We start from the raw sequence: 72,089 nt of genomic DNA on the forward strand, positions 1-72,089 counted from the left end.
AAGTCATGAGTTCAGCAACCAAGGGCAGACAGTTTTGTCTATGCAAGTCAGTGAGGTTTTGTGACTCCTTGTTTTGTGGTTAAGCTCTTGTTCCTCTTAGATGTTTCTGTTTCACAATACCTGTGGGCAGGTCTAGTACAGAAGAAATTTTACAAATGGATTTGCTGAAAAAGTGAGTTCTATGTCAGTGCCACACTAAAACTCGCTGAGACCCATTCTACTGTAAATATTTTGTCTGATAAGACAAAGTGGCTGTATCCTTCATTGTAAGGCCTCAATTCAGGCACATACAGTATTTTATGCAGGCATCATGTTCATAATTTATCATTTCATTTTTCAAGTTTTTTTTAGGTATGAAAACATTTCAAGGTGTTTATTTTATCTTCAGCTGAAGTCCAGACGCCCAAACTCTTGGAATTCATGCCCCTGGTAGTGATAAGAAGTCACCTGGTCACCATAGTGATGTAATCAATGAAGCTGGGAGGATGGTGCGCTCCTCACTGAAACCACACCTGTCTAATACAGCTCGGTAATAATAATTTATTACTGTACTTCAATGCTTTGCTTGGAATAACGATGGGGTTATTGAAAAACGATGACTAAAATGCATTAAAACAATAAATTATTAAAGGACTCCCGAGGTGAAAATAAACTAATAAAATAAACTATTGTATCTATCCTCCTTCTCCTAAAAATGACTTTTTAAGATATTCCACAGTTTTCTTTTATATTGAAATCTACTTTTTCAAGTTTTTACTGTTTTATTGTTTTTGCTCAAGGACACATTTATTGAAGTATGCCAGAGCTAAAATCTATGAACTATTGACCCTTTTTATCTCTTTCCTGCGCTGAGAAGACATTTTCTGCTATGAAAGTGTTTTATAGTTGTGATTTATTGTCAGTGAGGGTCACACTGTAGTCTGATCCAGAACAGCCACTTACATACCTGATGGTTAACTCTTTCAGGCAGAGAAATAAAAAAAAGGAACACAGCATAGGTATTTGTGTGCTAGGCACTGTACATACCCATGTATGTCTCATCATGTCACCTGGGGTATCCTTTAAGAATGCATGACAAAAATGGGTACCACCACCAGGGCTACAAACATCAGTAATAAAGTGAATAAAATTGTCATACAAGGTATTTCCACGTACGTTTTACATGTTACTTGTTCAAACTGAATAATAAACTTTTTCGATCACAGAAAGAATATGTGCAGATACATTACAAAGGGAGCCCACAAGACATAAATTGCAGAGCTCCTTGTAAAAGATAAAACAACACAGTCCATAATTAAAGATAATCCATTTTATTATTAGTGTACTTTTTGGAGTTAGGCTCTTGCAGTTGCTACAGACAGCACAATTAAGAGTCATTATTACAGCAAACATTGACTATCATCCTGGAAGAGTCAGACTGTCGATTACTCTAGGCCATCTTCTTCCCGGTCACTAGATTTTGTTCTCTCAGAATACAAAATTACCTTCAACACTACCATCTGCTGAAGGATAATTGCCTGCAAGGAAAAGGAAATATATGCATTTATATCATCTTACATTCCCAAAAAAACAAAGCTTTATTTTTGGCAACCTGTATAATAAAATAGAGCTTTATCAGAATAATAATTGGAACCAACAAAAGAAGATGAGTGATTTATAATCAGAAGAAATAAGGAAACAAAATCCACACCGTCAGCTTTGCGGTAAGTCTGGCTGATTCAGTAAAGGCGTAATCTCTGGAAAGGCGGGGCAAAAATTTCCCATGAGGCAATTTTCATAATGAGGTCTGTGGTACAGAGTATCGCAGTTAATTGCAAATCTCGAATGCATGCTCTCATCCCCACATTATGTACATACCGTTTGTCAGGGCCAGTAGTCGGAACATGTAAAAAAAATTACCAAGTTTAAAATTTCTATTCATGGGACCTCTTGAGTATAAAGTTATGTTTAATCGCACACAACTATTATCGGAGAAAGCAATGGAATGAAAAAACCCTGTGGTGGATTGTATAACTGAAATCTTATGGCAAGGCTACGTTCACAGTGGGATGTTGCGGTGCAACGTAGCAAATGCACTGTAGCCTGGAGCATCGCACTGTAATGTAAATCTATACCTTAAAGGTGGCCCCACACCATACAATTAAAAGATCCAACTCAATAATTTCGAGCGTTTTTTCCCGAAAAATCAAGAGCTTTTCTTTGTTTTCGACTGATAAATCTGATCAAATTTCCCGCTTTTTTTTTTTCGATTTTTGGAGATTGGACATGTTGGAAATTTCAGACCAATTTTATCAATAATTGTATGGTGTGTCATTTCAATTACTTGATGTACAGTTCCAAAACATTTTTTCTGAGCTTTCAATTGTTTTATTCATGGTGGGGAAAAATTGAACATAGGTGTGTGGTACTTTGGTCAGATTTTTAAATTATTACAATCAGTCAGAAAATTTGATTGTTAATCTTGAACTGAATAGATATTAAAAAATTGTATGGTGTGTAGCCACCTTTACTGTTACTATTACTTACTTCCCATATACCTGGACTGCTACTGTTATGTTTCACAGGTGCTGCTCTACTAAACTCAGAAGTCACCTCTCCTACGCACTTATAAAGGTTCAAACCCACAGCAAGATTCGTTGAAAGATTTTGCCCATAATCATTCATTTTGTGCAACATCGAGTAACTATGGTTTAACAAAAAAAATGTTAAACAATGGTTGAAGACTGCTGACGTACTGGGACGAGACGATCATTCGTTTTGAAAGACCGTGATTATGGATCACATCGTGAAAAATCGATCAAACCTTTGCTAAAGTGAATGGACTTTAGTGGAAAACTTCTCATAATTTAAACCATTGTTTGGGTTCTGTCATTTGCAACATGCCACTGAAAGATAGATCATGGAACGATCATTCGTTGGTGGATTGAGCATCACAATTAAGCATCATTAAAACTTATATCTACCCATGTGATTTGTCCTTTATGGAGGTAAAACTAATCTACTCCTATACGTTATGATTTAGAGATTAGAATACTCTTGGGCACCTCCTATAGTTTTTTCCTAGCATTCGTTGGTGGAGTTCCACAATCTATCTTTCTGTGGGTACTTGGCAATACACAATGAATGAAGGAGGTGCACCCATTCAAGGAAGCCAGGAATTCACTGGGGCTCAATCGAGCCCTTTTTTGAAAAACTAACTGTGAAAACATGGTGGTAAAGTTACTTGGTATACAGTTTTACCACCTATTGTGTACAATTCTCTTCCTTCAGGATTGTTTTAATCACTTCAACTCCAACTAAACCAAAAATAAACAAGGCAAATTATAACAGCAATCAGGATGATAAGTGAATATAAACAGTGCATGGCAGCAAAGTGCTGTGCAGAATTCCTGCTTCGTAGGCCAAATATACTTGGAACTGCAATACAGTCTACTCTCTGATCCCTGTGGATGCAGCTGCTGGCAGGTCAATTACTCAATTACGTGTGACCGCAAGACACACAAAGTAGGAGGAACAATAGATGCTTCACTATTATTCCTAGAAGCTAAGCATTACAGTAGTAATTGTAAGTAGTACTGATTCACCAAACTGTTGTAAGGTTGTGGTGCGCAGACAGCGTACAGCGATTTTACTGATACTAAATTTACCAGTACTAATGCAAGAGGATCACCAACTGTTACCCTAGTAGCGCCTTGCGTGTTACTGGGTTAAAGCACGCGGTGATATGGCAACTCATGATTTGCATTGGGCCCCTCAACCACTCTATACATAATAATTAATATGGTGCAGCAAAACCTGTCACACAGTATCAAAGGACATCCATACAGTATGAAAGCTGTAAGCAGGGGATGGAGAACAGTTTCTTAATGATTATCACTATTCAAAGCATCTATAGATGTGATGTGATCATTACCAGCACAGGAAAAATGAAGCGCAAATACTGCCTTTAAAGGGCGGGCCCCTGGTGGGCCCCTCTGGCCCAAGGGACCCAGTGCAGTTGTAACCTCTGCAACCCCTATTGCTACACCACTGGCTAGTCTTTACCAGATAAGCTGGTGTCAGAGTATTGATTATCTAATATAGTCTGGAAACTTGTCAAATGGTACCAAGGGCGCTTCTAGCCTTTTTGTCACTCCAGGCAAGAAATCCTGTGCCCCCCCCCCCCCCCCCCCCACATACATTATAGAACACTTTGCACATGATACAATCAGAAAAGGATTACTATGAAATGGGGCCCTGGGTAAGATAACACTTTTTGCCCTCCACTGATGGTCACCTGGCTTATTTAGTTAGATTTGGTGGGGGATTGCATCCACCAGGCCCCTAGGCTATCTGCAGACCCTAGGCAGCTGCGTAGGTTTGCCTTGTGGATGATCCAGCATTGTACGCCATACAGCACATGCTGCCACTATGCACCTCAAATAAAAACAGCAACCTGTAACGATGGGTGTCAGCACACAGAGAGAATCTGATTATTGGTGATCTGCAGTATCACCAAGAATACAGATATATACCCGATTATTGATGATCTGCAGAATCACCACTAATACAAGTATAACTAACCTCTGGACACCTATATAGTGTGAGTGTTTGGTGCAACAGTAATGACTTTGAGTGGGACCACCCGAGGAGCAGGTGGTCCTTGGCAGGATGGGAAATACCTCCCACGGGAAAGTACAAAGACCTTTCAGCAGCCTGAGACATCCAAAGGGGCGGAGCCCCAGGCTGAATAGCAGAAAGGCCCAGTGGCTGAGTGACACCTAAAGGTGAGCGTCACAAACAGGTCTGGAGACTAATCTCTCAATGGAGAGGGATAGCTCTCAAGGTCGGGCAAGCCAGGTCGGCAACACACGGGCAGATAAAGTACAAAGACAGAAGGCTGATTCGGTAACCAGGGGCAGGCAGGGTTGGCAACAGGAAATCAGATATGCGTAGATACCGAATCAGAAAGCGGAGGGATAGTCAGAAATGCAGTAGGTCATAACAGATATCAAACAATGCCTAGTCTGGGGTGTGAGGTCCGTGGTCTTAACACCCTGGAACTAGTCTGGAGTATAATATGATGGTACACAGTATCCCTAGTCTTGGGTGTGAGGTCCGTGGTCTCAACACCCTGGAACTAGTCTGAAGTATAACACAATGATAACACAGAATCCCTAGTCTTGGGTGTGAGGTCCGTGGTCTCGACACCCTGGAACTAGTCTGAAGTATAACACAATGATAACACAGAATCCCTGGTCTTGGGTGTGAGGTCCGTGGTCTCAACACCCTGGAACTAGTCTGAAGTATAACACAAAGATAACACAGATTCCCTAGTCTTGGGTGTGAGGTCCGTGGTCTCAACACCCTGGAACTAGTCTGAAGTATAACACAATGATAATGCGTAAGTAATCTGGCTCAGTGTGAATTCCCAGGTCCTCCTGGTTCTAACACACTGTGGGATCTGACTATGGTCTGAGTGCTTTCACGTAAGTGTTCGCAACGGCAGACAACTTGAGACTGACCAGCCAACCTGGTCAGCTGATCCCTCCTTGTTTGCCATAAAGGTTCTGCCTCTCAGCGCGCGCGCGTATTCCTCAATCTGTGTGCACTAACAGACCCAGCCACATCAGACGCACGCTGCTGCGTGCAAACCGCCGAGCTAGGCCCGGAATCAGCCGCCTTGCTGTCAGTCCGCGCGGCGGTTTTTCCGCGATCTATTACAGTACCCCCCCTTCCTGAGGAGTGGACTCCGGACACTTTCCACCAGGCTTTCCAGGATGCGAGTCATGGAATTCCTTCTTTAATTCCTCTGCGTGCATGCGACAATCTGGCACCCAAGTCCTCTCCTCTATGCCATATCCCTTCCAGTGAACCAGATACTGCATGGAGTTCTGCACAAGCCGGGAGTCCAGAATCTTTTCTATCTCATACGCAGGTTGATCGTAAATCAACACAGGGGGGGGGGGGGGGGAGTGGAATCCACGTGCACCGCCGGCTTGAGCAAGGACACATGGAATGATCTCACACCACGCATGCTGGTAGGGAGATCTATAGCATAAGTGACATTATTAATTTTTCTGGTCACTGGAAAGGGACCTATGAATCTAGGGCCCAGTTTGGGTGACAGTTGCTTTAGAGCCAAATGTCGCGTGGACACCCAGACCAAATCCCCTGGGGAGGATTCCCATTCTATGGAATGTCTCTTGTCAGCCTGTTTCTTCTGGTTCTGAAAAGCTTTCCCCAAATTTCTTTTAACCATTCCCCAAGTTTGCTTCAAGGCCCTCTGCCAATCCTCCAGGGCTGGAAACGGAGTAGAAGCCACTGGCAATGGGGCAAACTTAGGTGACCTTCCCATCACCACCTGAAATGGGGAAAATCCTGAAGAGGAACTTTTCAGATTGTTGTGTGCAAATTCTGCAAACGGCAAAAACTTTACCCAGTCGGTTTGTGCATCTGCAACATAACATCTCAGAAACTGTTCCAGGGACTGGTTGACTCTTTCGGTCTGGCCATTGGTCTGTGGGTGGTAGCCTGATGAAAAAGAAAGATCCATGTCCAACTGATGGCAGAATGCCCTCCAAAACTTAGATTCGAATTGGACTCCCCGATCTGACACTACATTTTCCGGAATGCCATGTAGCCGGAAAATGTGCTGGATGAAGAGATCAGCCAATTCCTGGGCTGAGGGGAGTCCTTTCAGGGGGACAAAATGAACCATCTTACTAAATCGATCAACTACCACCCAAATGACCGTCATGCCCTCAGACCTGGGGAGTTCACCCACAAAATCCATGGACAAATGGGACCAAGGTTCACTCGGAACTGGTAACGACTGTAATGTTCCAACAGGTGCCTGACGGGAGGGTTTGCTCCTAGCACACACTGCACATTCTCTTACAAACTCCTTACAGTCTGTTGCCAATGACGGCCACCAGGCACATCTAGCAAGCAGATCCTGAGTTCTGGTGGCCCCAGGATGCCCAGCATTCTTGTGGGAATAAAACAGCTGCAACAATTGTAGGAGAAAAGGCAAGGGTACAAACAGGACCCCCTCAGGCTTCCCCTCTGGAACATCCTGTTGGAATGGACTCAGAGTGACAGTCCAGTCTTTCCAGGTCTCAGTGGCTGCCAGGACCAACTTCTGAGGTAGAATGGTCTCAGGGGCTGAGGGCTGTGCTGTCTCGGCCTCAAAACACCTGGATAAGGCATCAGCCTTGATGTTCTTACTACCAGGGGTATACGAAATTACAAATCTGAATCTCGAAAAGAATAACGACCACCGGGCCTGTCGGGGGCTAAGTCTCTTAGCACCCTTAATGTACTCTAAATTTTTGTGGTCCGTGTAAACTGTAATGGTGTGTTCTGCTCCCTCTAGCCAACGTCGCCATTTCTCAAAGGTCAACTTGATGGCTAGAAGTTCCCGGTTGCCGATATCGTAGTTTTTCTCTGCGGGTGAAAGCCTATGGGAAAAATAGGCACATGGGTGGAGTTTTCCCTGCAAACCAGAATGCTGAGACAACACAGCCCCCACCCCTACCTCTGAGGCATCAACCTCCATGATAAAGGGAAAGGTGGCATCTACATGTCTCAGTATGGGTGCAGAACAGAACAGTTTCTTTAGAGTGGAAAAAGCAGCATGGGCTTCTGTGGACCAGTGGTGAGTATCCACCCCTTTCTTGGTGAGACTGGTGAGGGGCGAGATCACCATAGAGTACCCCTTTATGAACCTCCTGTAGTAGTTAGTAAACCCCAGGAACCTCTGGAGGGCCTTCAGTCCTACATGCTGAGGCCACTCCAAGACAGCAGAAACCTTTCCAGGGTCCATAGAGAGGCCGGAGGTCGAGATTATGTACCCCAGAAAGGCGGTCACTTCGAAAATGCATTTTTCCAATTTAGCATACAGCAGATTCTGTCATAACTTCCGTAACACAAACCGAACATGTTTCCTATGTTCTGAGAGGTTGGAGGAAAAGATCAGCACCCCTCAAATCCAGCTTCGAGAAAATCTTTGCATTGGTGACCTGGGTAAACAAATCGTCAATTAAAGGTAAAGGATAACGATTTTTTACTGTAATCTTATTTAAGCCCCGGTAATCAATGCAGGGACGGAGGCCTCCATCCTTCTTTTTCAAGAAAAAGAATCCTGCCCCTGCTGGTGACCGAGAGGGACGAATAAAACCTTTTGCCAAATTTTCTCGGATGTATTCTTGCATAGCCAATTTCTCTGGCCCAGATAAATTATAGAGGTGACCTCTAGGGGGCATACAACCAGACCTGAGATCGATGGGACAATCGAAAGGACGGTGGGGAGGAAGTTTATCCGCTGATTTGGGACAAAACACGTCAGCAAATTCTGAATACTGGCTTGGCAAACCTTCTACCTGAATCTTGGTGTTACCCAAGGTTACATTCGCTAAACAATGATGATGGCAATGGGTAGACCAGCTCGTTAGCTGACCTGAAGCCCAATTGATCTGAGGGGAGTGAAGCTGTAACCATGGCATGCCAAGAATGATCGTGGAAGTTGCCATCCGCAAAACCAGAAATTGTAGACTCTCTTCATGTAACACCCCCACCGTGACCCTTAACTCTGGGGTCTGAGACAGAGGGTATTTACTTTGCAGAGGAGAGTCGTCCACTGCAGTGACCAGAATCTGTTAATTTAAAGGAAAAATAGGAATTCCCAATTTCTTTGCAAATTCGTAATCCATGAAGTTGGCTGCTGAGCCTGAGTCTAGGAAGGCCTCAGTAGCAACTGTTTGATTTTTCCAAGATATAGAACAAGGGAGGAGCAAACGTTTATCGTTTAGAGGTAAAGACTGCGCGCCTAGGGTATTACCTCCGACTACACCTAGCGTTTCCCGACTTCTTGGGACAATTCTGCACTCTGTGACCCTCCTCTGCACAGTATAAACAGAGCTGTTCTGTCTTTCTGTGATTCTGCTCCACCCGGGACAATTTTGACCGACCAATCTGCATTGGCTCTGGTGGAGGTGAAACGGGTGGAGGAGAGGCGTAGGAAACATATCTCACATTGTTCCTACTCCGAGTCTGTCTCTGGTAGCGTAGGCGACGATCAACCCTGACTGCTAATGAAATGGCCTCATCAATCGACTTCGGCTCAGGATGTCCTAACATTAGATCAGAGACCGCATCAGACAACCCTGACAAAAAACAGTCCAGAAGTGTGAATGACCCCCATCTAGCTGATACTGCCCATTTCCTGAACTCAGCTGCGTAAATTTCGACCGGATCCTTGCCTTGCCGCAAAGTCTTGAGCTTCCGCTCAGCGGTAGAGGCAATGTCTGGATCATCATAAATTATAGCCATTGCTTTAAAAAATTCCTCGACTGAGGTTAGGGCCTCATGCCCTGTCTAGAGACTATATGCCCAGGTCTGGGAATCCCCTGACAACAGAGTCTTAATAAACCTAATTCTCTGTGCCACGGTTCCTGATGAATTAGGCCTCAACTTAAAGTATGACAACACTCGATTTCTAAAATTCTGAAAGTCAGATCTGTGACCAGAAAACCTTTCGGGTACAGGCATACGTAAGTCTGTACTTGGAGGAGATCGCACTATATTCACAGCCGTCTGAAGGACTTGTGCAGACCCAGACAAAGCGTTGATCTGGGTCTGATGGCTGTTCAGCACTTGGATGAAATTCTCCACCGAGGTGGTGAGTGCATCAAGACGGCTGTTAAGTGCGTCCTTTTGGTTTTGGTCTGCCGTTCTGTAACGATGGGTGTCAGTACACAGAGAGAATCTGATTCTTGGTGATCTGCAGTATCACCAAGAATACAGATATATACCCGATTATTGATGATCTGCAGAATCACCAATAATACAAGTATAACTAACCTCTGGACACCTATATAGTGTGAGTGTTTGGTGCAACAGTAATGACTTTGAGTGGGACCACCCGAGGAGCAGGTGGTCCTTGGCAGGATGGGAAATACCTCCCACGGGAAAGTACAAAGACCTTTCAGCAGCCTTTGATATTCAAAGGGGCGGAGCCCCAGGCTGAATAGCAGAAAGGCCCAGTGGCTGAGTGACATCTGAAGGTGGGTGTCACAAACAGGTCTGGAGACTAATCTCTCAATGGAGAGGGATAGCTCTCAAGGTCGGGCAAACCAGGTCGGCAGCACACGGGCAGATAAAGTACAAAGACAGAAGGCTGATTCGGTAACCAGGGGCAGGCAGGGTTGGCAACAGGAAATCAGATATGCGTAGGTACCGAATCAGAAAGCGGAGGGATAGTCAGAAATGCAGTAGGTCATAACAGATATCAAACAATGCCAATCTGGGGTGTGAGGTCCGTGGTCTCAACACCCTGGAACTAGTCTGGAGTATAATATGATGGTACACAGTATCCCTAGTCTTGGGTGTAAGGTCCGTCTTCTCAACACCCTGGAATTAGTCTGAAGTATAACACAATGATAACACAGAATCCCTAGTCTTGGGTGTGAGGTTCGTGGTCTCGACACCCTGGAACTAGTCTGAAGTATAACACAATGATAACACAGAATCCCTAGTCTTGGGTGTGAGGTCCGTGGTCTCAACACCCTGGAACTAGTCTGAAGTATAACACAATGATAATGCGGAAGTCATCTGGCTCAGTGTGAATTCCCAGGTCCTCCTGGTTCTAACACACGGTGGGATCTGACTATGGTCTGAGTGATTTCACGTAAGTGTTCGCAACGGCAGACAACTTGAGACTGACCAGCAATAACTATATATAGAGCGGCGCTCCCCGGCGCCACCCACCGCTGATCAGCCAATGGCTAGTTGCTCTGCGATCAGCTGACCAATCTGGTCAGCTGATCCCTCCGCGTTTGCCATAAAGGTTCTGCCTCTCAGCGCGCGCGCGCGTATTCCTCAATCTGTGTGCACTAACAGACCCAGCCAAATCAGACGCACGCTTCTGCGTGCAAACCGCCGAGCTGGACACGGAATCAGCCGCCTTGCTGTCAGTCTGCGCGGCGGCTTTTCCGCGATCTATTACACAACCACACTACAAGTTCCAATGTCAGTCACATTGCAGGATCAGATTATTAAGCAAGGCATTCTTCCTTTCAGAATAATTTTCACAAACATTATGAGATATGCAAATATGTTACCACCTGTTAGGGTAGGACTGGAGTGGGTATATCATGACATTGAAGGGCTGATATAGTGAGATGGTTTCATAGTTTGATTGATAATTCATTCTGGAGATAAGCACAGTGTGTTTGTAGTGTGAGTGAGACAAGAGAAGATAAGTAAAATGGAGGGAGGAAGGGTAGTAGAGGGTCAGGATTGATGACATGGATGAGCAGATATCTATGAGTAGAGTAGAGGCATAGTGGATAGCACTATTGTATTTTAGTGCTGAATCCTAGGTTTGAACATTGGCCAGGGCAAAATCAGCATGAAGTTTCTGTCTTCAGACACTTTATAATCTCCTACATCCTAAAAACGTACTAATAAGTCAACTGATTTATCCTAAAACAATCCTATATTGAGAATATTAGACTATAACTGTGGTATGGATTAGATTATGAGCTCCACTGAGGATAGTCAGTGACATAACAATGTGCTGCAGAAGAAGTAAGTGCTATATAAATACATCATAATAATATTGCAGGACATTAGACTATGACTATGGTAGGATTAGACTATGAGTTTCTCTTGAGGACAGTTATTGACATGACTATGTACTCTGTAAAGTGCTGCAGAAGGTGTTAGTGCTATATAAATACACAATAATAATATGGTAGGACATTAGATGATGACTATGGTAAGATTAGATTGTGAGCTCCTCTGAGGACAGTCAGTGGCATAACAATGTACTCTGTAATGCACTGCAGAAGAAGTCAATGCTATATAAATACATAATAATAATAATAATAATAATAATAATAATAATATGATGGGACATTAAACTATGACTATGGTAGGGATTAAATTGTGATCTCCAGTGAGCGCAGTCAGTGACATGACTATGTACTCATTAAAGTGCTGAAGATGTCAGTGTTTCATAAATACATAATAATAGTTCCAAAAGCTACTGACTCCCCTGAAGAGTGCTCAGAGTAGTGTACATAGTTGTGCACATTGTTCCCCAAGTAGCAGGGTTGGTCAAAGAGACAGTGGAGAGAGGGAGCATGACCAGAAAGAGCATGAGCAGAGGGTAGGGCAAGCAGAGAAAGATAAGCGACATACTCACCACAGTGACTGTAACAACCTAGGAAGATAGATCCAGCGAGGTGTCCTTCATGACAAGCGTACAGCGATTCATCTTCCTACCAGCGGGTATACGTGATATCACGTGACATTACCGCATGGGCGTGAACGAGAAGTCAAGTGACCGCGGTACTTTATGGGGTGTAGTCAGGGATCTTACAGATCTGATCCACAGTGACGGTCATTTATCACCGCACAACACTAAGCAATGTTTACATGATCATGCACCTGTACCCCTGTCATGTAAGTGACCACTCATCACTCAAAAAAAATCGATGGATGTCAGGAAAATGGTTGGAAAAATCGTGAGGTGGGTACATAGCATCAGACAGAGGGCAAACAGACAGCATTAATGGAAATACATTATTATCTTCAAACAAGAGCAAGGAGTGTTGTGTGGCACTTCCCACATGAAAATGTCAGTGAGCCGAGAATTAACACAGGGAATATAAATTCCGCTCCCCTGCAAACCCACAGTCTGTCGTAATGATGGCCACTGAGGCGTGTGCTCCGCTCAAACACATACGAAAAGTATAGAATGCATTTTCTGTGCAAGAAAGAGCAGGAGGCGTGCACCTTCCATCTCATACATTTACTTGCAAAAGTGGCAATCCAAAAGCATGTACAGACATCCAAAACATTGCACTGTTCAAATCAACATGGCGCGGTACGCAGCATGATCAAGCGTCACATAGACGCGAAACGGCCGTCGCTCCTCCACCTAGTGCCTGACACCCACCTCCATACCGCGCACCCTGCTTGCTGCTGACACGGAAGCGATGCTTGGCATCACACCCCCGCCATGTTGATTTGAACAGTGCAGTGTTTTGGATGTCTGTACATGCTTTTGGATTGCTACTTTTGCAAGTAAATGTATGAGACTGAAGGTGCATGCCTACTGCATTTTCTTGCACAGAAAATACATTATTATGCCAGTCTCAATTATAAGTAGTGATGGATGTAATTGCACACATTGCTTACATGTCCTCTAGCAATATTATCCCCTTTACTGTTCACTATATACATGCTGCCACTTGGAGAAATCATACAAAAACATGGCCTGACATATCATTGCTATGCTGATGACACCCAGCTATATTTGTCATTCAAACCTGATTATACAGACCCTACTCCACAAATAAACGCATGCTTAGCTGAGCTTCAGGAGTGGATGAATAATAATTGGCTAAAACTTAATGCTGACAAAACTGAGGTTCTTGTTATCGAGGGCCAGGGCTCAACAGCAAAGCAGCTCTCAACCAACACCGCTAAGGATAGGGAGCTCAGATCTGAACAACTCAGACTGTGTGCGCAGCCTGGGAGTACTGATTGATGGGAAATTAAGCTTCAGGAATCAAATCTCAGCTGTTGTGAAACATTCCTTCTTTCACCTAAGGAATATTGCAAGGATTAAACACCTAATTCCTTCAGAGGATCTTCCAACCCTAGTTCATGCCTTCGTCACATCAAGGTTAGACTACTGCAACGTCCTCTACACAGGCCTGCATAAGAAAGACTTACGCCGCCTGCAATTAGTACAGAATGCCGCCGCAAGGCTGTTAACGAGCCAACCCCGCCATTGCCACATAACACCAACCCTGAGCTCACTCCACTGGCTACCGATAAAATGGAGAATTCTGTTTAAGATTGGCTTACTGACATTCAAATCCTTGCACAATCTGGGCCCTGGATACCTGAAGGACTTGTTGCAACTACATCACACCCCCCACAATCTTAGATCAAAAGGACGTAACACCTTGGTCACCCCCAGAGTCCACCTCAAAACCTTTGGAGACAGAGCCTTTTGTCATGCTGCCCCTACACTTTGGAACTCCCTGCCACACCCAATCAGGACAGCCCCATCCCTGGAAGCATTTAAGTCTAAACTGAAAACCTACCTTTTCAGTCTGGCATTCATGAACATCTGACTATCTCCTCTGTAACACAACCCAGCCTGAAACCCTGTATTAATCTGAGACACAGCTATGCACTTTGAGTCCTATGGGAGAAAAGCGCTTTACAAATGTTATTGTATTGTATTGTATTGTATTGTATTGTTTGAGCTTCAGATGCTTGCCCTCCTATTTACTCACTCATAATGAAAAACCTGCATCCCCACGGTGCCCATTTCACATTTCAAACACTGTCCTTCTGAATTCAGGGAGACATGCAGCCTGTGTGTCCCAGAGAGGGGAGAGGATCAGAGGATGAGGATCATACTGCTGGTCATGGCAATGTTCCTGACACCTAGACATGCCTGACATTTTCGCAGAGCACAGGGCTGTCTGAAAAGTTTACTGTTTGTCTCACTCTGCAGACTCCACGGCATTTGGGCACTGTACACTGTCTCACATCTTTCTATGAATCCTTATCAGATGCATTCATTAGAACACTTTTGAGAGCTGAAAACTTTTCTACATACCCTTAGTTGTCAGTAACTCAGGCTTGGGGTGGAGGGGCAGAAAACAACTATAAACCAGACACCTTCTTGTTAGGGGGTGTCTATAAATCTGAACTCTGAATGATTCTTTCTCAGAGACTTAGCGGAAGGCTATTGGTGAAGAGAGCAGAAGGCTATTTCTCTCCAGTCCCTTACAACGGTCTTTCAGGACAGGAATTTTCCCCCCCTTAGACTAAAAGTAATTTATTGTGCCTTTCCCCATCAAAGCCGCTCCAAACAACTGCCTGGGTGATCTGTAGGTTAAGGCGCCTCTGAATGGTACAAAGGAACTTACAGCATTCACAGCTCTCCTCAAACACTAGTCCACTAGAGCAGTATTCTTTGTATGTGCTGCCATTTGCACAGTTCCAGAAAGCATTCTTGTCATTGGCTACAGGGTACAGGCCATTAGCTTTTCCAGAGCAGAATTCTTTCTTGGTTTTAGCTGGTGGAGTTGGAGGGTAGTTACCTGAATGATCAAAAACAGATAATGGTGCAATTATTACCAAGAAATATTAATATCCCAATGCTCCCATTTTGGGGTCAACAAGGATTTTTCCCACTATGAGCTTGAGCTTTCAGAGGAATTACTCTTGCCAAAGCCTTAAACTTTTAGTTCTTCTGTTAAACTTTACTTAAAAGACTTATACAAATAAGAAGTATATTTCTTCCAGAGTAAAATGAGCCATACATTACTTTTCTCCTATGTTGCTGTCACTTACAGTAAGTAGTAGAAATCTGTCCGGGAAGAAACAATTTAGATACTCACCTAGGTAGAGATAGGCCTCTTCAATGTCACTGCCGCTGCCCGGGACCCTCTGGCAGCTCATAGCCAAGCTCTCTTTCATGTACTAGCACAGTCAAGTTATGCCTGTAAGTACTGCCACGCCTGCGCAGTAGCACAGCTTCAGCTTGCTGTGCAGGAGCAATACAGCCAAGCTCATATGCGGTGGTGAGCTCACCTTCGAGAACATATCAGAAAAGTCCTTGTTGGATATGTTCAAAGGGTCCTAGCACGGCAACGGCAGGGTTAAGGATGGCATGAGAAGCCTCTAGACTTTCCTGAGGCTTCCCTCAACTCAGGTAAGTGTCTAACTTTTTGTTCCCTGGCCAGTGCAGGTTCACATTAAGGACAACACACACTTGCAATAATGGCTCTGAAGGCCTTTCCCCATACAAACATGCTGTTTGGCTCTCTGCTGATCACCGTGCTCTTGTCTAGGGACAGGCGAGATGAGCGAGAACAAGTTCCTGCCTCATGCAGCAGTACATAATATTAACAAAGATCATTAATGATCTGTCAGCAGACATCTGAGGGCAAAGCCATAAAAATGGGCGCAGGAGCCGCATTGGAAAGAATGGGGCTGTCACAGGCACCATTATAAAAGCTGCAATTTGCAGCAATGAAGGGAAATTTGGGCACATAAAGGTGCCCAATAAATTTGTGGATGCTGAGGCTTCCCGCTATGCAAAGTGCAGCATTACATAGCGGTCACACCCATTAAATATACTTTACTACTGGAATTAAGTAGTAGAATATTGGTAATTTTACCAATATTCCACTAGCGGCAATCCCTTGTGCCCTTTTTCCAGGTGCCTTTATTACATGGATGCGTCTTAGGATACCTGTACACATTTTGAAAAAACATTGGACTGATCATTCTAAATCAGCTAAGATGCAAGTGTGTTCAGGTCTTTACTACGTAACTGTCTAACATCACTGGTACTTACAGCAGTCACAGCTCATATCAAACACAAGCCCAGTAGAGCAGTATTGTTTGTAGGTTATTCCATTTGCGCAGTTCCAGAAAGCATTCTTATCTCCAGCTACAGGGTACAGGCCACTGGCTTTCCCAGTACAGAATTCTTTTGTTTTTGCAGGTGGAGTCGGAGGATTGTTGCCTAAAGGGGCAAAATGAAGTTATTGGTTAGATACAAGCTACACAACCTACACCTTCTCAGATATTTACTAGTTTAAACTTAACCCCAAATTGTTTCTTGTAAAGGAAACATCAGAGCGATATTGAAAAAAATCAGATCTACTTACCTTCAGTACCTGGACCCCTATGTGTCCCTTGCCGTAGCTCCATTTCAAGATGGTCTCTTGGGGTCCCCTCCGTAGCAGCCGCCGACCTGGCTAGGATGACAGCCACTGCGCGTGCATGAGAACATGGCCACACCGCTTGCATTGCACTCCCGTGGCCAGGAAGTTTCTGCCCAGATCCAGAAGTACTGCGCCTGTGCAGAACTCTCCATGGCGCCACCCTTGCACAGTGGCCACCAACCTGTTTGGGTCGGCAACTGCTAGCAAGGGGACCCCAGGAGGCTGGCTGGGGCTTCCAGGGGCTGGAGGAAGCCCCAGGTAAGTAGATATGATTTTTTCACCTGAAGTTTTCTTTAAAGTGGTATAATATTCAATAAAAACATGTTTTCCTACTTTTTATACGGCTATCATACTGTATTTGCTTGTGTGCATAAGTATTATTATTCATTTAGAAATTACAAGTTTCCAAAGTACACTTTTTTGCTTTGAGAGCTGACTTTGCACTTTATTCATAGCTGGTTTTTTTTCATGTTGAAATATAAGCAGAAATACTTTCTGACTGTCTGTCTTTGTTCAGGAGACTCTGCAGTGTCAGAGAAGTGTTTGTTTACATTTCTCACTTGATACAATTAAACACAACATAATATTATATCTAGTTTGGATTCGTCCAGCTTTCCCGGTATTGAGCTTTTCTGTCCTGTGTTTAACTCTTTGAATGCTGTTCTAGTAAAGAAAAATGCTGGTAGTATATAATATGCTGTAAATAATATTTTAGAGCAAAGAGGAATTGCTGGGTTTCATTCCACTTTAAGTATATTTTATAAGTGTTTAAGTGGTTTAACCACTTAAAAAACGTGAGCAATTTTCAACTGTCAGCGCTCCTTCCATTCATTTCTCTATAACTTTATTACTACTTATCACAATGAAACAATTGTTGGGGGTACGTTTTGCTAAGAATTATTTTATTCTAAATGTGTTTTAACAGGAACAATAAGAACAAAATTGAAAAAAAAATTATTTCTCAGTTTTAGGCCATTATAGCTTTAAAATAATACATGCTACCATAATAAAAACCCACACATTTTATTTGCCCATTTGTTCCGGTTACTGCAATGGTTAACATTTTTTCCTAGTACAATGTATGGCACCAATATTTTATTTGTAAAAAAAAAGGTGCATTTTTTTAGTTTTGCATCCCTAATTGCAAGTCCATAATTTATAAAGTAACATTGATTTACCCTCTTGACATACATATTAAAAAAGTTCAGTCCCTAAGGTAACTATATGTGTTTTTTTTATTGTTATTTTTTTTTTACCCCCAAATTTTTGGGGCAACTATTAGGGAGTGTGGGAGGTAAGGGGTCAATTTAAAAAGTAAAAATAGGTCTTTTTATTTAAAAAATGTTTTTGGATGTAATTTTACTGTTTGACCACTTTAGTAGTATTACTACGCATAGAGGAAGTAATGCATGGATGTGTAAGTATCGGCTTTTATGAATGGCGGCACCGTTTCTTAGATGGCGGTGGTCATTCATACGAGAAATTAGATCAATGAGAACTGTGTTCCCATTCATTGATCTCCAAGCTAACGAATAGCGGCAATAACGATCGTGGGAGTGCGCAGGGAGGCGAGTGGGAAGGGACATAGTAGCTAGTCTCTGCACAGAGGTATGGCATTTTGCAGGGATGTAGTTACTCCTCCCGACGGAGGGGAAGTGGTTAAAAGTGTATTAGTATAAATAATGTTCAGGAATAGTGTTGATCCTAATGGATAATTTTGCATCCGTGAAATTTCATATAATATTTGCAAGTACAAAACACTTGATTGTAATGACGATTTCCCATGTAATCTTGATCATCGGTACTCCCCTCCCACCACTCAACCTTCTCTACTTGTCCAGACTGCTCTCAGGGGCCGCTAGGATAGCAGGCGATCCCACCCACCCTGGCAACCGCTACTTCAGTCTTCTCCCTTTAGGCCGCCGCTACAGGTCCTTACCCACCAGGACCACTAGACACAGGAACACCTTCTTTCCCCAAGCCATTGATCTCCTCAACGTACCCTCCCAATCGCACTCCCTTGCTCCAGCGCTTACACCCGGGTAGTTAGCCCACCCATGTTACATCACCCCAACTAGTCTAGAGTCACTTAAACTACTCTACTGCCCTCCTTACTTAAATTACTCTACTTACTGTATATCTGTTTGTCTTCAATACTGTATATCTGTATAACTTGTACCAGGGGCGTAACAATAGGCCCTGCAGCGCCTGCGCCCACGGGGGGGCCCGGCCCCCCCGCTGGGGCCCGCTCAGGGCCGTTTTTTGGGGGCTGGAGGGGTGGCAGCATGAGGGGAAAGCCTTGCCCACAGTCGGCGGGGAGAGGGGTAGTTCCCCCCTCTCCCTCACCTCGGGGCTCTCCCCTCTGCGCTTCCCTCCAGCTAGTTAACGTGTGTGGGCAGCGGGCAGCAGCGGCGTCAGGATACATACCTTCTTCCTTGCGTTCCATCGCCGCCTTCTCGCTCTAGCGGCTGACGTCACTTCCGCTTCCGGAAGTGACGTCAGCTGCTAGAGCGAGAAGTCGGCGATGGAACGCAAGGAAGAGGGTATGTATCCTGACGCCGCTGCTGCCCGCTGCCCACACACGTTAACTAGCTGGAGGGAAGCGCAGAGGGGAGAGCGAGCCCCGAGGTGAGGGAGAGGGGGGAACTACCCCTCTACCCGCCGACTGTGGGCAAGGCTTTCCCCTCATGCTGCCACCCCTCCAGCCCCCAAAAACCGGCCACGAGCGGGCCCCAGGGGGGGGGGGCCCGCTCTGAAATTTTGCAGGGGGGCCCGGTGGGGCTTAGTTATGCCCCTGACTTGTACAATACTGCATATCTGCATAACTTGTGTTTTGTACTACTCGAGCCTGTCTGTGCCAAAAATAATTCCAGGTACAACCCCTGTACTTGGCTATTAAACTTGATTCTGATTCTGATTTTGCCTGATTTTCACAAATTACATGAAATTACTTTCATAGAATTCACTAAAGTGTTTTTAAATATGTTACTATTAGAATTAAATAGTAGAATATTGGCAATTTTACTGATATTCTGCTAGCAGTAATCCACTGCTCCCTTTTTTTAAATGGATGTGTCTGAGGACACCAGTACACATTTGGAAAAGGCACCGGACTGGTCATTTTGAGTGAGCTAAGATGCAAGTGTGTACAAGTCTGTTTAACATCACAGGTACTTACAGCATTCACAGCTCATATCAAACACAAGTCCAGTAGAGCAGTATTGTTTGTAGGTTATTCCATTTGCGCAGTTCCAGAAAGCATTCTTATCACCAGCTACAGGGTACAGGCCACTGGCTTTCCCAGTACAGAATTCTTTTGTCTTTTCAGGTTGAGTTGAAGGATTGTTGCCTAAAGCGGTAAGATTAAGTTATTAGTTAGAAACAAGCTACACCTACATCTTCTCAGATATTTACTAGGTTAAACTCAACCCCAAATTGTTTCCTTTTAAGTATATTTTACAGGGGTTTAAGTGGTTTAAAAGCATATTAGTGTAAATATTGTTTAGGAGTAGTGTTGATCCTAGTGGATAACTTTACATCCGTGAAATTTTATATAATATGTGCAATTACGAAGTTGATCGTAATGGCAAATTCCAATGTAGTCTTTATTTTGCGTAATTTTTGCAAGTTACGTGAATTACATTCACAGAATTCACTAAAGTGCTTTGTACATATTTTCACATAAAATAGTATATGTGTGAAAATTGACAGGTATGCATAGGGAAATTTTCACCAAAGCATTGAAGTTAAGGAGCATTTTCACGCATAGATTAAAATTTTGCAAAATTATGAACAATTACATGCAAAATTCTATGCAGATTTCCCTGCAAAATTACTATTATGCAAAATTTGAGGTCATCACTATTCAGGAGATTGTTATGCTCATGCTTTTGAAAAATAAATGTAAATTAGCATACTGGTAGAAATAAAAGAAAATAGACTAATGGCAGTTACTGTAACCATGACCATAATTAAGACAAAAAACAACATAAGTAGAGGTGTGGTTGCTACAAGTGGAACTGCTAGAGTGCTCCTAAGGCTCAGTACTTTTAGTATGTTCTGTAGGTTCACTACCTTTAGAATGTTCCACATGTTCAGAACTCTTCGGCTGTTCATTTGGTTTACTGCTCTTAGGATGCTCCTTAGGCTCAGTTGTCTTGGGATGTTCCTTCGGTTCACTTGTCTTGGGATGTTCCTTTGGTTCACTTGTCTTGGGATGTTCCTTTGGTTTACTTGTCTCGGGATGTTCCTTTGGTTCACTTGTCTTGGGATGTTCCTTTGGTTCACTTGTCTTGGGATGTTCCTTTGGTTTATTTGTCTCGGGATGTTCCTTTGGTTCACTTGTCTTGGGATGTTCCTTTGGTTTACTTGTCTCGGGATGTTCCTTTGGTTCACTTGTCTTGGGATGTTCCTTATCACTGCTTTCAGGGTGTTTATCACTGCTCTTGGAATGAGCATCTGTGTGACTTTGGCTGTGGATTTTAGAAGGAGGTGGTGTGACAGGAGATTCTGCAGATGTGGAACCTATAAAGAACATAAAGTATCAGGTAAATGATATTAGAAAATGTAAGTCTTTAGGCATTTCACTAGGTGACTAGTTCTATAGTTTTGACCCCCAATAATATGTTTACAGGATAACGTCTTATCAAAAGACACAGGTCAGTTTTAGCATTTGACACAAGGTTTGCCAAACCATCCTTTTAATTACTGACAAGTAAGGGTGGTTGAAATTGCCAAATTCTGAATCAAACAGAATTCCGAATTCTGCCTAGTAATTCCAAATTCAACGCGTAAATTCCACAGAATCCCACCATTTATATTAAAGTCGATACCGCCAACTTTAGTGGTTAATTGCAAAGCCCCCATACATGCTATTATCAGCAAATTTGCAAGTTATGTTTGGGAGAAAGGTGGGAACATGTGAAAAACATTTTTTTATGAAAAGACCTTGGAGTTTTTGAGAAAATATTTTAAATTTCAAATAAAAAAATGTTAATTAAACTCAGTAAAATCACATTTAGCTGCAGTACACTCTAATATACATGGAGTTTTGAGTACTATACTGTATACATTTTAAGAAAACTTTGTTATCAATGCAGGCTGGTACAGCCAAAATTTGGAGCCTGGACTATGTGGGGTTCTCTGCCCCGAGCTATACCAAGTTGTTCTCACTAAGATATGCATGTTCTGCAGTTATTTACATATAACCCACTGTCTTAAAGTGTATCTGAGATGGGGCAGGAAAGAAAATTTATATATACCTGGGGCTTCCTCCAGCCCCGCCCAGGCTGATTGCTCCCTTGCCGTTTTCTGCCATCTCCTGTATCTTCCGCAATCACCCCCCCTAAGTCATCCAGTCGGGGCAAGTCATAGCAGTCCCAGCCTGGCCGTGCATGTTTCCCATTTTTTAATCACTGCTCTTGGGGTGTTTTTAGGTTCAATGCTCTTAGGATGTTCTTTAGGCTCACTTTCTTTAGGATGTTGATCACGTGATCAGTACTCTTTGGCTACTCATTTGGCTTACTGCTCTTGCTCTTGGGATGATCCTTAGTTTCACTTCTCCTAGATTTCTTCTTTGGCTCACTGCTCTTAGGATGTTCATTAGACCTAGTGCTCAGGAAGTTCTTTAGGTTTACCACTCTTAGTATGTTCTGTGTGATCAGCAATTTTTGGGTGTTCCTTTTGCTCGCTGCTCTGGGTTGGCTGCTTTAAAAGGGATACTTAAGCTAGGGATAAAAAAAATCAGTTTTAATCACCCGGGGCTTCTACCAGCTCCCTGTAGCCGTATTATGCCCTTGCAGTCACTCACGGATCCACCGGTCCCCCGCCACCAGCTAGTTTCATTTCACCAACAGGCCCAACAGGCCTGGTCACACGTAGCCTTCTTCGTGTTCCCGTCAGCAGGATGCTATTGCGAAGAAGGAGACATGTGGCCAGGCCTGCGCAGGCACAGTGAGCCTGTCGGCAAAAACGACACTAACTGACAGCGGAGGACAGGAGAATCCGTTAGTGACTGCGAGGTCACACGACGGCTGCAGAGGGCTGGTAGAATCCTCAGGTGAGTAAAACTGATTTTTTTTTTATCCCTGGCTTAAGTTCCTCTTTAAGGATGTTCATTAAACTCAGTGCTCTTAGCATGTTATTTTTTTCACCACTGTTAGGATTTTCTGTGTGATCAGCACTGTTTGGGTGCACCTTTTACTTACTGCTCTTGGGATGTTCCTTAGGTTTACTGCTCTTGGGGCGTTTCTTAGGTTTAGTGCTCTCAGGATGCTCTTTAGGCTCACTACTCTTAGGATACCCCATATGATCAGTATTCTTAGACTGTTTCTTTGGTTCACTGTTAGTAGGGTGCTCCCTAGGCTCACTGGTCTTGGAGTGTTCTTTGGGTTAATTTTTCTTAGATTGCGTCTTAGGTATAGTGCTCTTTTCATGCTGCTTTTGCTCCCTGCTTCTGGGGTAAGCTTTTGGTTCTGTGTTTTTTTGCTGTTCCCTAGGCTCTCTACTCTTTGAGTGCTCCTTTGTTTCACTGCTCTGAAGATGGACCTTATTATTAGTACTTAGAAAAACGTAACAATAGGGGCTGCAGCCCATGCACCCGCGGGGCCCACTCGGGGATGTTTGGGGGGGGGGCTGGAGGGGTCACAGCATGAGGGGAAAGCTATGGTCACACTCGGAGGGGAGGGGGGACGGTCCCCCCCCCCTCATCTCAGGCTCTCCCCTCTGCGCTCCCCTCCAGCTTCAATAACCATATGTGTGCAGCGGCGGGCAGCGGCAGCTACATACCTTCTGTGTGCTCCAGCGTAGATGCTTCTCTCTCTAGCCTCTGACGCGACTTCCTGTATAAACAGGAAGTCGCATAAGACACTAGAGAGAGAAGCGTCTGTGCTGGAGCGCACGGAAGGTATGTAGCTGCTGCTGCACACATATGGTTATTGAAGCTGGAAGGGAATGTGGAGGGGAGAGCCCGAGGTGAGGGAGGGGGGGACCGTCCCCCCTCCCCACCGAGTGTGGCCATAGCTTTCCCCTCATGCTGTGACCCCTCCAGCCCCCCCAAAACGACCCTGAGCAGGTCCAGGGGGAGGGGGCCCGCTCAAAATTTATGCAGGGGGGCCCGGTGGGTCTTAGTTACGCCCCTGGTTCATAAACATCTGCTTTACCAAAAAATGGGTAGAATGTCTAGTGAAAGCAATATTTCTGAACTTCAAAAAGTAACAACACTTACAACACTGGCAGCTTTCATCAAAGATAAGGTCAGCTGGACAATCTTGCTGATAGGTGAGTCCTTTCCAGCAGTTCCAGAAGGCATTTTTGTTCCCAGCTACAGGGTAAAGGCCTGTAACTTTACCAACACAGAATGCTTTGCCACCAGCACTGCCACTGCTCTTCTCTGGGGGTGCTGAATAAATACCTAAAAAGGAACAGAATTATAACCTTTATGTGATGGATGCATGGAACAGCAATACAAGCACAATCCTTTTAGTGCATTTATTCGTCACTATTTGAAAGGATAAATCCGCACTCCCAGTGAAATGTGGTGTGCAAGCCCCAGGATCAAAGAGATCCAAACAACATGAGAAATAGAAATCCTGTACAAGAATAGGCTGCACCACCAAAATGTACAATTAAATCATCTTTAATCAAAACACTAAGACAAAAATCATTAAAACCATTTAAAAGTGTGCATCGCACAACACAAACAACCACAAACAAAGTAATGTGGGAGGAATGCAATTCAATAACAGTGCCTCACCTCTCATCAATAAATAGTGACCCTTTAACTGCACAATCTCCGTCTGGGTTCAAAAAAGATCCCAGCATGGAGTGTATAGGTCCCGGATCCAAGGGACAGAATTAAAGTGCTGATGCATACATGCAAACAATTTCTAAACCCAGTGCGTGAAAAGTCATGAATAATAAAGAGGTGTGAAGAGTTTGTATATGCTCACAAACATATACTGTAAATAATATTGATGATGAATATCGCATATAGGGAAGGAGGATGCAGGGAGTGATTTGCATACATATTCCCAGGACAGGATCCCATGTAGAAACAGGAGCAGTAACAAGTGTGTCAAATATCTTATCGATATCTGCCTTAAATGATTATTAACTACTTAACTACTTTGGCCTCCTGGACGTACTAGCTACGCCCAGGAGGCCATGTGCGCGTCCGCGCGCTCCCAGGCCGTGAATTGTTAGCCCACGAATCAGTGAATCGGGCTATGGTGCCTGATCACTCATTCCTCTCCCCCGCTTTTTCTGGCTGCTGCGTCCCCCATACGTATGTTACGCTTAGAGTGACGTCACGTAAACAAACTCATGGCCGCTATCTTGTGGCAAAAAGTAAAACTACAACTAAAAGTAAAAAAAAAAACCTTAACACACATTTACATTATAAAAGTTCTGTTTACATCCCACCCTCCCAAAAAATACCCAAATAAAATGTTTAATATAAAAAAAAACATTACAATAATAAAAAAAAAACATGTAAATATTTACCTAAGGGTCTAAACTTTTTAAATATCAATGTAAAGATGAAATATTTCTATACTTTTTTTTATTTTAAACTTGTAAATAGTGATCGATGCAAAACGGAAAAAATGCACCTTTATTTCCAAATAAAATATTGTCGCCATACATTGTAAGGCCCGGTTCACATTAGCGGTCGCCGTCCGGAATCGCCGTGCCGGAGCCGGACCGCATGCAGAACGGACGGAACGGACGCACGGCATAGCAATGAAAGCCTATGCGTCCGTTCACATGCGTCCGTTTCGTCCGGACCGGATCCGGACCGGATCCGGACTCCGGCATAAGACCCAACATGCGCTATTTTTTTGGTCCGGCAGCCGTATCCGGAGCGGAGCCGGACTGCACCATCCGGCCAATACAAACCAATGAGAACCGGAGAGCGCACAACACACTGGCTAAAAATCCGGATGTTCTACCCCACTTCCTATGCGTATTGTAGCGGCGATTTTGGATGGGGACACATGGGCAAGCATTTTGGAGTGGAGCAGCAGTGACTTTAAACGTGCTGGAGATGTTGGCAGTATGTCGGAGGTGGAGGTGAGTGCTAAACAGCGGAGGGCCTGATTCCACAGGTCCACCTTCTGCTGACCTCCCAGACCCCAACATTTTTATTCTATTTCTACTATCTTTTGCCAAACGGATCCGGATCGCATCCTGATGAACACCTGATGCAACCTGACCGGATCCGGAGAACCGTACGGTTCCGATCCGGATCCGGTCCGGATCCGGTCAGGTCATCCGGTCCGTTTGGCAGAGAACCGCAAGTGTGAACCGGCCCTTATAGGGACATAATTTTAACGGTGTAATAACCGGGACATATGGGCAAATACAATACGTGAGTTTTAATTATGGAGGCATGTAATATTTTAAAACTATAATGGCTGAAAACTGAGAAATAATGAATTTTTTCCGTTTTTCTCTTATTCTTCCTGTTAAAATGTATTTACAGTAAAGTGGCTCTTAGCAAAATGTACCACCCAAAGAAATCCTAATTGGTGGCGGAAAAAACAAGATATAGATCAGTTCATTCTGATAAGTAGTGATAAAGTTATAGGCTAATGAATGGGAGGTGAACATTGCTCAGATGCATAAAGTGAAAACGACTGAAGGCTGAAGTGGTTAAAGGGCAAGCCTAAAAGTCGTCATAATCAAGATTTGCCAGCAGTGGGCGCGTAGCTCACTATAAACAGAATATATATAGGTTAACAGGTTTACCTCTGGAAAAAATACACAACACTCATCTGTTGAATTTTATAAAATTATATTGATATAAAAAATAGATAAAGCATATATACAGGAATATACATCTTTCCAGTTGTTGTCCATCATCCAATATACATTTTCAAAGATCCTTTAGTGAAACAAGTCCATATCAATATAGCAACTCTTCTGCTGTAGTTTTTTATCCTCCATCGATAATTGTTATCTCGAGATTATACAGTGTATGGTACACACAAATATAGCTTTATCCTTCAAAATGGTGTATAAAGTTCTATTCTTGTATAAAGAACTTTAAGTAGATATATCTTCATCAAGCAAAGCTGGGTAGTTGTCACTAAGCTTGCAATTGCATTTAAATAGTAATGCTTACTGATTGTATATGAAGTATAGCATAAAAAATTATCTAAAAAACGTAAAACTGCTGAAGTTTGAAATGACAATTCTTTAGCATCTATATAAGCTATTGTCAATAAATTAACCAAAAATAATGCATATTACCTCTCTTTGGTTCTAGAATCACAGTAGAAGGTAGAGTCTCTAGGCCTCAGTTGATCTCAGTAGAGTTTCAGGCTCAATGATAAAATATACCAGCCTGCCAGGGCTTTTTATTGTAAAGTTTCTAAGATGGCGTCTGCTAGGGGATTTTATGGTGACGCACAAAATTCAAATTTATTTTTAACTGGTACATTGTGACATTTTGAGACATTTTAAACTATTGGGTCTATCGGGTTATCTGAGCAGGTGCGTACATATATGACGCTACTTGGCTTATTAACGTAAGCACTCTATGTCTTTTCTAATCAAAATTACATCAATAACATTTTAGTTAGCTCTTATGACCCAAGTGATGTCCTTATGACATCTTTCTGGAGATATATGCGTATGTTCAAGCTTATCTTATGTTCTAAAAATATGGGATGTTCTCTGGTACATCATTAATAAACAGGGATTTCTGAATGCCTCCTGTGGTCACAGGTTGTACTGTCTTGATCACATGGATTATTGTTTTGGTAGTGTATTCATAACAAATAGCCATCTGTTTTAATACTAAATTATATAGAAAGCAAACTTATTTACCTAATATATAGGTCTATTATTGATCAACTCATTAATTGATACCTCTATGATCAGTATACATGATCACTATATCAGCATATAGCAGGCTTAGCTTCTGTGGTGCATGTCTCTGATGGGCAAGCCTTGCTAAGCAGGCATTACAGCCAGAACTGAGTAATCAGAACATTTCTCCAGCACTATCTTAATATAAACATAACCTTGTACAGGGAACAAACAGCTTACTGCAGAAAATGACACTTAAAGAGTAACTGTTAGCCCCCAAAGTGAAATTTAAATCTCTATAGCAATGTTTTATTTAGTATTTCAGTGAGCCAAAAAGCCAATGCAGAACTTAAAAATCAATGTAATTTTTATACTATGTAGCCTTTTGGACAAGCTCCGGACGCAAAGCCGCATATCAGATACTGCTTCAGCATGCAGAGCATGCCTATGTCTGCCCGACCCCTCTCTCCCCCAGGTGCCGATCTATTCTCACATCAAACAGCTGACCGCTCTGACACGGAGAGAGCGGGAGCACTTACAGCGCCGCCACCGCAGAGCAGCCGCCGAGTCACATGTGAGAGTGACTCGGCGGCGGCTGCTCTGCGGTGGCGGCGCTGTAAGTGCTCCCGCTCTCTCCGTGTCAGAGCGGTCAGCTGTTTGATGTGAGAATAGATCGGCACCTGGGGGAGAGAGGGGTCGGGCAGACATAGGCATGCTCTGCATGCTGAAGCAGTATCTGATATGCGGCTTTGCGTCCGGAGCTTGTCCAAAAGGCTACATAGTATAAAAATTACATTGATTTTTAAGTTCTGCATTGGCTTTTTGGCTCACTGAAATACTAAATAAAACATTGCTATAGAGATTTAAATTTCACTTTGGGGGCTAACAGTTACTCTTTAAGGGTTACTCTAACCAGCAATCTAACTCTGATTAAAGAAGAACTCTGCTTATAATCATAAAATCTTGAAATTCACTAAAAACATTTGCAAAACATTTTAAAACACATATAATCAACCCAAAGCAAGATGGAGATAATTTCTCTGCATTAATATGAGATTTTTTGACAAGTGAATGGCGGAGGGAGGCATGCTGAGCCCTCCACGCGTGGCGTGGTCCACGTGACCACTTCGTCAGGAGCCTCCTGACGAAGTGGTCACATGGACCACACCACGCGTGGTGCATTCAGCGTGCCTCCCTCCGCCCTCCACTTGTTGCTGCTAATGATTCTACATGGGATCCTGTCCTGGGAATATGTATGTACTGTATATCACTCCCTGCATCCTCCTTCCCTATATGCGATATTCATCATCAATATTATTTACAGTATATGTTTGTGAGCATATACAAACTCTTCCCACCTCTTTATTATTCATGACTTTTCACGCACTGGGTTTAGAAATTGTTTGCATGTATGCATCAGCACTTTAATTCTTTCCCTTGGATCCGGGACCTATACACTCCATGCTGGGATCTTTTTTGAACCCAGACAGAGATTGTGCAGTTAAAGGGTCACTATTTATTGATGAGAGCTGAGGCACTGTTATTGAATTGCATTCTTCCCACATTACATTGTGCTATGGAGGGTTATTTGTGTTGTGCGATGCACACTTTTAAATGGTTTTAATGATTTTTGTCTTAGTGTTTTGAATAAAGATGATTTAATTGTATATTTTGGTGGTGCAGCCTATTCTTGTCCAGGATTTCTATTTCTCATGTTGTTTGCATTTATTCGTCACTAAGATTAAAGGACATACGAGGTGAAAATAAACGGATCAGAAAAACAATTGTATCTATCCTCCTCCTTCTAAAAATGACTTTTTAAGATATTCCACGGTTTTATTTTATATTTGAATCTAGTTTTTACATTTTTACTGTTTCATTGTCTCTGCTCAATGACACCTTCATTGAAGTATGCTAGAGCTAAAATGTATGAATTATTGACCCTTTTTATATCTTTCCTGCTCTCAGAAGCCATTTACTGACAAGAAAGTATTTTATAGCTATCAGTGAGGGTTATGCTATTGTCTGACCCAGTCCGACCTGGTCCCGACCCAAATAGAAATGTAACTTAAAAAAGGAACACAGCCAAGTTATTTGTGTGCTTGGTGCTATACATACACAAGTCTATCTCATCATGTCACATGTCACGTCGGTTGTCCTTTAAAGAGTACCTGAAGTCAGAGAAATAAGAGGGCCTGCCATCCCTACTTCCCTTTAAAAATGCCAATTTCCTGGCTGTGATGCTGATCTTTTCACTTCATTAATGTCTGAATCGCACACTTAGAACAAGCATGCAGCCAGAAGAGTCAGAAAGGATAGTCTCATTTTACATTTTTAATTTGCACAAAATATGCAATATCAGCCACTTCTTGCATGTATTATAAATGCAAAGAAACACATGCAGCAATATTTCAGCTTAGCTAAGCCTTGGTCCTCTCTAATTCTGATGAGGATGCTATTGCCTGGTAGTCACCACAGCAGTGCAGCAAGAGCTGGGGGAGACAGGAGTCCAGATCAGCACCATTAAAATAAATAGGGTATTATGTATGAACTTGCACATTTCTCTATATCTTGCCAGACACTGCTCTACCTTGCCAGCTGGCAGTAGGCTTTTTTACAATATAACTCTTTCTATAAATAGATGAGGGGTCAGAAATTGAGCCTTTTATTATTTTTATTATATACTTGAGTGGGGGTGGATATTTGGTTGTTCACTTATTAACCAGTTCGGCCTATCTGGACGAGCTTCCTCGTCCAGATAGGCACTGCTGCTCCCGCCGCATGGTGCGCACGGTCGGGCGTGCTCCCGTGTGTCGCTAGCCCCCCGATCAGTGAATGGGAGTATAATTCCCATTTACCGATCTAACTTCCCTGCAGAAAAAGCGACGCTTTCTATCCAGAGAGCGCGGTATTTCTGCCCCCAGGACACTTCTCCTCTTTTTTTTAGTTCCTGGATGCGAGATCGTTCGCATCCAGGACTTTTTTTACTGTGGCCATCTTGTGGCCAAATAGTAAACTGCACCCACATACATTTTTTATACATTTAAAATTAGCAGTTTCCCTCCCACACCAAAAATTACCCACATACATTTTTTATTAAAAAAAAAAAATACAATAAAAAAACAAACAAAAACAAAATAAATAGTTACCCAAGGGTCTGAACTTTTTAAATATGCATGTCAAGAGAGTATGTTATTATATTAATTAAAATTATAAGCTTATAAATAGTGATGGACGCAAATTGAAAAAATGCACCTTTATTTCTAAATTAAATATCGGCCCCCCTAAATTGTGATAGGGACATCAATTAAACGGTGTAATAACAGGGACAGATGGGCAAATAAAATACATGAGTTTTAATTACAGTAGCGTATATAAATATCAAACTATAATGGCCAAAACTGAGAAATAATGAATTTTTTTCATTTCTTTCTTAAGCTTCCTGTTAAAATGGATTTAGAAAAAAAAAATTCTTAGCAAAATGTACTACCCAAAGAAAGCCTAATTAGTGGCAGAAAAAACAAGATATAGATCAATTAATTGTGATAAGTAGCAATAAAGTTATTGGCGAATTAATGGGAGGTGAACGTTGCTCGGATGCATGAGGTTTTCGACACTGCGGTGCTGAACCGGTTAAGGAGATAACCAGACAGCACATGCCCGCTCATCTTATTACTTCCGCCCCCTTTTCATGAAAATGAGGAAAAGCCTTAACAATGAGACCAAGGTGTTTTGTAATGATAAGCCTCATGTACACGGTACAATTTTCCGTCTGTCCGGATCAATTAGACAGATCTATAAGATAATTTCCAATCGGATTGCTTTAGATTTTACAATAGATTTTGGGTACTTATCAAAGCAAAATCCATCGCAAAATTGATCTGAAACAATTTGGACATCTACACACGATGCAACTTTTTATTAGATCTATCTAATAGATCTGATCTGATAGAAAATTGTACCGAGAAGATGAGGCTTTAGAAGGATTTGCCACGCCTGCTTACAATGTTTTTCATTAGCTTTGATGTGTAAATTTGGACAAAAAATATTTATTTTGTTCAGTAATGAGGATGAGACTGATTCCTTCTCTTCACCTTGAACTGTTTGTTTGTCAGCTAACCTCAATAATTGTTTCATTTCAGAGTCCCTGGATAACTCTTGGTGATCCAGAACCACTAGGATATTGTAAGGTGCTCAAAGCGATAAAAAAAAAAACTCTGCTAAATACAAGCTTGCATTCTTAAATTAAAAGTCGTCAGGGGAAAAAAGTTAGAAACTTACTTCAGTAATGAAAAGCCTCTGGATGATCAGGCGGCTTCTCGTATTCTCCCACAGACCACTGTTCCAGAGCAGGATCCCTATATACCTATTTGACAAAAGCTTGCTGATAAGATATCTTCTGGCCATGCTCTCAAGCACATCCAGACTGGCCATGTGTAAGTAAGCTCCGTGCATGCCCTGGAGAATGTAGCCTTCGTGTGTGGAGGAAACACATGCTCGAGCTGCTTCATTCTACTAGGCATGTGCAGACCTTACTTGCGCATGCCCAGTCTCTACAGCTGTTAATTCCATGTGGCTCACAGGCCGTAGCTGTGGTGCCACATGCAGGGGCCACCTTGTATAGTCGCTCTGCCTCCCCTTTGCGCAACCTGTAGGTTATCAGTCACCACTGTAGCAGTAGCAGCCACTGATTAGCCACTGCTGCTATGCCAGCAGCAGTTACAACCATTGATTAGCAGCTGCCACTGAGACAGTAGCACTATGCCTGCATATGGAAGGGTACATGCTAACTGCACACACTATATGGGTTATTTCCTGTGGAAATGTTCTATTTGACAAAATGTCACAGGCGTAGTGTACCTAACAACAATCAGCAAAAATTGTGTTTAATTTAGCTAGTTCGACCCCTTAGCACTCAAGAACGCAATATGGCCTTTGGCCTACAAAGTTTGGACCCCCCCTGCATTATGAGAATTTATAGTATAAACTAAGTAATATTTTACACATCTAAAATTCAACTCAGGAGTAATTGGAAAAGTCCATATATGTGAATATGAGCATATATATATATATATATATATATATATATATATATATATATATATATATATACAGTATATATATCATTTGAGATCTTAAATTAGTGTACAATCTTAAAGTAAAAAAGTTAAATATTTCACCTATTTTGCAAAAAGTGCCGAGTATGCCAATGACACAAGTCGTTTAGCAATTTACATTTATTAAAATAATCATTCTATTTCAGTTTGCAACAAGCTATGACAAGTGACTGTAAGACAAAATAACAATTTTATCTCACCATTAGGTCAGTCATTTTTCATGTTCAGTCTAAAATATGTCCTGTCTAGCAACACCTCCATTATTCTTGCATGAGTATTTAACTGCACGGAGCAGGAGGCATTGCAACTCTGTAAGAGTAATCACTTGCAATAATCAGCAAACCTACACAACCAGTAGCCATTGTGGTCTTACTAAACCTTTCACAAGGTTGTAGCTGTTTTTGCAGGACAAAGCAAAGTAAAACATCTGAAGTGATGTTTGCAAAATTTCTTTAAGGGCTGGTGCACACCGAGCGGCTTTTTGGGCGTTTTCAGATCCGCTTGTGGCTGCGGATCTGCTTGGTCAATGTATCTCAATGGGGTGGTGCACACCAGAGCGGCAGGCGTTTTGCAGAAACGAAAAATGCCTGGGTGAGGCATTTTTTGGATTGCGGATGCGTTTCTGCCTCAATGTTAAGTATAGGAAAAACGCAAACCGCTCTGAAAAACGGCACTTCAGAGCGGTTTTGCAGGCGTTTTTGTTACAGAAGCTGTTCAGTAACAGCTTTACTGTAACAATATATAAAATCTACGATACTGAAAACCGCAGCAGCAATCCGCAAAACGCTAGCAAAACGCCTCATAAAAATAAAAAAAAGCGTTTAAAAATCTGCTAGCGTTTTGCGGATCTGCTAGCGGGTTTTGGTGTGCACCAGCCCTAAATGTGTAGTTTTGAACTGAGCTGATTGGGTTGTTTTTTAACACCACAAGTTAAATGTGACTTTAGATAAATACCACTTTGGTACAGGATTGGGAAGACTGGAGGAACTGGTTGTTTTACATATTAAAATTGTTTAAATGTGTTTAAAAATCTAACCAAAACATACCTGAAAGAGGGAAATACTGCTCTTCCACCGCCGCTTTCATGCTGTAGCTGTAACTAGGCACTAGGTAAATAGGCATCAGGAAATTTGGGTGCACCATGCGCCACCATAGGCTGTAATGTTGATTACGGCTATAGCGGAGGTCAGAAGTTATTACTTTAAAAAGAGCGTAATTCGTACACCAGCAATAGCTGGAGGGCGAGTTATGTCTTTCCCAGTGTCCATGGCTGCCTGGAGTGGATTTAACGCCGCTGGGACTTTTGCAGGAGCAGAGGGAGCCGGTTTTAACACCTAGTACCCACATTTGTCCAAACCCATATGACACCCAGTACTCTTCCATGGCACACATCCAGATCCCACATGGCACTCACTACTCACTTTTGTCCTGCCCATTGCACCTACATGCACCCAGTACCTACTCTTGGCCTGTTCCCAGGACTCACATGACACCCACTAAAGTTTAGCGCTATCTGCTACTCAATCAGCACCCAATACTGCTTTACACCCACTGCAAATGACCACCCAATACGATTTAGCATCCACTACAACTTAGTATAAACTGGACCTTGGTAACCACTGCAGCTTGACAAAGACTGTACTTTGGCCCCTCAGCAACCACTGCAACTTAGCACAAACTGGACCTTTGCATCTTACAGCCAACTACACCTAGACACTGCAATTTTGCACCTACTAATGCTTAGCTACCACTGCATCAGGGATGTAGCAAAAGGGGTTGCAGAGGTTGCGATCGCATCGGGGCCCTTGGGCCAGAGGGGCCCCAAAGGACCCTCCCTCAACTACAGTATTAGCTCACTATTGCTCCTGTGCTCATAATAATCACTTCTATAGATACTTTGATTAGTGGTAATCATTAACAAACTCCTCCCCATCCTCTACTTGCACCTCAGACACTGTAGTTACCATTGGCAGGTTTTGGTGCACCGTATCAATTGTTATGTATAGAGTGCTTGGGGGGCCCCATTATAAAACTTGCATTGGGGCCCACAGCTCCTAAGCTACGCCACTGCACTGCATATTGGCAACCACTTCTTCTTTGCCTGAAAAGAGGCTTGCGTGCTAATCAATAAGTACAGAAGTCCCAGTAATGATAGGTGAGTCAATGTCTACATCAGGTTTCACTTCTCACATTCTAATAGTGGCCACCTATCACTGCTGATTTGAGGCTGTTGGAACCAAAAGGCTTGGTTGTAAGGAGAAACTAAGTCTGCCTGAATCAGAATTGGCATTGCATGAAAAATGCCATAAAAATCGGATATCGGAATCGCATGTAGTGTAAAAGAGCCCTTAACCTCTTGAGGACTGCAGGGCTAAACCCCCCTAGTGACCAGGCAATTTTTAGTTTAAAAGGCCACTGCAGCTTTAAGGCCAAGCTGCAGGGCCGCACAACATAGCACACGAGTGATTCCCCCCCCCCCTTTTCTCCCCACCAACAGAGCTCTCTGTTGGTGGGGTCTGATCGCTCCCCCCATGTTTGTTTTTTTTTTTATAAATATTTTTGTTTGTTTGTTTTTTTTAAAAACAGCTGTTCCTTTAAACCCCTTCCCTCCCTCCCTCGCTTCCTCCCCCCAGCCAGCCAATCATGGCGATCAGCTCTCATAGGCTTTACCCTATGAGAGCCGATCGCTCTCTTGTCCCCCAGGGGGACAGCCGTGTCACACGGCTGTCCCCAGTGCAGCGCTGCTGCTGATCGCAGCGCTGCACAGAGTAAATAGACGGCGATTACGCCGTCTAACAGTCTCCCGAGCGGCAATAGCCGCTCGGAGACTGAAGGCGGGGCGGAGCTCCGCCCCTCAAGCAGGAGATGCGCGCGCAGCCTGCGCGCGATCTCCTGCAAAACAGAGCCCCAGGACTTTACGCCAATTGGCGTTAGGCGGTCCTGGGGCTGCCGCCGCGGCCACGCCTACTGGCGTGACGCGGTCGGCAAGAGGTTAAACTGCTATAAAGAAAGGGTGGGGTGCAAAGACTGCCTAATACTGCTTTATGGATTGATTAATTGAATGGTGCCCTTTTTCAAATTTGAGCACCACCCCCTTGAGGATCCTCTGCACAGACTTGTCTTTTACAGATGTCTTGTAAGTTGTAATGACCATTATCAAAGTAAAAGGGATAAGGCAGCATTTAAGTGTGGGGACGAGGTGTGCTAAAACCCAGTCTTTGCACCTGAAAAAAAAGTTTTGGGTCAGCACCACCAGTGATTATAAAACACGCTCTTTTATTGAAAAATAAAAAAATTATAGTAGAATGAGAAATTTAAGCTGGCTTGGCTGAAAAGCTGGCTTCTTCTCATGCTGCTATTCATTTTTAAACAGCTTGTTTTATAATTTCTGGTGGTAACAACTTGATCAAAAGCCCATTCTCATCTAAAGTCATGTATTAATGTTTCCATTCAATAGTACTTACAGCATTGACAGCTTTCACTGAAAACTAGACCAGATGGACAATCTTGCTCATAGGTGAGTCCTTTCCAGCAGTTCCAGAAAGCATTTCTCCTTCCAGCTACGGGGTATAAACCACTTGATTTCCCAATACAAAATGCACTGGTCTTGGAGGACTTCTTGGGCTCATTGGTCTTGGGGTGATCCTTTGGTTCACTGCTCTTAGGATGTTCTTTACGTTCACTGCTCATGGAGTGATCTTTTGATTCACTGCTGTTAGGGTGTTCCTTAGGTTCACTGCTCTTGGGGTGTCCCTTAGGCTCACTGCTCTTGGGATGCTTGTTAGGCCCACTGGTTTTGGGGTGTTCCTTTGGCTCACTGGCCTTGGGGTGTTCCTTAGACTCACTGGACTTAGGGTTTTCCTTAGGCTCGTCGCCCTTGGGCTGATTCTTATGTTCGCTCATCTTGGGGTGGTCCTTATGTTCAGCACTCTTAGGATGTTCTTTGGTTTCACTACCCTTAGGATGTTCAGTGTGATCAGCACTTTTGGGATGCTCTTTCTGTTCACTGCTCTTGGGATGCTCATTGGGCTCACTTGTTTTGGGGTGTTCTTTAGGCTTACTGGCTTTGGGCAGTTCCTTAGGGCCGCTGCTTTTGGGATGATCCTTAGGCTCACTGCTTTTGGGATGATCCTCAGGTTCACTCATCTTGGGGTGCTCTTTATGATCAGCACTCTTAAGGTGTTCTTTGGTTTCACTGCCCTTAGGATGCTCTATATGATCAGCACTTTTGGGATGTTCTTTATGTTCACTGCTCTTGGGGTGTTCCTTAGGCTCACTGGCCTTGGGGTGTTCCTTAGGCTCACTATTTTTTGGGTGTTCCTTAGGCTCGTTGCTCTTGGGCTGATCCTTAGGTTCACTCATCTTGGGGTGGTCCTTATGCTCAGCACTCTTAGGATGTACTTCAGTTTCACTACCCTTAGGATGCTCAGTGTGATCAGCACTTTTGGGATGCTCTTTATGTTCACTGCTCTTGGGGTGTTCCTTAGGCTCACTGGCCTTGGGGTGTTTTTTAGGCTCACTAGCCTTGGGGTGTTCCTTAGGCTCACTGGTCTTGGGGTGGTCCTTCGGCTCGTTGCTCTTGGGCTGATCCTTAGGTTCACTCATCTTGGGATGGTTCTTATGCTCAGCACTCTTAGGATGTTCTTTAGTTTCACTGCCCTTAGGTTGCTCAGTGTGATCAGCACTTTTGGGATGCTCTTTATTTTCACTGCTCTTTGGGTGTTCCTTAGGCTCACTGGCCTTGGGGTGTTCCGTAGGCTCACTATTCTTTGGGTGTTCCTTAGGCTCGTTGCTCTTGGGCTGATCCTTAGGTTCACTCATCTTGGGGTGGTCCTTATGCTCAGCACTCTTAGGATGTTCTTCAGTTTCACTACCCTTAGGATGCACAGTGTGATCAGCGCTTTTGGGATGCTCTTTATGTTCACTGCTCTTGGGGCGTTCCTTAGGCTCACTGGCCTTGGGGCGTTCCTTAGGCTCACTGGTCTTGGGGTGTTCTTTAGGCTCATTGCTCTTGGGCTGATCCTTAGGTTCACTCATCTTGGGGTGGTCCTTATGCTCAGTACTCTTAGGATGTTCTTTGGTTTCGCTGCCCTTAGGCTGCTCTATGTGATCAGCACTTTTGGGATGCTCTTTATTTTCACTGCTCTTTGGGTGTTCCTTAGGCTGACTGGCCTTGGGGTGTTCCTTAGGCTCACTATTCTTTGGGTGTTCCTTAGGCTCGTTGCTCTTGGGCTGATCCTTAGGTTCACTCATCTTGGGGTGGTCCTTATGCTCAGCACTCTTAGGATGTTCTTCAGTTTCTCTACCTTTAGGATGCTCAGTGTGATCAGCGCTTTTGGGATGCTCTTTAGGTTCACTGCTCTTGGGGTGTTCCTTAGGCTCACTGGCTTTGGGGTGTTCTTTAGGCTCACTAGCCTTGGGGTGTTCCTTAGGCTCACTGGTCTTGGGGTGGTCCTTTGGCTCGTTGCTCTTGGGCTGATCCTTAGGTTCACTCATCTTGGGATGGTTCTTATGCTCAGCACTCTTAGGATGTTCTTTAGTTTCACTTCCCTTAGGTTGCTCAGTGTGATCAGCACTTTTGGGATGCTCTTTATGTTCACTGCTCTTGGGATGCTTGTTGGGCTCACTTGTTTTGGGGTGTTCCTTAGGCTCACTGCTTTTGGGATGATCCTTAGGTTCACTCATCTTGGGGTGCTCTTTATGCTCAGCACTCTTAGGATGTTCTTTAGTTTCACTGCTCTTAGGATGCTCTATGTGATCAGCACTTTTGGGATGCTCTTTATGTTCACTGCTCTTGGGGTGTTCCTTAGGCTCACTGGTTTGGGGGTGGTCCTTATGCTCACTGTTTTTGGGGTGTTCCTTAGGCGCGTTGCTCTTTGGCTGATCCTTAGGTTCACTCATCTTAGGGTGGTCCTTGTGCTCAGTACTCTTAGAATGTTCTTCAGTGTTGCTACCTTTAGGATGTTCAGTGTGATCAGTACTTTTGGGATGCTCTTTATGTTCACTGCTCTTGGGGTGCTCATTAGGCTCACTGGCCTTGGGGTGTTCTTTAGGCTCACTAGCCTTGGGGTGTTCCTTAGGCTTATTGGTCTTGGGGTGGTCCTTCGGCTCGTTGCTCTTGGGCTGATCCTTCGGTTCACTCATCTTGGGGTGGTTCTTATGCTCAGCACTCTTAGGATGTTCTGTAGTTTCACTACCCTTAGGATGCTCAGTGCGATCAGCACTTTTGGGATGCTCCTTATGTTCACTGCTCTTGGGATGCTCATTAGGCTCACTTGTTTTGGGGTGTTCTTTAGGCTCACTGGCCTTGGGGTGTTCCTTAGGCTCACTGCTTTTGGGATGATCCTTAGGTTCACTCATTTTGGGGTGCACTTTATGCTCAGCACTCTTAGGATGTTCTTTGGTTTTGCTGCCCTTAGGATGCTCTTTATGTTCACTGCTCTTGGGATGCTCGTTAGGCTCACTAGTTTTGGGGTTTTCTTTAGGCTTACTGGCCTTGGGGTTTTCCTTAGGCTCATTGCTCTTGGGCTGATCCTTAGGTTCATTCATCTTGGGATGGTTCTTATGCTCAGCACTCTTAGGATGTTCTTTAGTTTCACTACCCTTAGGTTGCTCAGTGTGATCAGCACTTTTGGGATGCTCTTTATGTTCACTGCTCTTGGGATGCTTGTTAGGCTCACTTGTTTTGGGGTGTTCCTTAGGCTCACTGCTTTTGGGATGATCCTTAGGTTCACTCATCTTGGGGTGCTCTTTATGCTCAGCACTCTTAGTATGTTCTTTAGTTTCACTGCTCTTAGGATGCTCTATGTGATCAGCAATTTTGGGATGCTCTTTATGTTCACTGCTCTTGGGGTGTTCCTTAGGCTCACTGGTTTGGGGGTGGCCCTTATTCTCACTGTTTTTGGGGTGTTCCTTTGGCTGATCCTTAGGTTCACTCATCTTAGGGTGGTCCTTGTGCTCAGTACTCTTAGAATGTTCTTCAGTGTTGCTACCTTTAGGATGTTCAGTGTGATCAGTACTTTTGGGATGCTCTTTATATTCACTGCTCTTGGGATGCTCGTTAGGCTCACTAGTTTTGGGGTTTTCTTTAGGCTCACTGGCCTTGGGGTGTTCCTTAGGCTCCCCACTTTTGGGATGCTCTTTATGTTCACTGCTCTTGGGGTGTTCCTTATGCTCACTGGTCTTGGGGTGTTCCTTAGGCTCACTGCTCTTGGGCTGATCCTTAGGTTCACTCATCTTGGGGTGGTCTTTATGCTCAGCACTCTTAGGGTGTTCTTTAGTTTCACTGCTCTTAGAATGCTCTATGTGATCAGCACTTTTGGGATGCTCTTTATGTTCACTGTTCTTGGCATTTGCCTTAGGCTCTCTGGCCTTGGGGTGGTCCTTAGGCTCGTTGCTCTTGGGCTGATCCTTAGGTTCACTCACCTTGGGGTGGTTCTTATGCTCAGTACTCTTAGGACGTTCTTCAGTTTTACTCCCCTTAGGATGCTCAGTGTGATCAGCACTTTTGGGATGGTCTTTATGTTCACTGCTCTTGGGATGCTCGTTAGGCTCACTTGTTTTGGGGTGTTCCTTAGGCTCACTGCTTTTGGGATGATCCCTAGGTTCACTCATCTTGGGGTGCTCTTTATGCTCAGCACTCTTATGATGTTCTTTAGTTTCGCTGCCCTTAGGATGCTCTATGTGATCAGCACTTTTGGGGTGCTCTTTATGTTCACTGCTCTTGGGGTGTTCCTTAGGCTCACTGGTTTTGGGGTGGTCCTTAGGCTCACTGCCCTTGGGGTGTTCCTTAGGCTCGTTGCTCTTGGGCTGATCCTTAGGTTCACTCACCTTGGGGTGGTCCTTATGCTCAGTACTCTTAGAATGTTCTTCAGTTTTGCTACCCTTAGGATGCTCAGTGTGATCAGCACTTTTTTGATGCTCTTTCTGTTCACTGCTCTTGAGGTGTTCCTTAGGCTCACTGGCCTTGGGATGTTTCTTAGGCTCATTGCTATTGGGTTGATCCTTAGGTTCACTCATCTTGGGGTGGTTCTTATGCTCAGTACTCTTAGGATGTTCTTTAGTTTCACTACCCTTAGAATGCTCAGTGTGATCAGCACTTTTGGGATGCTCTTTATGTTCACTACTCTCAGGGTGCTCGTTAGACTCACTTGTTTTGGGGTGTTCTTTAGGCTCACTGGCCTTGGGGTGTTCCTTGGGCTCACTGCTTTTGGGGTGATCCTTAGGTTCACTCATCTTGGGGTGCTCTTTATGCTCAGCACTCTTAGTATTTTCTTTGGTTTTGCTGCCCTTAGGATGCTCTATGTGATCAGCACTTTTAGGATGCTCTTTATGTTCATTGATCTTGGGGTGTTCCTTAGGCTCACTGGTTTTGGGGTGTTCCTTAGGTTCACTGGTTTTGGGTTGTTCCTTAGGCTCATTGGCCTTGGGGTTTTCCTTAGGCTCACTGGCCTTGGGGTGTTCCTTAGGCTCACTGGCCTTGGGCTGATCCTTAGGTTCATTCATCTTGGGGTGGTCCTTATGCTCAGTAGTCTTAGGATGTTTTTCAGTTTCACTACCCTTAGGATGCTCTGTGTGATCAGCACTTTTGGGATGCTCTTTCTGTTCACTGCTCTTGGGATGCTCGTTAGGCTCACTAGTTTTGGAGTGTTCCTTAGGCTCACTGCTTTTGGGTTGTTCTTTTGGTTCACTGCTCTTGGGATGCTCAGTAGTCTCACTGCTCTTAGGGTGGTCTTTGGGATTACTATCCTTAGGGTGCTCTGTGTGATCAGCACCCTTGGGAAGCTCTTTATGTTCACTGCTCTTAGGATGTCCCTTAGGCTCACTGCCCTTGGGATGTTCATTTGGCTCATTACTCTTGGGATGCTTATTAGGCTCACTGCTCTTAGGGTGTTCCTTAGATTCAGTATTTTTTGGATGTTCCTTAGGTTCACCTATCTTGGGGTGCTGCTTAGGTTCATTGTTCTTAGGGTGTTCCTTAGGCTCAATGCTTTTAGTATGTTCTGTAGGTTCACCACCTTTAGAATGTTCCACGTGTTCAGTACTTTTGGGCTGTTCATTTGGTTTATTGCTCTTAGGATGCTCCTTAGGCTCAGTTGTCTTTGGATGTTCCTTTGGTTCACTTGTCTTGGGATGTTCCTTATTACTGCTTTCAGAGTGTTTATCACTGGTCTTGGAATGAGCATCTGTGTGACTTTGACTGTGGATTTTAGAAGAAGGTGGTGTGACAGGAGATTCTGCAGATGTGGAACCTATAAAGAACATAAAGTATCAGGTAAATGATATTAGAAAATGTATGTCTTTAGGCATTTCACTAGATGTTAGTTCTATAGTTTTGACCCCCAATAATACGTTTACAGGATAACGTCATATCAAAAGACAGGTGTGCTCAGGTCAGTTGTAGCATTTAACACAAGGAATGCCAAAGCATCCCTTTAAAGGGAACCCGAGGTGAGAAAGAAATGGAGATCGCCATATTTATTTCCTTGTAAAACAATGCCAGTTGCCTGGCAGCCCTGCTGGTCCTCTGGCATAAGTAGTGTCTAAGTCAAAACCCTGGAACGAGCATTAGGTAATCCAGTCAGCTGAGTCAGAGTACCTGATGTGCTGCATGCTTGTTCAGGGTCTATGGCTAAAAGTATAAGAGACACAGGATCAGGAGAACTGCCAGGCAACTGGTATTGTTTAAAAGTAAATAAATATGGCAGCCTCCATATCTCTCTCACCTTGGATGCACTTTAATAACTGACAAGTAAGGATGGTTGAAATTGCCAAATTCTGAATCCAACAGAATTCCACCTAGTAATTCCAAATTCTAAGCGGAAATTCCACAGAATTCTACCTTTTACATTAAAGTCAATATCGCCAACTTTAGCGGTTAATTGCAAAGCCCCCATACATGGTATCATCAGCAAATGTACAAGGTATGTTTGAGAGAACAGTGGGAACATGAAAAAAAGAATTTTCTTTTTCTAAAAGACCTTGTAGTTTTGGGGGAAATCAATTTTGATTTTAAAGAAAAAAATGTTTTTTAAACTTGGTAAAATGACATTTTGCTGCAGTACACTTTAATACATACGGAGTTTTGAGTATTATATACATTTTAAGAAAACGGACAGTATATGGTCCCCCCTTCCTAAGACTCTCCAACTCCTTGTTACCAAGACAGGCTGGTGCAGCCAAAATTCAGAGTCTGGATTACATGGGGCTCTCCTTCCTGAGCTATACCAATTTGCTCCCACTAAGATATGCATGTTCTGCGGTTACTTACATATAACCAGTGCCTTAACTGCATCTAACTAGCCATGAGACCGGTATAATTAATGTGTCAGAACTTAAATGGATGAGTTGGGAACGTTATTTGAGACAATGAAAGTGATTTACTTAGAAAGAAGATAGGTAGTGAAGAGCAGGGAGTAAGCCCTTGAGCACCTCAAACATGCAATAGAGAAAAAAACACATTTTTGCACATGCACAGAACTGGGTATTTGAATTGAACACATGCCCACTTTACTGTTTTTAACTGCGTGGCTTTTTATAGTTTGTTATGCATTTACATGTCTCCAGTGTAAAATCCCCATACATTGCTATGTGCCAGTATACACAAGAGATGTCTTAGGGCTTTATATTTTATTGCATAAAATTAAGCACAGCGCCCTGCCTCAGGAACAGGTAGACTGGAAAACATGCCCAAACATGCATTAACACCTGGAAGGATATGCATACGTGGCCAAACACTAGGTGCCCACTTGTCTAATGCTAGCTAATAAATCATTGAAAAACACCTGAATAAATGCATAGAAATACTGTATGCGCTTTTCCAGGTGTCTTATAAAGTCAATGTATTTAAGCCTCTAAGGTCTTAAACTAGGCCTTAAGCAGACCTGGCTTTACCTCACAGGAGCCTATAGGTACAGATGTCCTGGCACCCTAGACTTTCCCCTCTCCGAACCCCTGCCTAACTGCACCGCAAGTGTGCTGGCTGTCCCAGCTGTCACTCCTCCCTTACTTTCTTTGCCCGCCATAGGTAGGTGCCCCTTAGTATTAAGTAGCGAGAAGTAGGCTCAACATTAAGTAGCTAGAGTTGCTTCCAAGTATTAGATAGATAGAGGATCCTCAATATTAAGTAGCAAGAGGTGCCTTTGACTGAAGGGAGATCTGGTTAGTGGAATGCCTAGAGCTAGGTGAGTAATCTCTCATTTGCACTCTCATCAGGACTCTGCATAGGGAAGAAGGGAGGTGATTTTGGAGGGGAGTGATGCGCCTTTCCATCAACAGGCGCCTGTAGGCACGTACCTACAGTGCCTTATGGTAAATCCGGCCCTGTCCTTAAAACAGTAAATCACCTCCAGTATGGTTAGCAGATTGTCACCAAGCATCAACACCATTGTCACTTGTTGTAATACATGTTTTTTTATTGAATGTAGTGTATTACTTACAGCACTGGCAACTCTGCTCAAAGACGAGTCCAACTGGACAGTCTTGCTGATAGGTGAGCCCTTTCCAGCAGTTCCAGAAGGCATTTTTATTTCCAGCCACGGGGTAAAGACCATTTGCTTTACCAACACAGAATGCTTTGCCACCAGCACTGCCACTGCTCTTTTCTGCAGGAGCAGAATAAATACCTACAGGAGTGTAAAACATAAATTAATCATCATCATCATTTCTGAGAGGATGCATGGAGCAGAAAGATAGTGACAGTATCATTAGTGTGCATTTACCATTAATGACTAATACAGCCATGAAAGCACTGGAGCTTAAAACCCACTCAATGCAGCAGGGTATTGTAAACAGGTGCGCCTGTATCATACAGCAGTTCACACATTACCACAACTATGCACTCTATAATCACAAGACTCAGGCTGCTGGAATGAAAAGTAACATCCTGGCACACAGTGGCACAGTAGCTAAGGAGCTCTGGGCCGTAGGGTGAGATTTATACTGATCCTCATCAGGCATCATCGAATCTGATCAGTGAGGGATCGTATGGCCACCATTACTGCAAACAGATTGTGAATCGATTTCAGCCTGAAGCTGATCAGAATCTGTGGAGCTGCTGCCACCCCCCCCCCCCCTGTTCCGCCGGCGCAAGTCCCCGCTGTCTTCTTCTCCGCTCCGGCTCCGCTCCGCTCCGGCTCCGCTCCGGCTACTGAACTTCCTGTCCAGGGGAATTTCAAACAGTAGAGGGCGCTCTACTGTTTAAACTTCCTGCCGGGGCAGGAAGTTCTGTGTAGCTCTGGAGCCCGAAGCGGAGAAGAAACGGTCTGGAGCCCGAAGCGGAGAAGAAGACCAGGGGTCTCGCTCCGGCTGGAGCAGGTAATGTATTACTGCTGTATTGCGTCAGTCGTCGGGCATTCGAACGCCGCTAACGACGCACTCCCGACCCGCCGGCGACCGAGAAAAATCTTCCGCACGGATAGGTAGATGGGAATCGACGGGAACAATCGATTTCGGACGAAAATCGATCGTTCTGTCAGTGGTGTGCGCGGCGATTTCACAGCCATTTCGATCACTGTGATCGAAACGGCTCTATATCGGCGGGAAAATCGTTAGGTGTATGGGCCCCTTTAGTGGTAACCCCCAAGTCAGGCTAAGGCCAAAAATCTGCAGCTCAGATCGGTAACCCCCGAGCCTGACTCGTGGCAGCCGCCAGGTTGTGAATGCAGAGCATTGCGCACAGCGAGCTTTGCAACTCACCTCCCCTGGGATCCAGACACCGGAAGCCATACTTCTTCTGGTCCTCGGAGGCTCTGGATCCCTCTGATGAGATCGCCGTCTGTCTTCATGATGACAGCTGGTGATCTCACTATAGGGGTGCAGCGCCATCTGGTGGACAGAGGGAGAACTGCAGCGATGGATCCAGGGGAGGTGAGTGATGTGCAGGGCTGCTGCAGATCTCTCTGTGGTGTGATTTAATTTCCCGGTTTTAAGGTCTAAAAGCGTTGGAAAAAATTGCACTGCTTTTACACCCTAAAATCCAGAAGTAATCTACTGCCAGGGAGGTTAAGTAATTGGTAAAGGGCTAATTAATTTGCAAGCAGTGGTAAAGAAAATGATACATAAGTGGGAAAAAAAAGAGTGACGTGAACTGGATAAAACAGGCATTAAGGTTCCAAAGCAAATAAATATGTTCAGAAGTAGATATTATATGAGGTTTATCACTCATCATGGTTAGTTGAATTTACTTACAGCATTGGCAGCTCTCACTAAAAATTAAATCATTAGGGCACTCTTGCTGATAGGTGAGCCCTTTCCAACAATTCCAGAAAACTTTGTTATTCCCATGTACAGGGTATAAGCCATCTGCTTTTCCCGCACAGAATCCAGCACTGCCAGAGCTTCCAGGACTGTCACTGGGATGACTGCTGTCAGGAACACAACCTAAAATAAGAATAAGATTGTACATAACAAAGTGAAGAAGAACAAGAAAAAAAGAAAGAAGGTTCTACATTATTATGTTTTTTTGACGATAGACAGTAGATAGTAGAATCTTGTTATAGTAAACTCTGATATCTTAAATCTCTGGATATAATAAACTCAGTCCTCAGGTCCCAGCAAACATGTCTGTATAAATTGAGGATGTATGACCAATTCTGATATAGTAAACTACTTTTCCTGTTCCCTTGGAGCTTACTATAAAGGGATTCTACTGTAGTGCCTCATATTGATGCTGTATGTATGCATATGCGGGACTTCTGGTCCTGTCTTTATGATGTCCTATATGATATTTTGTTCTTCAAACAAAGCTTGGAATGTAAAAATAGAAAATAGATGAAGCAGTAAGAAGACAAGTTTGCATTTCATTTGTTACAACAACAACAAAAAAACCCTCACCAGTGGACTGAGTTCCAAGGGATTTCTTCAATGCAGAGATGAGAGGGAACTTTCCCTGGTTGCAGAAGCTGCCAGTAAAGTCATCCATGTCAAGTGACCAAACTATAGCGCCACCAAATCCATTTTGCTTCAACCATTCAGCCTACCGATAAGTGAAAAGGTTACAGAATTTACATTATATTCCCTGCCTGTGTTATGCGATCATCAAAAGAGGGACTCATTTACATATTTAAACCGTCCTATTGCTGTAGATGTAAATTTTATTTACACATTTTTGAGGACCACTGCTTTTTAGAATAGTGTTTCATTTAGCTTTCAGTCTGTAAAAAGAACAGTACCTTGAGCTGGAAACTTTGAACATTATCATATCCCACCCAGTCGCTGTCCTTGAATGCGTATGGAACATCCTCAGAAAAGGACCATTCGCTAGTGGCTCCATTCTTCAGGAAAGTACAGATCTGCCAATGAAATACAAAAAAAAAAAAACATTTGTGCCTTCTATCGTATATTCAGAAAAAAGTGTAGTGACAGACAATTCCAGACATGAGCCTTGGCTTTTGTTGCACATCTCAGGTTATTTTGAGAAGACAAGGGGCCCTGTGCATTTACAAAACTCCCCTGCATGAAGTGCTGGCAAGTGTGGAGACCAGGCGATTTCTAAATCACCTAATTCAATTGGCACTGCACTGCATATTAACTTGTGAGACTGTTTGAAAAAGAACTTGTTTGGATTATTTTTTTCTTATCATGAATTCCTTTACCTTTATTAAATTGCCAGCTTTAGATGTGAGGAAAGTGATGCTTTTTGTTAAAATAAAGGCAGTTGAGCAGACGAGAAGTCAAACAAATCACTCATGCCAGAATGGTGGTGGTGTTCCACCATACCACTTTATCTCCTGGAATTAAATTATTTTATCACTGTCTAGTTCAATACTGTCAACAAACAATTAAACATGGAGAGCCACCCCTTATTTTTTAAGTGCAACTTAATAATAAGGAGCCAGCAGATTGGTTTCAAACTTCATACACAACAAAACAAAAAAATGAATCTGCTGTCTCATGCACATATAAATATTTATTCATTGCCTTGGCTGCATCTTGCTGTAACACTGACATTTAAAAACAGACACAATTAAAACTACTACCTGGCCAGGAGTGCTATCAATCATTAAGTGGGGCCTTGACCAGCTCACTTGTGCAGTGCGATCGCTCAGCCTCAGCCTATGCAGAAAGCAGCGCACTGAGTCAGGTCAAATGAGGCCCTTTACCACCACCTATACACCAAACACTGTGAGATGTTGGTCCGATAGGAGCAATTCCACACGTGGGTTCTTTTTGAATCTCAGAGCGGTTTCATGATGAGCTGATGTTTATACTGGAAGATAGGGCGCCTGCTGGCATGTAAACAAGACAGATCCTATATGTACGGCGTTACTTTGTGAGCTGGAGCAAGTGTCAGTTTTGCAGAGTAGTTGCCGAAAGGCCTTTATACTTGCGCAATTGGTGGTGAGCTCCGGCTCACTTTACTGTTTGACCGGCAGTGCACTGGGTCGATGGCGTCTATTCAGCCAGGCTGTGGGTATTCCCCTCCAGACGCTCGGAAACTGTCATATGCCGCTGTGGGATCTCATCATTGTGGTTGGAGTATAGTTCAGCGTGCCGGCGTTTCCTTGTGGTGAACCAGTGCGAGCACTCCGGCGGTAGCCACGCCTACCGACGCGTTTCACCCCGCCCACGGGGCTTTCTCAAGGTAGCGAGTAACAGATGGTTTGGCTGTTCAACCTCTTATGCTGTAACGTCATTGCTCCACCTCCGGCTTGGAATCTCCATGGTAACCCATGGCTATACGTTCTCATGCCTTAGAATGGCAGCGATTGGGGCTATGCAATAGAGGAGCATTTCATTTTTACTCACATAAATGGAATTCTGATTTCTCTCAATCTTATATCATCAAATAGGAGGATTGCACAATGCAGCTTTTTCATCTTTATTTCGCCTATTTAGCATTTAAAGGGTTATGCCTTCCGATCATAGGAAATATGCCAGATTCAGATCTGTATTGAGTCTCTGGGCATTAGTGTTCCTAGACGATAAATACAGGTCTGCTCGATTTTATATAGCTCCTTTTCAATATCCCCTCCCCGGAAGGGTATTTGTTGTTTTATAATGCCTTTGAACGTAAGTCCATGTGAGCAATGACGTGACAGCATAAGAGGTTGAACAGCCAAACCATCTGTTACTCGCTACCTTGAGAAAGCCCCGTGGGCGGGGCGAAACGCATCGGTAGGCGTGGCTACCGCCGGAGTGCTCGCACTGGTTCACCACGAGGAAACGCCGGCACGCTGAGCTATACTCCAACCACAATGATGGGATCCCACAGCGGCATATGACAGTTTCCGAGCGTCTGGAGGGGAATGCCCACAGCCTGGCTGAATGGACGCCATCGACCCAGTGCACTGCCGGTCAAACAGTAAAGTGAGCCGGAGCTCACCACCAACTGCGCAAGTATAAAGGCCTTTCGGCAATTGCTCTGCAGAACTGACACTTGCTCCAGCTCACAAAGTAACGCCGTACATATAGGATCTGTCTTGTTTACATGCCAGCAGGCGCCCTATCTTCCAGTATAAACATCAGCTCGTCATGAAACCACTCTGAGATTCAAAAAGAACCCACGTGTGGAATTGCTCCTATCAGACCAACATCTCACAGTGTTTGGTGTATCGGTGGTGGTAGAGGGCCTCATTTGACCTGACTCAGTGCGCTGCTTTCTGCATAGGCTGAGGCTGGGCGATCGCACTGCACAAGTGAGCTGGTCAAGGCCCCACTTAATGATTGATAGCACTCCTGGCCAGGTAGTAGTTTTAATTGTGTCTGTTTTTAAATGTCAGTGTTACAGCAAGATGCAGCCAAGGCAATGAATAAATATTTATATGTGCATGAGACAGCAGATTCATTTTTTTGTTTTGTTGTGTGTCTAGTTCTATAGTGAATAATGAAAAGTTGTGAAAGTCCACTATGTTGACTTGCTGCTTGTCCTTACTGAGACCATACAGTTAAAACATAAACATATTCCTACAGATGAAGGGTAAGGCCCCTTAGGATGAAATAGATTATGGGAAACATGCTCTATGAATGACTAGGGGCGCTGGGGTTGCCATGATTTGTAGCTATGCCTCTGTCTTCTATCTGAGCCTATGTAGAAGGGATTAAGAATTGACTGCAAAAGACACATAACCTAAAATTCACCTTTTACTGCTAAAGACTTCACTACTCAAAGAAATGCTGTCAAACATGTTCCCAGATATGTTGCCAACACAATGGCTTTGTAGGCATAGGCCTCAATTCACTAAGCTTAACTCCTGTCTTTAATAACTCTTCTGAGCTGTTTTACAGTTATCACCATGGTGATATAATTGTGATAACTGTAAAACAGCTCAGAAGAGTTATTAACCACTTGCCGACCGCACGCTTATACCGTGCGTCCGCAAAGTGGCAGCTGCAGGACCAGCGACGCAGTATTGCGTCGCCAGCTGCAGGCTGATTAATCAGGAAGCAGCCGCTCGTGCGAGCGGCTGCTTCCTGTCAATTCACGGCGGGGGGCTCCGTGAATAGCCTGCGGGCCGGCTCGCAGGCTACATGTAAACACAAGCGGAAATAATCCGCTTTGTTTACATTGGACGGCGCTGCTGCGCAGCAGTGCCGTAAGGCAGATCGGCGATCCCCGGCCAATCAGCGGCCGGGGATCGCCGCCATGTGACAGGAGACAGCCTGTCACTGGCTGCACAGGACGGATAGCTTCCTGTGCAGCCCGGTTCACCAGGGGGCCAGGTAGGAGAGGGAGGGGGAGGATTTCGCCGCGGAGGGGGGCTTTGATGTGCCCCCCCCCCCCGCAACACCCGGCAGGCAGGAGCGATCAGACACCCCCAGCACATCATCCCCCTAGTGGGGAAAAAAGGGGGGCGATCTGGTCGCTCTGCCTGCACGCTGATCTGTGCTGGGGGCTGCAGAGCCCACCCAGCACAGATCAGCTAAAACAGCGCTGGTCCTTAAGGGGGGGTAAAGGGTGGGTCCTCAAGTGGTTAAAGACAGGAGTTAAGCTTAGTGAATTGAGGCCATTATCTTTTATCAAGTTAAAAGTGCTTTACTAAAATAAAGAAAGAAATGTATTCTAAACTAAATCAACAAGTTTTAAATCAGGATGATACCATTTATTGGCTAACTAAAAATGAATAAGAATAAGCAAGCTTTCGGCCTTGCAGCCTTCGTCCGGCTTACATCCTGTTAGATTGCAGGCTGGTGGTACAGACAGCTATATACATGCAACATCAAAAGGGAAAACAGATTTTTTAAAAGCATAAATACATGTCATTAAGATGCCTTAATTGAAACAGAACATTTAAATGGGGTGAGAGGTTGTTAGCTGAGATAAACTAAATCAACTGCCTCTAAATTAAAACTAAACTAAAAAAAATAACAGCCCAGTGTATAGTAAGCAGTAGCAGTAATACCCTACTGTATAAAATAACTCCATTTATAATTGAGTCTATCTACCACAGTCAGTTCATGAAGATGGATATCTGTGCATGCCCAGACTGTAATGTGGCCACAATGTGTACAAAACTACAGACTCTCACAGCTCTCTGCACAACAAAACTGAGAGTTTTGGAATTTGGACTTAACGTAGATAGCCCAACCTTATTTGTCTTGTCGCTTGAAGGACCTCACAATCTACCATAGCTATGGTCTAGCTGGGCCCTATCACACAGTAGGATCAGTTTGGGGTAAAGCTAATTAACCTATTAGTGTATTCTGGGGATGTGAGAGGATACCAGAGTGCCTGGAAAACAGCCCACAGAAACACTGGGACAGCATGCAAGTAGCATGCAGATAGTATCCTGTCTGGACTCTAATGCTGTATGATAAGATTTCTAGCCACCATGTTGCATGACAATGTGCCCTCAATCACGAAGCTCTAAAATACATTTTGTGTGTACTGGCACATGGAACATGGAACACACAATCCGGCTTGGAGCATTACAATGCAGCAGGTAAATGTCCAGAAAGCTCCAATGTATTATTGGTGATGTCTGCAGCACCACATGCAATTTCTTGTCTTTTTATTAGAAAAGAAAACTAAAAGAAACCAAATTTAAAGGAGCAGATATAAGAATAGAGAAGAAAATAATGTTGCCGGATCAAACATATAGAGGAGCAGCAGAAGGCTCCGCGACCTGAAGGCACTAAGGCAGTTGTTTTAAACTATTTTAATATGTATTTTCCTTTGTCAATGTTGTATGTTTACTTTTATAAACAATAAAATGTTTGTGAAAAAAATAAAATGTATTTTCAAGTGGGTTTTGTTTCTCGTAGTCTCATAATGATCTTTTTTTACCCATTTACCTGGTAGTGGACAGCACTAGCGTTGTGATGGGGGGGCGGGGAGTGCGACCCGCACCAGGTGGGGTTAAAGATTGGCAGGGCAGGGGTGATATACGGTCAGGCCCGTTTCTAGGGCCGTGCGGCCTCCCTGAGCGCCGAGGGAGGGTTGCACTGTAATGGAGGGGGGAGTCAGCCACAGGGAGGGCAGTCCGACCTCTCCCTCCCTTCCTCTCCCCGAGTCACCCTCCATGCTCCCCCCTCCGACTGCAGAGTTAGCGCAGGGAAGCGCTGTAAATGGTCTCCTCCTCTGCATAGACGCTTATACACACGCTGCTTCCTGCTAAACAGGAAGTATAGTGTGTATAAGCGTCTATGCAGAGGAGAAAACCAGCGGCAAGTGATCGGCGATTGGAACTAGGGAGGTGAGCTACTGTCTATTTACAGTGCTTCCCTGCGCTAACTCTGCAGTCGGAGGGGGGAGCACGGAGGGCAGCCTGGGGAGAGGAAGGGAGGGAGAGGTCGGGCTGCCCTCCCAGTGGCTGACTCCTCCTCCATTGTGTGGGGGCACCTACTTACCTACCTAACCTATACTGAGGGCCAGCTACCTATCTAACCTATACTGGGGGCAGCTACCTAATCTAACCTATACTGGGGGCACCTACCTAATCTAACCTATACTGGGGGGCAGCTACCTATCTAAACTATACTGGGGGCACCTACCTAATCTAACCTATACTGGGGGGCAGCTACCTATCTAACCTATACTGGGGGGCACCTACCTAATCTAACCTATACTGGGGGCAGCTACCAATGTCCAATGTAACCTATACCGGGGGGAAGCTACCTATCTAACCTATACTGGAGTCACCTACCTAACTAACCTATACTGGGGGCACCTACCTATCTAACATATGCTGGGGGCAACTATTCTGGCTACCTATTTGGTGGAGGGGGGCACCTACCTATCTAACCTATACTGGGGGGCAGCTACCTATGTAATCTATACTGGGGGCACCTACCTATCTAACCTATATTGGAGTCACCTACCTAACAAACCTATACTGGGGGCACCTACCTATCTAACATATGCTGGGGGCAACTATTCTGGCTACCTATTTGGGGGGTGTTAAATTATCCGCACTGGGTGTCAAATACCCTAGCTACGCCACTGGTGGACATGCATCTGGGGTTCCATTTAAGCAAGTTCCCATATTTCCCCATGAGTCATCTCAGGACCTACTACAACTGGGGCAGCAAGGTGGCGTAGTGGTTGGCACCCTCGCCTTGCAGCGCTAGATTGTGAGCCCCTCAGAGGGACAGTTATTGACAAGACAATATACGCTGTACAGCGCTGTACAATATGTTGGCGCTATATAAATACTTAAATAAATAAAAATATACATAGTTACCCAATTACCCCGAGCACAAGGTGGTGTTGAGCCCCTTGTCCTTGGTATGCACGTTTTGTAAGACAGTAGAAGGATTTCTGCCCCTCTCTTGGAGAATCTCCCTCATGTCATGGACCATGCAGGCTGGTAGTGTTCAGATGGTACAGCCACAATGTTCTGACAATACCAGCCAGATGGGGAAGAAAGGGTTCAATAGGCTTAAGGGAGAGGGAGGGTTGCTATGCTGATTTCTGATTTTTTTAATTAAAAAATATAAACATAGTCTAAAATGTAAAAAATGTTGCAAAAAAAAAAAAAAAAAACCAAGCATAAGTGATACATCTAATTACCTAGGTAAAGCAGGTAATATATTTTGTGCTCATCTGCCCTCCATTTTGATGTTTATAATCACCTCTCCACACTAACTGAACCATATGGAAAAAAAATTCAAGACAAGAAAAAAAACATCCAAATTAGTTTGATTGGCAGTGCAGTGTTAATTATATCATGTGATATGATCTTAACTCAGGCCTAGGCGAACTTCATGCGGTCTGGGCCACATTCTGCTGACCACGCATCACATTCCTATCATTTCTGGCCTCCTCCCTCCCTGCAGATTCGCGAGCAATTAGGGGTGGTTAAAACTTACCCGCTTCCACGTCTTCATGGTAACAGCGTCACACGCTGGCAACCAGCGTGTAATTTGCTGGCGTGTCATGTGACGATGTGCATGTGACACCGTTACCATGAAGACGTAACACAGGGAGCGGCAAGTGGGTACGTTTTAATGCCCGCTAATCACCCGCTCGCGACTCCGCCGAGAAGAAGGGGGAAAAAGGAATCTGGCCTCCTATTGGCGGGTTAGATGTACAGTGAATGCGGGCCAGGTTACGTCCCGCAGGCTCTAGTTTGCCCAGCGCTGCCTTACCTGTTGTGATTGTTGGAATTGCAAAAGGCCCAAAGTCTATGTTTGAATCAATCTATATCTAGCAAGTTGATGTAGGCAATGTATCAACCAGGACAGACACAGCTCAGGAGATGGAGCTCTGTTATTCACAGGAAACTTGGTCAGTGGAGTAAATTTAGTGGAGTATTTAGTGCAGTAAATCTATACAAAGTCCAGGAGTAATCATTATGGTGATAGATGTGAACAAGTTTATAGACTTAAAGCGGAAAGAGGACCAGCGTGGGACAGGGCGGCTGCTGGGGGGCTTGGGAAAGCCCCAGGTAAGTATAATGCTTTGTTTTTTTAAGATCTTCAATTCCGCATTAAATTGGTTGTAATTTTTAATGTAAATTCATATGTAGGAAAACGCATGCAAAACAGTGACGTGTGAACTCTGCTTAAGTCTGACACACCAGTATAGATGTGCAGGCACACACATAAAGTGGCAATACTACAAAAGAAACATAAAAAATTGTATTACAGGACAGACCTCATAGTATGCCCATACTCCAGGTTGCCTTGTATAGGGACCAGCTGGTCCTGGTCCCAAAGTAGGGGATCCAAGAGCCGTATCAGATGGCTTTTCCAGGTTGAAGGTTTGTCCATAAGTGGGGAGACCAACCAGGAGTTTAGAAGCTGGAGCCCCATGATACTTCCAGTAGCTTAAGATGTAATCCTGTAAAAAGAAACAATTTGTGAATATTTTATTTATCTTTAAAGCTGAAACCCAGACAAACTGTCCCTTCAGTTTAGGCAGGGCCAGGCAGAGGCGAGAGAGGCTCCAGCTCACTGTAAGAGGGGGGTGCACAACTAGAGATTAAGGTGTTGGGGGGGTTGGGGGCCCTGTGGTGCCTCTTAGTCTAATAGCAATCAGTGAGTGATGGCTGGGGTGGGAGGGATGGAGGGGTGCACTTTGGTGTCTCAGCCTTCAGTGCTGGGGGACCTTGTTCCGGCTCTGAGTTTAGGACAGACTTGGAAAGAGTTAGGTGGCCAACTTTTTATTGCAGTCTATGTTCCAGCACAGGAGATGCCCCTTCATTTCATGTACTGGTGGAATCCAGGTTTCTGCTGCAAGCTAAACTCCCAATTTTACTTCTCTGAAGATTTATGAGAGGAATCTATGCAGCTGATAGCAGTGTCACTTTCTTCATCGTACATTCTTTATAACAATTTCTCCAAAGACATTCAGTTCACAACAATCAAGCATGAGTAACACTCTCTCAATCTCCCAAGAAAAGTCCCTGACAGCAGTAGCACATGACAAAGGATCTAATGCTGCTGTACAACATCCAAAACCAAATGTTACAAAATGTGGACATGAGTTATATTTTAAATCCTTTGTTATTGTTTTTGTAAATAAAGATAACTGGTGGAAACATGTAAACATACAGATAGATAGATAAATAGATAGATAGATAGATAGATAGAGAGATAGATAGATGCAGACAGCATGGGTGGCTCTACACTGTGGCATGCTCGGTCATTGTCCCCCCTGGGAATCACTGTGCCCCCCGAGTGCCTCCCCATTCCCCGCTCAGCAACAAACAGTTAATTGTTTCCAGGCTCCAGCAGTGTACAGTAAACAGAATGGGGTTTGTAAAAAAACTCTCCATGTCAGCCTGAGTCTATGTAGGCATTAAGTAAACCAAGGGTCTCATTTATTTGCCATAAACACATCAGAATCCTTGCAAGCCAATTTAGCCAATAAACTAGAGCATGTATGTTACAGACAGGAAGTTTTGAGTTACAGTGTTACTCTTCCTCCTGACTCTCCCCCCTCCCCTTGCTTGTAGAGTCGTGAGACACAGGCTGGGGGCTGGAATTATTTGTCTGTGACCTGTCCACACAGGAGCAGCTTGCTAGAAAGTAAGGATTAAAGCATGACACTTTTCCTTGCTAATGGCTCCAACATTTGGACAATCTGCTCTGCTAAAAAGTCTCTGAGTTCTGTTTGTGATGTTTACATTTGGTTCCTATCATTGCTGAACTAGTTAGCCTTACAAACATTGATTTTGATCACCCAGATGGGCCCCTCCAGGCAGCCATTGTGCCCCCCCTTGTGCCCCCCCCCCCCCCAAAAATAAAATTGTGCAACTGGAGCTGCCACTGGCAGACAGACAGAAAGATCAGTGGGGCACTACCTATTCTTATCCTTAAATTGAAATGTTATTTATTATGCTATATTAGCAATTACTGTATATTCTAGCTAGTATATTGGCATGCTTTACTTACAATATTCAGGGCCGAGTTATATCTTGTCTGTCCTGGTCTGGTAAACAGAGGGCTGTTCTCTCCAGAATATTTTTCCCAAGCACCATGTAGGTCAAAGGTCAAGACATGGATGTAATCCAAAGCTCTGTGTGATGCAGAACAATGTTAACAGTGTACAATATTTATTTGTAGACCACATAACATGTAGAGTTGTTTAAAGCAAAGCTGAACTCAAGACATAATTAATTGTATATGTAGTAGCAAGGGTATATAGAACTTTTCTGCTGTCCCATATTCTTATTTTCAATGTAAGGAGTTAAGCTTTAACTCTGAAATGTGCATAGCAGCCATGTCAGTGTGATCTAAAATCTGTTTCATTACGCTACCAACAAATAGAAATAATAAGTTTTTGAGCTTTTCAACACTCTCCTGTTATTAGGATTGTTTGCTCAACCAGGTGAAAGTGTTTTGTTTCTACAGTATTTACTTTTCAGTAGAGCTGCTATTGCATTCAACTGCAGTTCAGTTCAGCTGCCTTATTTGCGTACGGAAATTAGGATTGGTACTGTATGGACCAATGTTGTTTTTTTATTATGTCATTTATCAGTTCAGGTATGCTTTAAAAAGTCTAGACAATATATTAAGTAATAATTCTTACTCGGAGATCTGAGGTATCTGGTAGCTTGACTGGATTGTGTCAATGCTAGAGGCCACAGCAGCAGTTAACATAAGTCTTGGTCTCCCAGGTTTTAAAGCTTCTGATTCAAAAGCTTCTTTTATTTCCTGCAAAAGCATAATAAACTTGTTAACATGATATTTAACTCTTAATCTTACCCTTCTAAACATACACATAGTACATAATGTAAAAAACAGCATGTTATTGTAATTATACATGTGAGCAGCTTTGTGTGAAATCAAGAGTGGCATACTAATCTGCAAACATACTGTATGATGATAAAGAATCATGGAAGCTGTTAATTTTCTATTCTTTTTTTTTTTTTTTTTAAATGTCAAATATTTATTCATCACATTATTATTATTATTATTTTAAAAATAATTTAAACCGATTGAACAAATAAAAGTAAACGTTTAAAAAAAATCCTTTACAATCCCTCTGAGCTAGTTGATAGAAAACAAAAAAGAGTTATAAAAGGGATTCTGGGCTCCTAGAAAATCTTCATACACATTCCGAACTCCCCTCCGATTAAATAAAAAATAAATAAAGCTTGTAGATGTCCTGCAATATTTTTATTATCAGGATGACATCATCACTCTAGCTCTATTATATTATGCTAGAAATGATTCCAGTGGCTGTATAGTGTAATAGTTAAGTTAAAGGGGATCCAAGATGAATAACAATATGAATAATGTGAGTATTAAAACAAAAACAAAAAATTATTTGGCTTGAGGAATGCCCTATAAACTATATGTAAGGAACACAATTATGCAATGAATGAAAGTTCATCTCGGATCCACTTTAAGGGCTCTGCCTCTGACGTAGGAGACCTGGGTTCAAATCTCGGCTCTTCCTATTCAGTAAGCCAGCACCTATTCAGTAAGGAGTTCTTTGGGCAAGACTCCCTAACACTGTTACTGTCTACTGAGTGCGCTCTAGTGGCTGCCTCGCAAGCGCTTTTAGTCCGACAGGAGAAAAGCGCTATACAAAAAAAGGAATTATAAAAAAAGGAATTCAAGTGGGAGGTACTGATGCTGCTTCCTGTGCTGACTGTCTGTCAGGCAGACACAAGACTATGCTTCCCATGATCCATAACAGTGCTGGTTAAAGACTACCTAAAATAGAAAAAAAAAACAGCACTGGCCTAACACAAATCTGTATATCTTTAGCTTTTGGTTTGAAAGTGAAAATACAGTTCAACGTACCAGTAACTTCCTGGATGTTGCCACAACAATCCAGGATGTTGGTCCATAGTGGTGGCAATAACGATTTCACAACCACCAAACTCTACCTCTGGTTAAATTAGTAGTTTAGGCATTTACAGTATATAGACCCCTCTTTAACAAAACATTTAGGTCCTTATTCAATTCACTTTTTCTTTTAAGTGATATTTTCACATCTTAATAAAAAGCCTTTTACACCACCTGCAAGCAGAAAAATACTTTTTTTTACCTACTTTTTGATACTTTTCCAACTTCAGTGTGCTGAAAACATTTTTTAAACAGAAGATAAAAAATTATCTCCTAGGAGAAAACTTAGGGGAAAAGGTGAGTTGAACAAGGATCTAAGGTCCGATTCGCTTTTGCCCCTACATTTTCTCCTAGGAGATAATTTTCAGCTGCTGGTTAAAATAACTTGTCAGCACTCTGAAACTGAAACAGTAACAAAAAGTAGGTAAAAAAAGTACTGTCAAAATTATTTTGAGTGTTTTCTTGCTTGCTGGTGACTTAAAGGGAATTTTATGATAAAGTGTGAAATATCACCTAGGAGAAAACTTAGGAGAAAAAGTGAATTGGATCAGCCCCTAAGTGTTTTGAATACATAAAAAAAAAGTATTTTTGACACTTAGGGGCTGATCAATTTACCTTTTCTCCTAATTTTTCTCCTAGGTGATATTTTCACATCTTTTTTTTTTTTAATATAATAATTTTTATTCAGAAAATTTTTCAAAGAAAACACACAGTGAAACATGAGAAATAGTTAACAGAAAATATACAAGGTACATGACGGTTCACTATGATAGGTAATTACCAAATATAAAATCAGAGTGCTAACAGGTATAGTTGCCAAAAAAGGATCACTAGAAGCTATGTTATGTTAACTCTTGACCACGTGGTCCCTCACACAGAGAAGTCAAGATAGTAGATTGGGAAAGAGTGTGGTGAGCAATGGTCACCGTAAAGATATCTAAATTATGTATAGTAAGGGAAGACATGGTCTGAGATAGTTGATCACATATGTATGCAAAGTATTGATCAAAATGGGTCAATATTGTCAGAGCCAAATATCAGATTTGTGTAACAGTAAGTATTCATTAACCAGCCATAGCTGTATTAGCTGATAATTAGAAAGAAAGGCAGAAAATAAAAGAAAAGGGTAAAAATGAAAAAGAGAGACAGAAAAGAAAGAGGCAAGCGAAAACTATGACTAAAACCTCAGTCATATTTTTCTCTGCTTGGTCGTGGCCCACCAATCACTCCAAAAGAGTAATAATCTAACAGGGATGATCATGATCTATCATCATAGATTGGCCTTCCTCAGAAAGTACAAACATTTCCCATCTTCTCCAGAGTATATTAAATTTCTCCTATCTGTCCGAGGCCCAGAAAAGGACTTGTTCTGATTGTTTTAATGCATCAAGTTCTACCTTCCAATCTTGAATAGTTGGAGATTGGGTATATTTTCCAAAATTTTGGAGCAGTGAGGATATGGCGAAGTAATGATTTTTTGTAAACTTTTATGGGGCAAGCTAAATTTAAAAGTAGAGTATGAGCTGGGTAATTGTTAACTTTAATATTGCTAATAGCTGCAATGATCTTGCAGATTTTTAAATAAAGTTTACAAAAAGGAGCGCTGGACATAAATAATTTCAACTTCTATTGCTGATACCAATTTTATTCTCAAAGCACCAATAGCACTAAAATATCAATATTATTCTCAAAGCACCAATAGCACTAAAATACAAGAGTAATAAGCAACCCACTCACTCACTCTCACCTTTCATACTAATACAGGGACCACCTGATGCCAATAAAATGTAAATTGCATAAAAACTGATAAAGATAAAAAATCAAAAAATCAAAAAAGCTGAGTCACTCTGTGAGGATTTCCTTGTAAAAATCGGGTTGATGATCCGTACGGGACCTAATAGTCAATCCAGTAACCACACTGCCCACCAGAATAATTATCTCTCCACACAGCCGCATCGGCTCCTGCCGACGCCGAAAGAGTTGTTCCGTGTCACAAACTATATGTAGATTACCTCAATGGACATAGTCCCAGGATGTCACCAGTCACGGTATTCCTCTCCTCTCCACACAAACAGCGCCTCCGCGCTAGTTACCTCAGCCGCAAGTTCCACAGCCCGACAGTACCCGGATTTCCAAATGACGTCACTTCCTCCCTCTAGCCTCCTGCGCTCCAATGACTGGAGCGGTGGTACTTCCCTGCGTTCCACCGCAGGATGGATAGAGTCGACACGGGGGATAAGCTTTGCCACTGGCTTCCAACTGTGGGGACCGTCACTGTACTTCCACTAGGGTCTTCTGGGGCGCCCCTCCTAGCTTTAAATCAACACCCCTCCTCCCATACCAACCCCTCCAAGAGGTTGAGTACACTTCTGGAGTCCTCCAGGTAGGCCGGCAGTTCCCTTGACATATCCTTGCAAAAAGGTGTCTACATACTTTGATAAATTTGAGGTGATTGAACCTATGCCTGAGATGATCGGCCTACCTGGAGGACTCACCAGATCCTTATGGATCTTGGGTAGATGGTAAAAGACTGCCAACCTAGGATGAGCTATATTTATGAACTCATACTCCTTAGTTGAAAGAATCCCTTCCTGCTTGGCAGCCCTTAACAACTCATCCAGTTCTTTTCCGAACTGGATACTGGGATCGCCCCTCAAGTGTGTATATGTTTCCTTATCACCAAGTAATCTGTTGGCCTCACGTTGGTAATCCTCAGAATTTTGTATCACAAACCCCCCCCCCCCCTTATCTGCCGGACGTATAACAACAGATCTATTATGCTGCAAATCACGTAGAGCCCGGGTTTCTTTTGCGTTTAGATTACCCAATGATAGGGGTTGTGGTCTAATCTTTCTCAGATCCTTCTCTACTCCTCTTTCAAAGAGTTCCATTTCCTTACTTACCTCATTAATTGGATGGAACTTGGATGGGTTCCTAAGAGAGGTATGTTGGTAAAAGCTAGTTGTATCTTTCCGGAGAATGGGTTTTTTTTGAAAATATTTCTTAAGACACAACTTACGAGTGTACTTTTTTATATCTATAAAAGTTTCAAATTTATTTAGTTTACTAGTCGGGGCAAACTTTAACCCTTTCTCTAGCAATTGTTTCTCAGCTTCATTAAGTACGACATCACTAAGGTTGAAGATACCCCTTTCCCTGTCTGTCTTTGGATTTGGTTCTAATACCGTTTTCCTGAGCGTGTTTCTACCCCCCCTAGTGCCCCTTTTCCTCTTCCCCCCCCTTTTCCGTACCGAAATATGTGATGCAAAGTAGACTCATGTGGAGTACAGATATATATATATTTCTTACGATAGCAATATTGATATATTTTACATATATATTTTTTACTAAAATTCTACCTGAAAAATGTTTTTAGGGATAAACTATCTCTTCTATTTATTGTCCTGAGATTGAATCAAAACAGATGATGTACCCGTTTAACTAGAGCGTTTAACCAGCGGTGATTAATCATGGCAATGGAGAAGCCTGAGTGTCTGGTCACTTTAAGAAAATAGAGGAGGGGGATAAGAGGAGATATAAATATGGCTACCAACGTGGACCATTTCACTGATCCTGATGAAGACGACCGTGGGATCGTCGAAACATGTTGATTTAAAGCTAGGAGGGGCGCCCCAGAAGACCCTAGTGGAAGTACAGTGACGGTCCCCACAGTTGGAAGCCAGTGGCAAAGCTTATCCCCCGTGTCGACTCTATCCATCCTGCGGTGGAACGCAGGGAAGTACCACCGCTCCAGTCATTGGAGCGCAGGAGGCTAGAGGGAGGAAGTGACGTCATTTGGAAATCCGGGTACTGTCGGGCTGTGGAACTTGCGGCTGAGGTAACTAGCGCGGAGGCGCTGTTTGTGTGGAGAGGAGAGGAATACCGTGACTGGTGACATCCTGGGATTATGTCCATTGAGGTAATCTACATATAGTTTGTGACACGGAACAACTCTTTCGGCGCCGGCAGGAGCCGGTGCGGCTGTGTGGAGAGATAATTATTCTGGTGGGCAGTGTGGTTACTGGATTGACTATTAGGTCCCGTACGGATCATCAACCCGATTTTTACAAGGAAATCCTCACAGAGTGGCTCAGCTTTTTTGATTTTTTGATTTTTTATCTTTATCAGTTTTTATGCAATTTACATTTTATTGGCATCAGGTGGTCCCTGTATTAGTATGAAAGGTGAGAGTGAGTGAGTGGGTTGCTTATTACTCTTGTATTTTAGTGCTATTGGTGCTTTGAGAATAATATTGATATTTTAGTGCTATTGGTGCTTTGAGAATAAAATTGGTATCAGCAATAGAAGTTGAAATTATTTATGTCCAGCGCTCCTTTTTGTAAACTTTATTTGGAATCTTCTTTTGAGGTGTAGGGTTGGGTACCCCCACCTAAGTACTAAGGAAGCAGCGGGAAGAGTGAAACTGATTACTTTAGAGGGTAATACTTTTGGGCGAACACCAAAACCCTGTTACAACTGTTCTTTTCTTATATCTATCACTGCAGCGCCACCTTCAGTATTACATCTTGCAGATTTTTGTCCAGAAGGGAACAATTTTAGAACAACTGTGCCATATGTGGATCATATATCACCTACCTCACTGCCACATCGCCAGCAAAGGTCTGGTATATTGGAATTGTATTTGATATTTTCACATCTTATCAATAAACATTTTTCAGCCACCAGCAAGCATGAAAATACTCAGAATAATTTTGACAGGCCTTTTTCACCTACTTTATGGTACTTTTTCAATTGCAGAGGGCTGAAAAGTTAATTTAAGCAGAAAATGGGGAAAATATCTCCTAAGAGAAAAGATAGAAGAAAAAGTGACTTGGATAGGGTCCTTTGTTACTCTAATCATCATGTAAGGTGGGTGGCTTAATTTTCTTAAGTACATACAATAAACATCAGGCAAATAAATGCTTTCAAACACAGGTTTTCAAGGGCCTACCTGAAGCAGAACAGTAAAGAGGTGCTTGTCTTGTGTAGGGCTTCCTCTGGTTCCAGGATATACCCAGTCTATGTCCAAACCATCAAAACCATACTTCCGCAGGAACTCAATCACAGATGTAATAAATGTTTCCCGGTTTTTGGATGTTGATACCATGGTAGAGAAGCTGTGCAGTTAGAAAAGACAGCAAATCATGTGAAATCTACATATATTACAAGTGTGGCTGTTTTAATGGACTATTTTTATATAAAGAGTCAGTAACCCAAAGTTGGCTTTCCAGTTTAGTTAGATGCTACAGAGTTCATACATCAACTGAGTAATTCCAGTAGTGTAATCTGTGATTTATTAAGGGAACTGGACTAACTCAAGGTTGTTTAGAAAAAACCCAAATTACCTTTTCTGTTTGGGTGGGTTCACCCATCGATTTAGGAGTTTCATTAGTGGAATCTCAGTTTTTAACTTTACAAGAAAATACCACTATATTAGACATTTATTGTATTTTTTTTTTAAACACAACTAGGAGACAAGGAAAAAAACACTAGGTTATTGAAAGGAAAGCAGAGGGACAACATAACCAGATGGAGAGACTTGCCAACTAGGGCAGTCTGGAAAAACAAGAAGATAGGGGGTAATTCAGGTCACCACATTATAGCTATACACCAAATATGACTTTTAGGTGGTCCAAACTTCATGATCTGTACTTACGGCTTGGTTCCAAAGTTCCAACCACCAACTGATATTAGAGTCTTTAGATTACTGTTCCTGGGAAAATAAAACAACTTGTTAAATTATCAACCAGTTAAAAAATGCTAATTCACATCTTTTTATGTTTTACATTAAGCGATAAATATGCAGGGGACATACTAAACGATGTAACCAAATCACATTAAAATAAGCAGCTGTAAGATAAATAACCATTTTTACTATGAAACAGTAAACACACTATGTAAATGCTTTTAGATTAGATTTACCATAATGCTAGTCACTGGCAGATATAATGCTGGGAATAACCATTGAGTTTTTTCAGCAGATAGACGGCTCAATAGATCATTTCCTATAGGTCAGATCTGATTTTCGATTGCTTTTCTGATCACTTCTATACAAATGGATCAGAAAAAAGATCGAAAATCAGAGCGGACCTGTAGGACGTTATTTATCAAGCCATCTATATGCTGAAAAAAAGTAGTCAAGTATTCCCAGCATTAGGATGTACATTTGGTAAACAATAAGGAGGGGTTCTGTAGATAAGGGAAAACTGGCTAAGGGCATACATTGCTTTATTTCTGGTATCAATATCCATCCGTTTGATCATAATAATCAAATCTGGCAGATATCAATGCTTCAATATGGCATGGCCAACTGAATGAGCATTTGGATTGATTTCCATCAGCAATCAGCCAAAAGGATCAGTTGAGCATGCTGGAACATCTCGGGTGCAAGGGGTCAACTGGGTGTGCAAATGTAATGGCATTCGATTTTCCAACCAACTGTGTCCCCTCAAGGGTATGTGTACTTCCCAGGCCTATGGTGAGTATTGCATGCTCACCTGTAACACAGGCATGAATCCTTGCCTCCTTCGGTGTCCGGCATCTTTTTGAATTGTCACCATGAGCGCCTGTAACATTTAACACCAGTACATGTGCTGACACCACTATATGCACTGCTGCCACATGGTACAGGTGCTTGCACTGACAATTGAAAAAGTTGCAGTACATTGGAGGAGATTTTGCACCGCCGTGACAGGTGAGCCTTCAACACTCTCCATGGGCCAGGACACACACACACATAAATATGGGGGAGGCAGTAGTCAATGGTAGCGCTAGGATGATTTTCAATTTCATGCTAAATTCTATTGAAATTCTGTCTGCAGTGTGTGGCCAGGCCCCTCTCTGACCAGGTCTATTTTCGATCTGGTGGCCAACTTAAGTGTAGAAAAATGCTGACTACAGTTAATAAAGAAGGATAATACAGAAAAATAAAAATAGCAATGGAGACAGGGAGTAAGCGGACAGAGGAGTGAAAGATGAAGAGGATCAGATTAGACAGAAGTTCCTAAAGCCTTGTACACATGTATGAGGTATGTCACTCAGCGGGGATCGGGACCCCTTGGGCAACATTGCAGGGCTGAGGCCGTACAGATGCAGGCTAGCGTCGTGTTTTTGTTGCTGTGTGGGTGAAGGCGGCAGAAGGCCAATGGAGGGGCATGGGTGTGATGTTACACAGCTGCGGGGATGAGTTGGAAGAGCAATAATCTTGGCGAGAAATAGGGTAGATCAGACCTGGGCAAACTTTGCGCATTCCGGGCCGCATTCTGTTGGCATGCATGTTTAATGTACTATTGAGATGCCCTGGTTGCTGAAAATAGTGCTTATTTCACTATAACAAAGTAGCTGTTATTTGGACATAGGAGCCCATATGCAATTAACTTTTTTCTTGGAGTTTTCTCCTAGGTGATATTTTCAGACCTTGTCAATATAATGCATTTTAAACTACCAGCAAGTAAGAAAATACTACTTTTGATAACTTTTTTTAGTTGTAAAGGGCTGAAAAGTTATTTTAAAAAGAAGATGAAAACTTACAGTATCTCCTAGGGGAAATCTCAGCAGAAAAAGCTTATTACATATGGGCCAAGGTGTTTGAAAAGCATTAATGCTGCCCAGCAATAGAGATGGCCTGAACGGTTCACCCGCCAACGGTTCCCGGCGAACTTCCGTGGTTCGCGATCGCGGCGAACCGAGTAGTTTTCTGGAACTTCGGTTCGCCCCCATAGGGCATCATGAGGGTTAACTTTGACCCTCTACATCACAGTCAGCAGGCACATTGTAGCCAATTAGGCTACACTCCCTCCTGGAGCCCCACCCCCCGTATAAAAGGCAGGCAGCGTCAGGCAGTGGACTCACTTGTGTGCCTGCAGTAATTAGTGAAGGGATAGCTGCTGCAGACTCTCATAGGGAAAGCTTAGTTAGGCTCTTGTAGGCTTGTTAGCTTGCTCCTGGCTGATTGTTATTGCTAAAAAAAAAGTACCCCCCAGCAGCCCTTTTGAGAGCTAATCTTGTTCTTGTGATCTTTTTTTTTTTTTTTTTGTATGTGGCCCACTTGCATTATATACAGCCCTGTCAGTCAATGTCACTGTGCCTGTCTGTGTGTGACAGGTGCACATGTAATACCCATCACTGCATATACCTACTACCTGTTGTGTTCACTTCAGTGCGCCCACCTACCAACGTGAGCGCACGCAGTGTCACTGTACCTTTCCGGTACCTGTCTGTGTGTGGCAGGTGCACATGTAATGCCCATCACTGCATATACCTACTACCTGTTGTTCACTTCAGTGCACCCACCTACATACGTGAGCACACGCAGTGTGATATACCACTCCGTGCATACCTGTTAACTGCACCTGTGTGACTGACTGCACATTGTATTAGTCAAGTCTGTGCATACCTTTCACTTCTTCCCCCCCCAATATGGACAAAACAAAAGGCAGAGGCAGGCCACCTGGCAGGTCTGTTGAGGTCGCGCTGTCATGATTTCGTGCGGCCCGCGACCAAAGTACAGTGTTCAGAAGAAGGCACGTGCCATCAGCCCCCAATATTGTCAGGACGTAGTTGACTATTTAACACAGAACACCTCATCTTTCTCAGCTTCCGCAGGGAAGCGTGACATATTTTCCTCCTCCTGCTCTGATTCTGGCACCCCACTTAACACTCAGTTGGCCGCCACCACCAAAGTGCCATTAACACTCAGTTGGCTGCCACCACCAAAGTGCCATCATCCCAGGGCTCAGCGGTGTGAAAACATTTTTGTGTGTCTGCCTCAGATGAGAGCAATGACATCTGTACTCTCTGCCACTGAAAATTGAGCCGTGAAAAGACCAAGAACTGCATAGGGACAACTACCTTACGAAGGCACATGATTACAAAGCACAAACTGCAATGGGATGACCACCTGAAGGAAAGCAGCACACAAAAGCAAATCCACACACCGCAGTGGAAGATTTGCAATTATTTCTCAAAAAAGGCGATACCCAAACTGCACCGTGATGTTGAAAGGCAAGTGGTGTCATCTCTGGCACACAGCATTGGGTCAAGGGACCATCTGACCACGTGGTCTGCAACGCACGGTCAGGCCTGTCCAAAGACTAAGTCAGTCCCCACACACAGCATCTCTGCCTGCACGCCGTGTGACTGCCTGCCCCAAGACTAAGTTGCTCCCCACACAGCATCTCTGCCTGCAGGCCGCTTGACTGCCTTCTCCGCCACCACCAACAGGGTCCAGGACTCCAGGTGGATTCCTGAATTTTTAAGGCCGCTATAATAATTTTTCTGGTGCATGTACATTCCTGCCTAATTTTTCTGGCTGCACTGCGGCTGCAACAACAAAATAAAAGGCATGTGCATGTGCCAATTCCCCTTCGTGATCGTTACCTTGCCGCGGTGAAGGGGCTTGCGTATCACAATGAAGCAATGACCGCCAGCTATATGAGTGTCTCGGGGGGTGGGGTAGGGGGGCACACACCCACAATAATAAGGTCGTTACTTCATTGTGGACAGACCAAATTTGATCAGCTGGACAGTCACTGTTGTTCTATCATTAAGCTACCACAGCCCGGCGACCATATGGGCTTGAAAACCACCACGGCCTGCACTCTCGCCATGGTGCGCACCAGTCCAGCACGGCCGTCACTACACAAACCGCTGTTTGGAGTGCGTTACACAGTGAGTTTGGTGTGTCAGTGTGAAGCAGTACTCTAATTACACTCCCTGATTGATGTATACACATGCAAGATGTTTTCAAGCACTTTAGGCCTGCAATTTAGCATTAAATGTGATTTCTACCCTTAAAACGCTGCTTTGCGTCAAATCCAGATTTTTCTCCGGGACTTTTGGCATCTATCCCACTCCGCCATGCCCCCCTCCAGGTGTTAGGCCCCTTGAAACATCTTTTCCATCACTTTTCTGGCCAGCATATATTTGTATAGTTTTCCAAGTTCACCTCCCCATTGAAGTCTATTGTGGTTCGCGGAAGTTCGCGCGAACATTTTGCGGAAGATTGCAAACCCGGTTCGCGAACTACAAATCGGAGGTTCGGGCCATCTCTACCCAGCAACATTCTAACAGTGATCATTGTTTCAGGGCAGAGCAAATGCAATATAGACCAATCCACTCCTTTGCCAATATGATTGGTAGCTTTATATCCATAATTCTTGTGTAGATCCTGGGTTGAGACTGATTGACAAAGAAGTCACGAAGAGGTCATAATCACATGACAAAGCTAAAGATTTACCTTTAATAATGTGGGAAGATGGTCTTTTTTGTTACAGTTATTTCCTTGACAATGATAGGGTTAATCTACTAAGTCAATAAGCAAAATCTAAGAGAAAGGATGGTCCCATTACAGACTTACTGTTTCTTCAGATTTTCAAAAGCTTTATATTGATCCACATCATTCCATTCTTGAGTGGTGATTTGATTATTGGACATTCCAGCAAAGGCATAAATGAGGTGCGTACACAGGCATGGATCAATGTTATCAGTGGTAAATTTTCCGAGTCCTGGTCTATACTGTCCCCAGTTTGTGAAATAACATGTCAACTGGTAGGCAGAACCTACGTTGAAGGAATAAAAGAAAGTAGGAAAATTCATGAAATGCTACCAAAAAACAACAACATTAGATTCACTGTAAATCTGGAAAGTATAACCTCCTGCCAGTATTACAGGAAAAGCTTATTAGCAGGATAACAGATGCTGCTGAAACTTGTTTTGTTCTTTTAATGAACATGCAGGTTTACAATATATGTAAGTGTATCTACGGTTTCACAAATGTCTCTTTTAAACAGAAGATGAAAATGTATCTCCTAGGAGAAAACTTAGGGGAAAGGGTAAATTGAATAAGAACCTATTAATGAGAGAATAGTGAACATTTAAGTACTGACTGTTTAAGAAGACATGGATCTGCTCTAACTCACTATTTCTATTTTTTATCCTAGGTGATATTGTTACACCATATCAATAAAAAACATTTTATGCCACCAGCAAGCAAGAAAATACTCAGAATAATTTTGACGGTACTTTTTTTTTTTTACCTACTTTTTGGTGCTTTTTAAATTGCAGTTGCTGAAAAGTTATTTTAAACAGAGGATGATAGTAGAAAAAACTTAGGAGAGAAAGGCCCATATGCAATTCACTTTCTTCTGAGTTTTCTCCTAGGAGATCATTTTTTATCTTCAATTTAAAATAACTTTTTAGCACTTTGCAATGGAAAAAGTACTAAAAATTAGGTGAAAATGTATTGTCAAAATTATTTCGAGTATTTGTTTCCTTGCTGGTGGTTTAAAATGTATTTTATTTACAAATTGTGACAATATCACTTAGAAGAAAAAGTGAATTACATATGGACCAAAGTGAATTGGATTGGGCCTGCTTTTAGTGGACTGACTTTAGATATCTTATAACAGTGTTTCAGAAATATATGTGTATATTTTGTATGATAATTTTTGCATTACTTTTTCTATAATATTGATGTATTGGCTAATAGTTTGAATAAGAGTCACATAGCAATGATGGCACCATTAGTCCCAATTCTTGTTGAGACTTTATTAACCACTTAATGTTTACAGTACAGTATATTTACTCCCCTAAAAAACTTCATCTAAGCCTCAGGGGAGTAGATATTCGTAACTCTGCTACAATCGCCGCTGTGCGTGCTCTCACGTGCTCACACACTAGTTCTTACTGCTACATGTTAGCCCGGAGATCAATGAATGGGAATGCAGTTCCCATTCATTTTTCTAGTTCCTCGTGTCCATGATCGCACATCAATTAGATGCCTGCGGTCATTTGTAAACACTGTAACTTACACTTAATACGCATTAGTTCCTGTTTGTGTACTAAAAGCATGCGCAGGAAGCTAATAACTGAGGACATCTTGTGGCCAAAAAGTAAAATTACACCTACAATCATTTACTTTAATAAAGAGACCTGTACATAATTTAAAATTAACCCCTTACCTCCCACTCTCTCCCATAAATGCCCAAATAAAACGTTTGCATTTAGAAAAAATTATAAAATAAAGTAAAACAAACAAAACGACATAAATACTTACCTTAGGGACTGAACTTTTTTTTACATGTATGTCAGGAGGGTATATTACTGTTATTTTTTTAAATTATGGGCTTGTAAATAGTGACAGACGCAAAAATGAAAACCTGCACCTTTATTTGCAAATAAAATATTGGCGCCATACATTGTGATAGCAAGATAATTTAAATGGTGTAATAACCGGGACAAATGGGCAAATAAAATACGTGGGTTTTAATTATGGAAGCATGTATTATTTTAAAACTGTAATGGCTGAAAACTGAGAAATAATGATTTTTTTAATTTTTTTTCTTAATATTCCCATTAAAATGCATTAGAAAAAAATAATTCTTAGCAAAAGGTACCACCCAAAGAAAGCCTAATTAGTGGCAGAAAAAACAAGAGACAGATCATTTTGTTGTGATAAGTAGTGGTAATGTTATTGGCAAATGATTGGGAGGAGCGCTGAAATGTGAAAATTGCTCTTGTCCATAAGGTAAAAATACACTCAGGGCTTAAGTGGTTAAACAGTAAGCTGTCCAGACTCTTCACCCCAGGGCCGGCACTATAAGTAAGGCAAAAGGGGCATCTGCCCCCAGGCCCCGGAGTCCCAGGGGGCTCCGCTTTGCCAGGCAGCAAAGATGTCCATGCGCAGCTGCGTGATGCGGCGATGCCTGTCAGGCCGGGTACATAGCTGCCACGCATGCCGCCTGTGTGTGCTCTGTGTGCGGAAAGGCGTGCGGTTGGAGCGGAGGAGAGATTGCCAGCTGGGACCATACATTACCACCTGTTTCTTTTCTCTTCCTAGCGGTGGTAGTGTCTGGTCTCCATGGTCCTGGCTTGCTCTCCTGAATTGATACATACACGATATGCGTACCATAACTGCGCTCCCTCCACAATCATGTGACTTAGGCATGGACGTCAGTACGTGGATGTCCATGCCTGCAAGAATAGAGGAGGACATGTGTTATCGGTGCTGGCTGGCTGCGCTGGCAGGATTATGTGCCTGAGTGAGCGCCTGACTGCTGCTGTGCTGGTAAGTCACTGCAGGTCACTCTCCTCTCTGGAGTGGGGGGAGAAGGGGGGGAACTGCCTGCTATGTAATTAACATATGTCACACGGAGGGGGCTCGGAGGTGAGACTGGTCTAGATAGACAGAAAGGCTTTCCCAGTTTTTAAATGACCTTATCTGCCATCCCTGCCATGGCAGTCATGTGACACTGGAGAGATTACAACTTGTGATTAGTCACAGATGAGGGGGAATTAGGCTAAACTCTCTAAATACATACAGGGTGCATTTCTCTATGCTTTCCTCCTGTCCCGTGCAAGAGTTCAAGTCCACATTAAGGTTCAGATGGCAGGCTTCAAGTCCACCTGCCTTTATGCATATCCCCAGTTGTCGCGCAGGGGGGCCTTAATGCTTCAGTTTGCCCTAGGGCCACGGGGCCCCTTAAACCGGCGCTGCTTCACCCTATCCTATCATCACCCACTTGTGAAAGTCAGGTAGGAGCTGGGACTGGGCATGAGCCAGTCTGATTTAAATAGACCCCGAGCAGATGCTTAAAAAGAAAATATGCACTTCAGCCCCCCATAGCCCACGATGGTCCCTCAGCGTCCTCTGGGTCCCCTGCATGGTTCAGTTGGCGGCCCTATTAGCCTGGCAACTTTGGGCAAAGTCTTACACAACTGCACATGC

The 72,089-nt window shown here is 43.3% G+C and overlaps 1 protein-coding gene across 3 annotated transcripts; it reads right to left on the reverse strand.

Annotated features, from left to right (window-relative positions):
- Window positions 1-1,380: 1,380 nt before the first annotated feature.
- On the reverse strand, window positions 1,381-38,833 carry LOC137546682 (serine/arginine repetitive matrix protein 5-like). 3 transcript variants are annotated; one of them, XM_068269426.1, is made up of 7 exons: window positions 36,145-38,833; window positions 23,977-24,162; window positions 20,826-21,275; window positions 19,930-20,100; window positions 16,379-16,549; window positions 14,943-15,116; window positions 1,381-1,517 (listed from the first exon to the last, which is right to left on the reverse strand). In XM_068269426.1, the coding sequence occupies exons 1-7, from the start codon at window positions 38,822-38,824 to the stop codon at window positions 1,468-1,470; spliced, it is 3,882 nt and encodes a 1,293-aa protein (XP_068125527.1). In that variant the 5' UTR covers window positions 38,825-38,833; the 3' UTR covers window positions 1,381-1,467. The 3 variants fall into 3 exon arrangements, with proteins under 3 accessions (XP_068125527.1, XP_068125528.1, XP_068125530.1); XM_068269427.1 differs by lacking the exon at window positions 19,930-20,100; XM_068269429.1 differs by lacking the exon at window positions 14,943-15,116.
- Between the last annotated feature and the right edge of the window lie 33,256 nt (window positions 38,834-72,089).

The sequence above is a fragment of the Hyperolius riggenbachi genome, chromosome 2 (assembly GCF_040937935.1).
Source record: "Hyperolius riggenbachi isolate aHypRig1 chromosome 2, aHypRig1.pri, whole genome shotgun sequence".
NCBI lineage: Eukaryota > Metazoa > Chordata > Amphibia > Anura > Hyperoliidae > Hyperolius > Hyperolius riggenbachi.

Coding starts and splice junctions, on each gene's coding strand:
- LOC137546682 (XM_068269426.1), bottom strand. CDS start 38,824: ATGAGTGAACCGAAGGATCAGCCCAAGAGCAACGAGCCGAAGGACCAC. Junction 21,276..23,976: donor TGATGAAAGCTGCCAGTGTT/GTAAGTGTTGTT, acceptor TGTTCTTTATAG/GTTCCACATCTGCAGAATCT. Junction 15,117..16,378: donor TGATATGAGCTGTGACTGCT/GTAAGTACCAGT, acceptor TTGATCATTCAG/GTAACTACCCTCCAACTCCA.